A 69,733-nucleotide genomic window follows, 5' to 3' on the forward strand; every position below is an offset into this window, starting at 1 on the left:
GTGAGACCAAGTGGAAGCCCTGTAGTGAGGCCCTGACAAATATGGAGAGGGAGAGAGGCCCAGCTCTCCCAGTGTCCCAGACAAGCCTCTAGATTATGCTAGTCCCAGCTGCCATCTGATTACAACCACATATGAGACCCTGTCTTAGTCCGCTTGTGCTGCTATCACAAAATACCTGAGAATGGGTGTAGTGGATTGAATTATGTCCCCCCAAAACTCCCTGAAACTTGAATTGTGTCCCCCAAGTTTTATGTATTAGAAACTTAGCCTCCACTGTGACTGTTAAGAGGGTGGGAAATCCTATTATGGTAATTGAAAGGTGGAGCCTTGAAGAGGTGATCAGATTGTAGGACCATGCAGCAGTGAATGGATTAAAAATGGTGGTCAGGGCATGGTTCTGAGGGCTTTAAAAGAAGAGAGTCTGTCTTTCTCTCTCTCAGCTCTCTGCTTCCACCATCTTACAATGTGAGACCCCTGGGTCACTGTTGCCACCAGAAGATGGACTTTGGACTTCTCAGCCTCAGAAACTGTAAGGAATAAATTTCGTTTTCTTTATAAATCACCCAGTTCAGTGTACTTTGTTATAAGCAACAAAGATGGACTAATACAATGGGTAATTTATAAACAACAGAAATTTATTGCTCACAGTTTTGGAGACTGGGAAGTCCAAGACCAAGGTGCTGGTAGGTTTGGTGTCTGGTGAGGGCCATTCCTCATAGATGGTACCATCTAGATATCCTCACATGGCAGAAGGGTGGAAAGAGATGGGCAGCTCTCTGAAGCCTCTTCTTTAAGGGCATTAATTTCATTCATGAGGGCTCCACCAAGGGTCCCACCTCCTAATACCATCACCTTGGTGGGGTGGGGGTAAGTTCCAACATATGAATTTTGAAGGGACACATACATTCAAACCCAAATGAGATCAGAAACTGCCCAACAGAGACTGGTCAACCCATAGAATTGTGAGCAATGATAAAACAGTAGGTTTTTGAAGCCACTGAGTTTTGGGGTGATTTGTCACATTGCATTAGCTAATTGAAGCAGATTTGAGAACTATTTAAAGAGCAGAAAGGAGGATAAGGATTGGAGAAAAAAGGAGTCAAGGGCATGCTAAGATTTCTGGCTTGTGCATGAGCTGAAATGAGAAGGGAACAAGGTGGAGAGGAAGATGATGAGTAAGATTTTGGACAAGTTGGGTTTGAGGTGCCTGGGATCATCCATGTAATACGTGCAACAATTCTGTGAAGGGACTTGCCCAGGCCATACACTGAGCTAGTGTCAAGCAAGGACACTGATTATAAGAAACAAAGCCCACACAAGCCAGTACAAATGAATGACAGTGACAACAGTAATATTGAGTGTTAACCACGTGCATCCCTGTTCTGATCATTTTCAGGATGCTATAATAAATACTTTAAACTAGGTCATTTATAAACAACAGAAATTTATTGCCCACAATTCTGGAGGCTGGGAAGTCCAAGATCAAGGCTTCAGCAGATTCAGTGTCTGCTTCATAGATGACACCTTATTGCTGTGTTCTCACGTGGTGGAAGAGGCTTGGGAGCTCCCTTGAGCCTCTTTTATAAGGGCACAAATCCCATTTATGAGGGTGGAGCCCTCATGACTTAATCACTTCCCAAAGGCCACACCTCTTAATAATATCACATCAGGTATTAGGTTTCAACATTACAAATTCTGGGAGGACACCAACATTCAGGCCATAGCATAGGGTTACCTCTTTGCTCACCACATCAACCTCTTGAAGCCAGTGGTCTTCTTATCCCCATTCTACAGATGAGGAAAATGAAGCACAGAGAGGCTAGGTAACTTTCCCACCATTGGATAAGTGGTGGAGCCAAGATTGAAAGGCAGGCAGTCTGACTCCTTGTGCCCATGTGTGTGAGGACTCTGCTATGCTGCTCTCGTGAAGGGGGCTTACTGAAAGGACTCAGGGCCCTTCATGGACACCAGGCATGGCTGACAGCCTCAGAGACAGAGGCAAACACTCCCTGGCTCCCTCTGGAGTAGAGTCCACTGGCCCTAGCTCTGACCCTATCACCTGACTGCAGTCTCTGTGTCTCTGCTTGGAAGCATATAGACAAGGTGCCCAAGTGTGGGTCAATCAGCAGTTGGGGAGGGGAGCAGAAGTCCTGAGGTACAGACATGGCTCCTGAGCCAACCATTCCTTGGGGTGAGTGAACAACTTTTTGAAAGAATGTGACTACTACGGCAATTTAGTGAGGCCTAGCTTGGGTCAGGCTTGCAGGACTCAGTACTCAGCACATCAAGCTCTACCCCTGTGAAGTCCCATGGGGAATGGAATGGAGTTCCACCACCCACCCTCTCACACTGCACTGACCCACTTCCTGAGACCCTGCTGGGTGTTCCTTAGCTCAGGTCCCCAAACCTCCCTACAGGGCCACTTCTCCATCCTGCCCAGTTTGTGTCCCTCTGACACAGTTCTGGATTTTCCCTTCTGGCCACATGCGCCCTGGCTCAGGGTAGTAATACTAATAGCTACTACTTAGAATGCATTTGCTAATGTATGTGCCAGGCACTAGGCAAGAGCTTTTATGTGCTCATGAACTCCTTACACCAACCCTAGGAAGTATGTACTCTTCTTATGCCCATTTTACAGATGAATGAAGTGAGACTCACAGAAGATAAGTAATTTTGCCAAGGTCACACAGCCAATGAGTATCGCCCCAGGAGATAGATGGAAACTTATATTCCCCTGAAGTGTTGTCTACAGAGAGTACAGCCTTCCAGCCCAGGTTGTTTTTTGCCCCACCCTACCTCCTTGCCTGCGAGGAGCTGGGGGCAAGACCCTGATGCCTTCTTTCAAAGGCACACAGCTTTGCTGTCTTTGCCTGTTGTGCTTCAAGTTTGTTTAGTCCATAGGTTCTCAAAGTGTGGTTCCTGGACCAGCAGGATCAGCATCAACTGGGGTCTTGTCAGAAATACATATTCAAGGCCACCCCAGACCTACTGAATCAAAAACTCTGGGATGGGACCCAGCGGTCTGTGTTTTAACAAGCCCTCCAGATGATTCTGATTCATGGCCAAGTCTGAGAACCACTGGAGAATTCTGGAGAGCTCTGGTCAACACCCTTTTCCATTCCACTCCCAGAAGGCTCTGAAGACAGCAGCTGGAAAAAGTGAGAATTTTCAGCTGAATTTTTTTTTTTGGTGGTGGTTGTTTTCTCATCACATTTGTTAGAAATGACTTAAGTCTGGCTTGAGAGAAAGTGTGTGAATTTCCTAATTGTCTCACACTATTATTATTTTTTTCACATTTGTGTGTAGCCTAACAGAGAGTGAAAATAAACACAAATAAATCCAAACTACTGAATTCAGCATCTTAGCATCTTGTCTGTCTAGGGAAGGGTTATGACTATAATACCCCATTCAGTCAACACACATGAGCTTTGCCTTCTTGGTGCTGGGTCCTGGGCTGGGGTCTGAGGCACAGACTGGGCCTCTGCCTGCCTGCACCTGTGTCAGGGACACAGACACCTCACTAATAACTCTAATTTGGAGTCCCAAGGGTTGAGGCCTAAGGCTCCAACATGATCTTGGACCACACCAGTGCAAGTTCCTCACCAGTCCACATCTCTGAGTTTGAGTCCAGGCTCTTCCACTTATCCGTTGTGTGATCTTGGGCAAACCATTTGGCCTCTGTGGGCCTCAGATTCCTCCAGTTTGGAATGAAAGTAATAATGTTCACCTTGCGGGCTTGCTGTGAAGATGGTGAAAATCTGCGTGGCGTAGTGGTGCCAGCTACTAGCTGTGTGACCTTGAGCAAGCTAGTTAGCCTGTCTATGCTTGTTTCTTTCCTTGTAACATAAGGTTATGAGTGGCACATACTTCATAGGGTTGTTGCGGAGTTAAAAGTTATATAAATCTTAAAACAAGGCTGCATGATAAGTATTCTGGGAACGTTAGCTGTTATTATTAAGCACATAGCACAGTGCCTGGAGCATAGTAGATGCTCAATAAATGGTGGCTACTTTTATTATTAGTTTCTGTTCTTAACTTGCAGACAGCTCTGACCTTACGAAGTCTTAAGGCTGCTTTTTTTGTTTCTGGTTTCTGGTTATATCAGAGTCTCCATCTCGCTGATGCCTTCAAGGAGTTTGCAGTGCTGAATTTGGGTTAGTGCCCTTCCTGCCATTTCATCTGGTGTCTGATCCGGGGTTCCAGCTACTGCTCAGGTCTCTTGCTGTTTGCTGTTGGCCTGGTCTCAGCATTCTTTATTCTGGCTCTATTCCCAGGGCCTATCTCACCAGCATAAATTCAGACGGACTAGAGTTAAGTTCCTTCTCCATTACTCACTAGCTTTGAAATCTTAGACAAAAGACTTGATCCCAATTTTCTCATCTGTAAATGGCGCTAATATGCCTATCTTGCAGGGTTATTTAAAGATTAAATGAAATCATGTATTTGTAAATATTAAACATGGTGCCTCTCACACAGTAGGTGCTCAATAAATATTTATTTACTTCTCTGTTTATCCATCCCTATGGAGTAATACCCATAATTGTCCTGAACTGGTGTCTTAGTCTGTTTTGTGCTGCTATAACAGAATATCTGAGACTGGGCAATTTACAGTGAACACAAATTTATCTAACTCATGGTCCTGAGAAGTCCAAGATCAAGGGACCACATCTGGTAAAGTCCTTCTTGCTGTGTCATCCCATGGCAGAAGAACAGAAGAGAGGGTGAGAGAGAGCAAGATATGGAACTCACAGACTCAAGCCCTTTTATAATCAGCATTAATCCATTCATGAGGTGGAGCCCTCATGACCTAGACACCTCCCATTAGGCCCCACATCCTAACACTGCTGCATTGGAGATTAAGTTTCCAACACATGTTTTTTGGGGGACACATTTAAGCCATAGCAACTAGTACACTAATTTTTAAAAAATTATTGGAACATAGTTGATTGTACATATCTGTGGGGTTACACTGATTTTTAAAAGGGGAAATAATCTTCCCTACTTGTGGCAGAGACTGCCAGTCACCATATGGTGTCCAGTCTCCCTTTCTTCTTTAGTGTTTTAACTTTATTGGGGAGTGGGAAAAACAGCAATGTACCCAACAAGGACTGCATCTCCCACCTTCCTTGCAACTAGGTGTCACTATTTGTCTGTGTTTTGGCCAATGATATGAAAGGAAGTGTTTGGCGGTGGTATGGGTTGCATTGTGTCCCCCGAAAAAGATATGTTAATGTCCTAATGCCTGGCTCCACAATGTGACCTTATTTGGAAATAGGGACTTTACAGAAGTAATTAAGTTAAAATGAGATCATTAGGGTGGGCACTAATCCAATATGACTAGTGTCCTTACTAACGGGGGGAATTTGGACATGGACACAGACACATAGAGGGAGGAAAATGTGAAGACACAGGGAAAAGACAGCCATGTGACTGGAGTGATGCATCTAAAAGCCAAGGAATGCCAAGGATTGCCAGCAAACACCAGAGGCTAGAAGAGGCAAGGCAGAATTCTCTCCTATAACCATCAGAGACAGCATGACCCTGCCAACACCTTGATTTCAGACTTTTAGGCTCTTGACTGTAAGACAATAAATTTCTGTTATTTTAAACCACCAGTTTTTGGTATTTTGTTATAGCAGCTCTAGGAAGGAATACAGGTAGAATTTTGGGAAGCCTGAATAAAATGATGAACAGGAAAGTGTTTAGCAAACTATCCAGTTCTATGCACACATAGTGCATTTTTATTATTGCAGTGTTTGTGACTGTGATTATAACTGGTTTAGAAAGAATAGGTTGAAATTGGCTGACATGATCCTGGCCAGAGATCCTGGCTCTTTGTTCTGCTTTAGCTCCCTGTTCTTGAGGGCTTTGCACAGCAACCGTGAGTGCTAAGATAATAGTGACATGAGAGACCTGTAGGAGAAGAGCCACCAGCCTTTGGGCTAGAGGCCAGCAGAATGACTGGGTAACTTTTGTTGAGATGGGGCCAGAATTCTCAGCCACTGGTTGGCAGTCAAGCATAAAGGATAAGGGTCAGGACAGACTTGGGTTTAAATCTGGGCTCCACCCTTACTTGCTGTGTGATCCTGGGCCAGTAACTAAACTTCTCTGAGTTTCTCATCTGTAAAATGGGAACAATTATAGCTCCTATGACATAGGGTTGTCATGGAGATTCAATGACATCACATGCCCAATAGGGAAAAAAAGTCACAGCCTATCTGTACGCAGTTCAGGATGCATATTTTGTTTTGCTCTGATTACTTACCCTTGACAGATTACAAATGGACAGACTGTGTTCTGGTTTGTTCCTTCTTACTTCTATTTGTTCATTCACTAAGCATACTGAATGTACCTATTACATGCCTACTATGCATTGGGTGATGAAAAAAGCTGGTTGAGGCAGAACCAGATCACGGCATCCAAATACAGCCAGATCAAAGATAATTAAACAGGAAGTAGAGTAAAAGTTGTTTGGATACTCCTCCTCTCCTATTAGTCTTATCTTTCGAGGTTTCTGCCATGGCCATCTGTTCTACCCCCTCCCAGTCAGTAGAAGCTTGTTCTCAGGAGGACCTTGTTCCTCAGAGAGAGGACAAGAATGCTTGTTCTCCTATAATGGTGCAAATGATGACCAATCTCTCAAAGCATGGACCTGCAAATGACTCTCCTGTAAAGCTTCCTCCTGAAAGGCAGTTTCTATGCATAGAAAACAAGAAGGTTCCAGGCAGAAGGGCCCAGAGAAATCAGTCTGAATTCTCTCAGTTCACATGGGGAAATCAAGCCAGGCAGAAGTGACCCAGGTCCAGGCAGTATGACTCAACCAAGGACATCCAGCAGTCATGTGGCCTCGCTGAGTAGAGAGCAGAAAATGGTTTTCTCTGACTTCATGGTCACTGCCCTGCACCATCTGTGTACTGAACATGTTCTGACTAGGTTGTTCACAGTTCCTTAGGGAGATACTGAGGCAGGGCAAGTGCCTCCGGCTTTCAAAAGGCCTACAGAATGGCAAGGGACATGAACACATAAGGGAGACCAAAAGCCCTTTGGCCCCATTAATTTGAAATGCTGCCTTCATTGTGCACCAAATTCTCCAGGGCGTACAGGACTGTTCTAGACTCTGTTACGTTCTACCACTGTCTCTTCCTGCCCTAGCACCATGCTGTTTTTTTTTTTTTTTTTTTTTTTTTTTTTTTTTTTTGCACCATGCTGTTTTAAAGACTATAGCTTTATATAATTTTTTTTTTTTTTTGGTATCTGGGAGAGGAAGTCTTTCTTCTTTTCCAAGAATGTCTTGACTATTCTCATACAATTACTGCTCCAGATGAACTTTTGAATTAGCTCTTGAATAACACAGCTTGAGCTCTTTTGTTTATGCCAGGAGTTGGGCACTCTGAAGAGCCAGGCACTCAGTTCCTGCCCTTGGGAGCTCACAAACTAGCTGAGAGGTGTAAACAAACAAGAAGCATAAAGCAACAACAGGAATCTCAGTCTATGAGTACCAAGAACCAAATGAATGAGTCCAGACAGACTAAGTACTGTGAGTTCCATTGATCCTTGGGGCTAGGAAAGTCATGGAAGGCTCAACAGAGGAGGTGACATTATCCTGGAGTTCGGTGGATGAGCAGGAGTTTGTCGGTATAGAAAAGAAATGCTTTGAGTTGAGGAAGTCAGAGAAAGCTTCTTGGAGATTGAGACACATTTCACTTCAGAGGTGAGCAAGAGTTCTCCGGGGTCAGATGGTGGGATGTACGAAGGGATTTCCCTGAGCCGGGAAAGTCACAAAAAGGCTCTCTGAAGACATTTTAGCTAGTGTTTGAGTTGGAGGAGTCAGAGAAGATGCCTGGAAGAGGCAATTAAATAAAAAGAATTTTTATTAGAAAAGTAATACGAGAAGATGATATTTGACCTGGGCTTTTAAGGGATGAGTGAGCAGTTCTTGAGGCAGAGAAGAGGCTCCGCCAAACTGAGGCAGTGACAAAAAAGGCTTCCCGGAGCAAATAACAAACCTCTTGGCTTCCTGCCAACTCTCGGAGACCCCCCCCCAAATGCGGGATCTAAGGATCCCACCCGCGTAGACGCTCGGGATTCGGGCCTGCAGTTCCGATTTCCCGGCGTGGGGTAGCCACGGAGAGGGCTCCCTCGGGAGGACTGCGGCGCAGGTTTGCAGAGCGGGTGGGCAGCGTTGAATGCTTTATGTCGGAATCGACCAATGAGATGAGGGCACCCGGTTGCCAGGGCGACCGAGCGGAGGCGGGGCCTTGCCGAAGGGGGTGGGTGGGTCAGGGGCGGGGCCTATATAAGCGAGCGGCGCGCGGAAGGCGGGGCTGGGGTCGGTGGCTGCTGGGCGGGTGGGGCGCAGGCCGCGGGGCCCGAGCCGGGGGCGGCGAGCGAGCGGAGGCGCCGAGGAGCCGATTCACTGGCTGGGGAGACCTATGGGCCGAAGCCGTGTAAATGCGTTTTAAGGCGAGTGCAGGGAGTGGCTTGGGGAGCCTTGGGGAGCGGGCGCCCCCGGTGCTGACCCTCCCCCTGGCCCCTCTTGCCTCCTCTCAGCAGGGGCTTCGGCTCCGCAACTGCCACTCCTCCTCGGGGTGTTGCAGAAGTTTCGAGGTCACCGGCGACCCCCCCTAGCAGCGCGCCTGGCTCTGGCCCCCGCGAAGGAGGACGGGGCTTGGTAAGGGGGTCTGGCGGGGTGGGCGAGACCTCGACCTTGCACTCGGGAGGGATCACCTGGACAGAACCTCGGCCTTCCGTTTTCTCCGGGGAGCCGGCGGCCGCCACCCACCATGGGGCTCCCCCCATGCACGCTTAGAATTCTAGCATGTCAGGACCAGTCCGGCCCCCATTCACAAACGGGGAAACTGAGCCTTCGAGAGGGGTCAGATCGTACCCAAAGTCACGCAGCAGAGAGCGGACTCGAACCTAAGTTCCTGTTCTCAGTCTGAGACTTCTTGGTGTGGCCACGAGCAATCTCTCTGGGTGGGCATGGTCAGGACTGGGGGCACCCTGGAAACTTCTCCACTCCATCTTCTCGGATTTCCTGCTCCCTCTCTTTCCCTCTTCCTAAAACCTGGGAAGGATCTCCAAAACAATCCATTTTACACACTGGGGCAACTGAGGCTCGGAGAGGCAGTGACATCCAGACATAAAATGCCTTGTCCCCAGTCTAGAATCCAGGGTTCCTGACCGTCTCCACCCTTCCCAGTGAACCTAAGCTCCCCAGGCTTGTGCTGGGGGAGGGGTGTGACGGGACTGGGAGCCTGGAACCCTGGCAGGCGGGGGTGGGGGTGTAGGGGGTAGCGAAGCCGGCCCCCCAGTGGTCCCCTCCATCTCCCCCCGCAGTGTGTTGCATACTTTCTAAGGCGGCGGCGGCGCAGCAGCAGCCACATTCAGCCGGTGGGCTCCTCCTCCAAGGCATGGCTGGCTACCTTAGTGAATCGGACTTTGTGATGGTGGAAGAGGGCTTCAGAACCCAAGACCTGCTGGAGGAGCTCACTCTGGGGGCCTCACAGGCCACCACGGTGAGGGCCTGGGAGTGGGGGGGTGGGTGTCCCTGTGCAGGTCTAGCTGCCTCTTCTGAGGCTTCAGGACCCTCATCTTATTCTTTTATTTGTTTAGTATTCAGTCTTTGCAGGAGATTAACTTATTTTTGTCCCCAATTCCTGGTCCTTGTTCCCAGACCTGCCCCTCCAATGTCCCCTGCCTTGAACAGCACCACCACTATCTATTCAGCCCTTCAGGTCAGAAACCTGGGAGTCTCTTCCTTTCCCCTCTCCCTCACCTCCCATATTGAGGCAGCAGCAAGTTCTGCCTCCTTAAATAACCCTCCAGTGTGCTCAGGTAGAACCTCACTTTACAGTTTAGTCCTCATCTCTCTAAGGCCCCCTTACCTCTCCCCTGTTTTATCCTACCCCTTCCAACTGTATTACAGCCCTGCTCAAAATCAGAATTCTTTGGCAATTCCCCATTGACTACAGATCAAGTCAGAGCTTCTCTACCTCCATACCCCCATTTCTGGCCTTCCCTACAGTACTTATTTTGCTCCATCAGAGCTGAACTACTCTATTCGTATTTCTCGAGGATGCCATGTGCTCCATTTTTAAAATTTATTTATTTATTTTATAAAAGATGATTGGTAAGGGGATCTTAACCCTTGACTTGGTGTTGTCAGCACCACGCTCACCCAGTGAGCCACAGGCCGGCCCTCCATGTGCTCTATTACTGTGCTTTTGCCCAGGCTGTTCCCTCTGCCTGGAACATCCTTCTAGCCTCTTTCTTCTCTACCCATTTTTGGACATACCTTACTTCTCGTCAGTGTTGGCTTTTTCTGATTGCTCAAGGCAGATTTTGTATTTTCTTCCTGCATGGCCTACACTGCACTTTGTAGAAACTCCCATCTAGCTTTTATTGTCTTTTTGGTTTTGTTTTTTGGCAGCTGGCCGGTATGGGGAGCTGAACCTGTGACCTTGGTGTTATAAGGCTGTGCTCTAACCAAGCACTCTAGCTTTTATTGAATGGACTTGTAATTTAAGGGGTTTGTTTTCTTCAGATTCAAGCCTCTTCAGGGCTAGAGCCCTGTTTGGTCATCTTTGTCCCTTGGCATAATGTTTGGCTCCAAGTGGGCATAAGTTAAAGAAAAAAAAAGTGTTGCATAAAAGGGAAACTGAGTTCTAGGGAAGGTTTTTTTTGATGTGGTCTCACCCACGGCCTCATACAATGTTGGGTCTTCAGCACATCTGTGATGACCAGTTGTCCACAGGCATGGGTTGAAGTGGCAGTGAGACTACCTCAAGGCTTTATTGAGCTCCTATATGTAAAGGCAGTGGACTGTAGGCCATAGCTTCTGCCTTCAAGGAATTTAACCGTTTTTGGAGCAGATGGATGTATATATAGTTCTGATACTTTGGAAACACACACAAAATGTAGTGGGAGCATTAAAAGCAGAGTTCTTATTGGTTTGGGAAAGATGGCATTTGAGCTGAAACTTGGAAATAGGTTAGGATTTTGCCAGACACAGTGGGAGAAGGGTATTCTGTGTGGAGGGCATGGGGAGATCAAAGGCTTGGAGGAGGGAAAATGATCCAGTCTAGAGCTGCAGTTTTAGCTACACTGAAGGGAGGAACTAGAGCTGGATCACAGAGCCTTGAACGCTAGGCAGAGGAGTTTGCCTTCTGTCCTTAGGTTTGAGGAGCTCTAGAAAACTTTCTTCAGGGTAGCTTTGTAGCCAGAGTTGAACTTGGGGCAGGTACTTGGGAGGACCATGGATGGCATGCACAGGGAGGGAGCTGGGCAAGGTCTCACATCTGTCCACCTCTTGTTGTGCAGGGCAAGGTCTCTGCCTTCTTCGTGGCAGACCTGGGTGCCATAGTGAGAAAGCACTTCTGCTTTCTGAAGTGCCTGCCACGAGTCCAGCCTTTTTACGCTGTCAAGTGCAACAGCAGCCCGGGCGTGCTGAAGGTCCTGGCCGAGCTGGGGGTGGGCTTCAGCTGTGCCAACAAGGTGAGCTCCTGTCCCCACCAGTGCACTGACCCTCGATGCCTACTGAACACACATGTGGCTGGGCTGGTGCAGGTGGGCCTTGGGGAGTGGGAGTGACCTGCAGTTAGCCCCTGCCCTCTGAAGGGCCACCCACTCAGGAGGGGCTTGTGGGATGAGGGAGGGAGAAAAGAGCATGGAATTTATCAGCCTAGAAGTTTCCAATTGGAACCTTGCATGTCCCTGGGTAGATGCATCACATTTTTAATGGAGACTTTAAAATTTCTTGGCATAGAACTATATATCGTATTCTTCTAATTAAAACAAAACAAAAACACCATGATATTGTTGGTTTTATTTTATTTTTTCTTTTATAATCTTAATAATATGTGATTGTGCATTTTCTTAACTCATTCTTTTTTTTTTTTTTTTTGTCTTTTTCGTGACCGGCACTCAGCCAGTGAGTGCACCGGCCATTCCTACATAGGATCCGAACCCACGGCGGTAGTGTCACCACGCTCCCAGCGCAGCACTCTCCCGAGTGCACCACGGGCTCGACCCTTAACTCATTCTTTTAGAGTTTTGTTGTTGCTGTCAGTGCTGTCTTTCTAATTTGATTTCTGCTGTTGTCTTAATTCCCTCCTGCTCTCTTTAGACTTACTTTGCTTATACACTGTCATTCAGTATTCGCTGAACTCCTACCATATGATAGTCACTGTGGTAGGGAGGGCTGGTGATACAGTGTTGAGCTAGACAGATGGTGGTGTCCTTGAGTTGAGTGCTTAGTTTATCTGTTTTCATTCTGTTTTTACTAGATAAAAGCCTTTAAGCTATAAATTTTCCTCAGAGTACAGCTTTGAATATATCTCACTTATTCATTCAGCAAATATTTATGGAGTACTTACTATGGGCCAAGTATTCTAGATGGGGATTTAGCAGTGAACAAAATAAAACAAAAAAAAAGCCCTTCCTTTATGGTGTTTGCTTTAAAAAAAAAAAAAACAAATTAGACAACAAAAATATATAGTCTTTTAGAAGGTAAGTGCTGTGGAAAAGAATCAGGAAAGAGAAGTGGAGAATACTGGGAGAAACGGTTACACCTTTAAGGGGAGCAAGCCTGGTGGGTGTTGGTGTGTGATATCTTGGTCAGCAATATGGCTGGATGTTGTGAGGAGAGTTCTAGAAAGGATTCCTGGAGAAGGAAGGAGAGCTAGACTGAGTAGGATGACAGGGACGCAGCGACTCCAGGTGGGGGAGAAGTATGCACAAGGGGTGGGGTGGTCAGAAGGAGCAGGTTAGCCATTACTGGGGATCAAATGTTAGTACTCTTGGCTGTAGATGAGTCTTTCCCTCTGGTCTTTGCATTAGCTTTTGCTTTGCACACCTCGTTTTTTGTGTGTCTTATGTAAAGTCCTGGGAGGTGCACAGGGGGAGATATTGTGTTGAGGATGCTTGAGGGCCAGCTGCATGCAGCTTGCTGGTAGCAGAGCCAGGATGTCTGCTTTCCCTGCTGCCTTCTGCAGTGCACTGGGCCTCCATGGGGATTAGAAGGAACAGGATCCTTTTCAGTCACCCCTGGTCTAAGGGTGATGGATGGGACCAAACCCCACTGACTAAAGTCGTCTGCCTCTGGAAACCCAGGGGTGAGGCACTTGGCCCTCCAGCCTCTGGGGCTGGCCTCCAAAGGACAGTCTTGTGGGGTGTTAGGCTTAGAAAGACCTCGAAGACAGTAGAGACATTAGAAGCATCTACTGTTTGCTAAGTGCGTCTGTTGTGCCAGGCGCTTTGCCAAGTGTTTTATGTACATGATCTCATTTTGTTCTCATCACAACCCTGTAAGGTAATTATTTTTACCGGGATTCTGACAACAGCCCTGTGTGCATTTAACGTCTAAGGAAATGAGGCACTCTAGGGTCATGCACTGGGAGGTGGCAGCTTGAGTCTAACAGTGTATTCTCAAACTCCATTGCTGCTGTCTTTCCCAAGGTCTACGGGGAGGAGATGGCTGAGCTGGGACTTGCCTAGTGATGGATGCCCCCAGCCAACTGCAAGGGTGAGGGGAGGCCTGAGCCCCCTCCCTGCAGTGGGATCGTGCAGACCTTTTGGTGCGTTTACTGTGAGGTGGCTCCTGGGACTTACAGCTTTTCTTAGAAGGCTGAGGCTGCCCTCTTCTGGTTGGACATAGTGGGTGGCCATGTTTAACAGCACCATGCCTTAGCAGACATTGATTGAGTGGCATGAGGTAGGGCTGGATGTACAGATGGACATGCACTGGACAGGCTGCAGAGCCAAGGCACAGGCCACACCTTGCACAGGGGCTCTGGTCGACCCAGAGGACCTTGTGTCATCTCTCCTGCCTCATTCCTTGCCCTCTCTTGCTGTCTTCCTCAGCATCCTGCCATCTTAAAAGCGTATCCCTGGATACCACATTCTCCTCCAGCCCAATCCCTTGCTCCCCCTTTGTGTCTAAACTCAACTGAGTTGTCTACACTCGTCTCTCTGCACTCGCTGTTTCTTTTCCTCAGCACTCACTCCTTAAACCATTGCTTCCCGGCCTCCACTCTCACCACTCCAAAGAATTTCCTCTTACCAAAGTCCTCACTGATCTCCAGGATCCAACGAGCACTTTATTTTAAACATTAATTGTGAATTATTCACATACGTTGATTCAGTCACCCAAAAAGAAAGTAGGACATCAGCTTTCTGTCTCCACAGATTATTACCATTATGGGTTTATTGTATATATACTATTTAAAAAATACTGTACCTACATAAATGATCCACAGAAAACATGTAATGTTTTGTTATTTTGTAACAAAATATGAAAGGTATTCATGGGGTATGTGCTGTTCACAGTACCTTTAAACTCAACAGGTTCTTTCCATGTTGATGACTTTAGACCCAGTCTGAGGGACACTCCTTGGTCCTCTTATCATCTGGCCTCTCAACAGCATTCAGCACAGCAATCTGTCTTTTTAAAAAATATCCAACAACAACATACACTCCTCATTTTAAAGACTTCACAAATATATAAAATGAAAGGGGACGATGCTGGGCCCCTCCCCACCCTCATTGGGCACTTCTGACAGTTGAGACAGCTTCTTCTGTCCAGACACAGTTGTAAGACATGGTTTGCTTTTACAGGAATGGCATTGTAATCTTTGTTTGTCCTCTCTCTTCTGGAGGCTTCTCCGTCCTCACCTCTGAGGGTCCTGGGCACTGGCTCTTCTGTCTTCTACCACTCTCTAAATGGTAGCGTTTCCTCTGGATTCTGTCTCAGATGGGTCCTCTTGCAGACTCTGCCTCTTAGGGAATTTCATCTTCTCCCATGGCTTTAGATAGCATCACTATGCCACCACCTCTCATGTTTTGATCTCCAGCCCAGACATGTGTATACAGCTGACTTGATACCAGAAGATGCCCCGGACCCGATGTGTTTAGACACATAGTGATCTTCCCCTTCATGAAGGCCCCTCACACATCCTCACCCCTCATCCCACATGCAGTCCACCACCCAGCTTGCCAGCCCTGCTTCCAGAACACATCTCCATGCCTCTGTCCTCTCTCTCAGGGTGATTGTGACAGCCACTGGCCAGTCTTCCCAGAATCCCCTTGGGCCCTTCCTCACTTTGCCAGAGTGATATGCATTTAGACCTTAAAGTGCAAATCTGACCACATCATATCCCTTCTTGAAACCCTTCAAACTCTTTCCCATCACACACAGGGTAAAATATAAATCTATATGCAGCTGTCTTGGTTTCCTTGGTGGCTCCATCCCCCACCCCCCAACCTCGTTTTTCCTGGCTCTGCTTACTCTGCCCCTCTGCCTCAGCCACTCCAGCGCTCTCTGTTCCTTGCTCAGGCTGAGCATCTTCTTGCCTCACAGCCTCTGCACAGGCTGCTTCCTCTACTGAAAACATTCTTTCCTTCCCTCTTGGCCTGGTGGAGGCCTCCTGTAAGGTTCAGCTTAAATTTCTGACCCTCAGGAAGGCTGTCATTCACTCCTTACACCCAGGTCTTCCTGTCCCGCATCCTCTAGCATCCTGTACTTTTTCTTCATGGCTCTTGTAATTTATAATTCCACCATTACCCAGAGTTCACTTGTGACTGTCTGTCTTCTCCACCAGCCCGAAAGCTCCATGGGGTCAGAGATCCTGTCTGCTTTATTCACCACTTGTTTTCATGAGCACCTATTGCCGAGCCTGGCAACTCAATAGATGCTCAGGAGATACTGTCAGTGTAGCAATAAACTTGTATTCTTTGTTATAGTACTGTGGTTAAGAGCTGCTGTGTCAGGGTCTGACAGAATCCCAGCTGTGCTGCTGATAAGCTGTGAGACTTTGGAGAAGTCACTTAACCTCTCTGAGCTTCTGTTTCCTATCTCATTAGATTATTATGAAGATTAAAGCAGAATGTACATAAAATATTTAATGCGATGGCTGGCATATAGTAAGCCTTCAGTGAATGATAATATTTGTTCTTTAAATATTTAAAAGCTAATCACAGTTCCCCAAAGTGCTATCATTGCTCCATCCTCTTCCTCTGGTGAGGAAGCAAGAACACATTTTCACATCCACTCAGGCTCAGGGTGGGGGGCACGTCTGCCTCTGGGAAGCAAGATGTGACAGCAGCAAGTCCAGTTCTGGATTTGGACATCTGTGTGCTGCTCTGCTACTTATTGGCTATGTCACCACAGGCTCTGAACTCAATTTTGTCCTCCATAAAATGTGGCCAATAAATATTTCACGGGATAGTTATAGGCATTATATGAAATAATGCATATAAATACTTAGTATTGAAAAGTTGCTAAATTAAAATTAGTCTTTTTTTTTTTTTTTTTTTTAAAGATGACCGGTAAGGTGTCTTAACCCTTGGCTTGGTGTTGTCAGCACCACGCTCAGCCAGTGAATGAACCGGCCATCCCTATATAGGATCCGAACCCTTGGCCTTGGTGTTATCAGCACCGCACTCTCCCTAGTGAGTCACGGGCCGGCCCTAAAATTAGTCTTATTACAAACTCAGGATGGCTAAAAATGGCTTTTATGTCTCCTACCATGTTTCAAAACTGGCTCACCCTTGACTTCTTTCCCTTATTCATGGAAAGTCAGACTTGAGTTTGAAAGTTGGTTTTGCCACCCACTTGCTATGTAGCCTCTCTGGGCATCAGTTTCCTGCCCAGTAGAGTGGAGCTAACACCCATCTGAATGGTTTCTTGTAAGGGTTGAATAAAATAGCTAATCTAAAGCAAGGGTCGGCAAACTGTGGACAACCACTTGATTTTGTAAAGTTTTGTTGGATCACAGCTGTGCTCATTTATTTACGTATTGTCTATGGCTGCCTTGGTGCTGCAATGGCAGTTGAGTAGTTGCAACAGAGACCGGCTTGCAAAGCCTAAAATAGTTACTGTGGCCTTTTATAGAAAAAGTTTGCCAACAGCTGATGTAAAGCATCTCATTCAGGGCCTGCTTGTGGCAGGTGCTCAGTGAACATGGTCACTCTCAACGTGATCACGATCGTCATCCCCATCATCATTGTCTGTATCATTAATGCAGCAGCCAGGTGGAGATGTGTTCTGCGATGGTGAGGAAGAAGAGGCCCTGGGGAGAGGGGCTGAGCAGCAGTCGCCTGCACACCCAGCACAGTGCCATGCGCAGAGCAGGCCTTTGGAGTTGGGTGATCTCCGTCAAAAAGACTCTTGGTCTGGTGGACTTTCTAATATACGAAGTAATATTCTTATTTATTAAGGTGACAAATAAAAGTTGCATATTGTATATATTTATGGTATACAACATGATGTTTTGATATATGTATACATTGTGGAAAGGCTAGATCAAGCTAATTAACATATGCATTAACTCACATAACTTATTTTTTGAGGTCTACTCTTGCAGCAATTTCTAATTGTTAACTCTAGTCCCTGTGAGGTATAATAGATCTCTTAAACTTATTCCTCCTGACTGAAATTTTATATCCTTTGACCAGCATCTCCCTCCCACCCACCCCAGCACCTGGCAGCCACCATCCTACTTTCTGCTTCTTTGAGTTTGACTTTTTCAGATTCCACATATAAGTGAGATCATACATATTTGTCTTTCTGTGGCTGGCTTATTTTACTTAACATAATGTCCTTCAGGTTCATACATGTTGTCACCACTGACAAATTTCCTTCTTTTTTAAGGTCAAATAATATTCCATTGTGTACATATAACACATTTTCTTTACCCAGTCATCCCTTGATGGACTCTAAGGTTGATTCCATATCTTGGCTCTTGTGAATAATGCTGCCGTAAGCAAGGGAGTGCAGATATCTCTTCACATACTGATTTCATTTCCGTCAGATATATACCCAGTATGGAATTGCTGGATCATATAGTAGTTCTCTTTTTAATTTTTGGGGGAACCTCCGTTCAGCTTTCAAATATTCTTTAAACATTTAAATCTGCCAGGAAAATGTATCAGAAGCCTGTTGTCAGGCCTACCATGAGTCCATATAGTGCCTTGGTGTGAATTAGAAAATGTACCCCTTCCTTAAGACACTTAATTGTTACAATAGACATACTGATTTTGTTAGGGTGAGATGCTTTACTGCCAGGAAGTTTTGTATAATAATAAGTATACAAATCTACCCTGTATTTGCTGTGAATGGGACCCCCCCTGCCCAGGATTGTGCGGTGCACCACCTGCAAGGCTGTATGTGGCAGCCTTGTCTGTCAAAGAATGGCAAATCAGCATAAGTCCTAATTTCTGTATATCTGTTGTATTTTTTTTTCCTTTTTGTGACTGGTCGTACCGCGTTCAGCCAGTGAGCGCACCGGCCATCCTTATAAAGGATCCGAACCTGCGGCGGGAGCGCTGCTGCGCTCCCAGCGCCGCACTCTCCCGAGTGCGCCACGGGGTCGGCCCAATATATCTGTTGTCTTAAAGCGAGGCCCACTTGTTATGGACCTCCCCATTGTACAGCTAAGACTTTGTCCCTCATCTGTGCTTCCTTGGGCTCCATGGGCCAGTAGTTCCTGGTGCTCCCTTACCACCACCTTTGGGATCCCACAGGCAGAGATGGAGTTGGTCCAGCATATTGGTGTCCCTGCGAGTAAGATCATCTATGCCAACCCCTGTAAGCAAATTGCACAGATCAAGTATGCTGCCAAACACGGGGTCCGGCTGCTGAGCTTTGACAATGAGCTGGAGCTGGCAAAGGTGGTGAAGAGCCACCCCAGTGCCAAGTAAGTTGAGAATCACTCAGATGGGGAGCCTGGGCTGGTGGGTAGGGGCGGAGGAACCTGCCCTGGACCTGGCCCCAATCACAGGAGGTGGAGGTGGGTACTCCTGGACTCGACCCAGGATGCCAGGGCCTGACTAGAATAAAGGCAGAAACAACTGGTTACAGCTTCAGGCAGAGGGAGCCCATGGTATTACGGAGGTCAAAGTCAGAGGCTTGAGAGAGCCGGAGGGAGTGGTCAGGAAATCTTCACAAAGGAGGTGGTATTTGAAGTGGGCTTTAAGGAATGAATGGAATTTGGTGAGGGCATAAACATTGAACTGTGTATATACAAATGTATGGAAGTAAGAAACAGCATGGGGTGTTTGAGGGATAAGCAGAAACATGGTGTAGCTAGAACATAGCACATGAGGAGGGGGTGAAGGAGACAGTGAAAGACACTGGTCACAGGACAGGGACCCGATGCAAAGGGGTCAGAGCTGGATGTTTTGCTCTGGCTGTGGTTTTACATAGTTACTGGATACTCTAAGGATTCCAGGGAGGGACCTTGGGGTGGAGGGGAGGCCAGGTGATGGGCCACTCTGCTTCATCCAGAGCAGCTTCCATCACGATATTGGGGTTCTCATTAAGACTTTGTTTATAAAATGGTTCCTCTCATATATCAAAAGGTTGAAAACTGGTGTGGAGGCTCATTGGGAGGAATTGGAGCTGCTTGGGGGAGAGCTGGTGAGGTCTGGAGCATGGCGGAGGCTTTAGGGATGGGTCCAAGGACATTTAGGGGATGGATTAGACAGAACTTGGAGGCTGATTGGCTGTGCAGGGAGAGGAGGGGTTCAGGGAGCCTGTGGGGCTGGGCAGCTCTGAGCCATGCGGGTTCACAGCCCTTGATTCAGAGAAGATGTGGTGGGGTGGGGAGGCAGGGTTTACCCAGCAGAGGTGCACTGCATGTCCCATCAGGATGGTTCTGTGCATTGCCTCCGATGACTCCTACTCCCTGAGCTGCTTGAGCCTGAAGTTTGGAGCGTCGTTGAAATCCTGCCGACACCTACTTGAAAATGCCAAGAAGAGCCACGTGGAGGTGGTGGGTGTGAGGTGAGCACCAGGAACCCCCACCATCCCCACCCACACCAGGCCCACTGCCTCTTTCACAGGAATTAATCAATTCCATCTGAGACCTTCCCCAGGGTCTCCGTGCAGAGCCTGTCCCTGGGCCTGGAACTCTGCCATTTGTGAATTTCCTCTCTTTGGAAAGAAGGTTTGGAATGGCCCACAGTCCCCAAAAGTTCTTGTCCTAGGAAGTTTCACCCAGGGACCTAGCTTTGAAGGAGTTTTACCAGCCTGTAGGCCTGATCTGCCTCTTTTCTTGCAGGGATATAGAAGAAGTAATAATAATGACCTAATATACAGCTTCGTTTATTCTGCACTTAGGATGTACCAGGCATTGTGCTAAGTGCTTCATGTCCATTATCCCACAGCCTGGTGTGGTATGGGATCTTATCCTCACTTTATAGATGGAGAAACTAAACCAAGGCAGGCTGCGTAACTTGCCAAGGCCACACTGCTGCCTGAGAGGCATATCCACATCTGGCTGACTTTGGGACCCTGGCTCTTGTCCCAGAGGGTTCATCTCCAGAGGCAGCATGGAGGGATTGGAGGAGCACCAATTGCCAAGAGAACTTGGTTCTAGCCTCCTATCTACTCCTCACTTGCCATATGGCCCGTCACAACTCATTTAACATTTCAGGTCCTCAGTCACTGTATCTTTAAAACTGGCACAGTGTCCCATGTGCCTGCCCAAGGTTGCTCCTGGCTGGGGCCGAGGTGGTGGCATGTGAGGACTGGCATGTAAGCCAAGGTTCTTCTTCCTTTTCCAGTTTTCATGTTGGCAGTGGCAGTCCTGACCCTCAGTCCTATGCTCAATCCATCGCAGATGCCCGGCTTGTGTTTGAAATGGGCACTGAGCTGGGCCACAGGATGCACATCCTGGACCTTGGTGGTGGCTTCCCTGGCATGGAGGGGGACCAAGTGAGATTCGAAGAGGTAATCCTGGAGCAGGTAGTGTTGTGCTGGGTTCTGTGGGTGGGGGTAGGAGGTAGGGAGGGGTATAATGATCATATGGAGCCCACTGTGGGCTGGTCCTATGTGCCACATGCTGTACTTTGCGCTTTACCTGGATCACCTCACTACTTATTAACCTGTGCTACAGCTGAGCAAACTGAGGCTCATGGAGGTTACATCATACACAGTACTGCCTGATTCCAGCCCATGCATTTAACCAGCCTATTTAAGGCTTAACCAGGACATATTTGCATAAGCCATAAAGCTCTTTGAGGGTCTGGGTATGCCCTATTCACCCTGATGAGAAATTAGGTGGGAAGGCAGGAGAAGGAAGAACCAGGCTTCGGTCCACTTCCAGGCAGTCTGTCTGCTAACCACCTGTGAGATGAAGTCAAGGAAAATGTGTTGCAGCAATCTTCAGTTCAACCACTAGGGGTCGTTCTCCATAGAAAAAGCCTGCTTCTGGAATATCCAAGTCTGGGAATTGACCCTAAGGAGGTAATTTAGGTGGACACAAATAATTAGTCTCAAAGATTAGGGTTGCGGCTTTGTTCATAACAGAAGTCTAGTGGTCCTCCTAACACTCGGGATCCATCTAACACTTCCCTGGTCCATCTAACACTCAGGATTAGTTAAATTATGGTACGTTTTTATGATGAATACATATGTAATTGCATTTATTATTTAACAAATTGGTTATTTATGAAAGAAAGATCCACATCAGAGCTTCTGGAATCTGAGAACCAAGTGTTATATGAAGAATTCCTCTTTCCATTGTGGGAATATTGAGGAGAGTAATTTATACAAGCATGAGGCTCTCAACCCAGCCCTGTCCCCTCCTACCTTCTTGGCTAGCTGTCTGCAGTTACCAGCTGGGTCCTTAGCAGCTGCCAAGTCTTTCTTCCTGAAATGAAAGAAGCTTTCAAGAAATAGACTTGGAGCTGTAGCAAGTCTTCAGCATAAACCTCACATTTCAAACATATAATTGTCCCCCCATTCCCTTCCCAACAGATTGCTTCTGTGATCAACTCAGCCTTGGATCTGTACTTCCCAGAGGGCTGTGGTGTAGACATCCTTGCCGAGCTGGGGCGCTACTACGTGACCTCGGCCTTCACTGTGGCAGTCAGCATCATCGCCAAGAAGGAGGTTCTTTTGGATCAGCCTGGCAGGGAGGGTAGGTGCCAGGTGGGCAGCAGAGCCCTATTTTCCCCCGAAGCTGGGGACAGTGGCTGGCTGAGCAGGGTCTGGTTTTAGGCCCAGTAGCAGGGGATGGGGGAATCTAGAGAATGGGTCCTTGCTTTAGGGAACTTATGATAAATTTCCCTCACCCCCAAGACACTTATTTAGCATCTTTTTCCTAGGCGTGTTCATATTTTGTGAAGATTGAGATCAAAATAACCTTATGGAGAATAGATACTTTATTGATCTCATTTTACAGGTGAAGAAACTGAGAGTCAAAGAGAATGCAAGTGAATTGCTTAATAGCTAGTAAGAGGCAAAGCCTGTATTTGACCCCAGTTGTCTGCCTCCCCTTAAAAGTACAGGCTCTTGCTTACCCTACTACTTACCATATTGTAATGAAAATAATTAATGATAACTATTAAGTCCACTTTACAGTACATAGGCTTGTTAAGTCTCTAGCCTAAGATCTCACAGCTGTTAAGGGGCAGTGTAGGGATTCAAGTTCAGGCCAGGCTGACTCAGAGCTGCTGCACCCACAAGTCAACATCAGCACTCTTCCCTACACTTCCAGAAAGATCAGTCTTCCCAGCAGCCCTGTAAGTGAGGGGTGTCAAGGACTCTAATCTTGGGGCTTTGCCCTCTGCTCTGGGACCCTCAGGCAAGAGAGCCTCAGGACTGTGTGCTCTTCCCCAGAAAGAATTCATGTGGAGGGGTGGCGGACTCCAGACAGAGTGTCCTGCGTGTGTGTATGTAGGGATGGCATTCTTCTGGCCTCCTTTATAGACCTGGGGGTTGTCCTATCTAGTCCAGCCAGGAAACCTGGCTTCTCAGGTTTCTCATTTCAGCGCATCTAGTGACCTGTTTTGTGCCTCTGAGCAAGTGGCTTAACCCCTTGGGGTCTCGAGTTTGGGTGGGCTGCTCTTCTGCCTTTTCTGGGGCATCTAGGGGCTGGGATGCAGGCAGAGTGGTGTGTCCTGGGTACGGTTGCTCAGCTGCAAGGGCGAGTGTTCCCAATGCAACAGTGGACCCATATCATTAAGAGGATGGCTGTTGGTGGCTCCTCTTGTGGGACCCACCCATAGTGGAGGAAGGGGCAGCCTTTTGGCTTTACAGACCTTTTATCCTTGCTGAGACCACCATTGTGCCAGTTCCCCACCACCACCGCTCTCACATTGCTGCTTGTGCTGCCCCTGACCCCACCCCTTCCTGCAGAGGAAAATGGTTCTTCCCACAAGACAATCGTGTACCACCTTGATGAGGGCGTGTATGGGATCTTCAACTCAGTCCTGTTCGACAACATCTGTCCTACCCCCATCCTGCAGAAGGTAAGCCTACCCCTCATGGGCCTGTTTTCAATTGTGTGTTTTTCAGTAACATTTGCTGCATTTCTATTTAATGTTTAAAAAGTAAAACATATTCATTGTTAGGAAACTGACAACAAGGATGAAGAAGGTTATCACTCATAACCCCACCACACAGAGATAGACTCTTTGAACATTATATTTCTTTTCATTCTTTTAAAAATGTATTATACTTTTTTCCCATAAAGTTGGGATTATATAGTTTTGTAACCTGCTTTTTTCATTTATATGGGGTGTAGCTATTTTCATGCCATTAAGTAGTCTTTGACAACATGCTTTTTTGATGACTGCATAGTATTTTAGCCAGCCTAACACTAGTGGTTGGCCATTTGGTTTCCTGTTTTTGAGCGTTATTGTCTTGACATAAATCTCTAATTACTATTTGGGGTAAATTTCTAGAAGTAAAAAGAAACAGTTCATCTGTAATGGGTTTTTCCACATTAACAGAGGGACAGGAATAGACAAAACATTCCTCCTAGCCTGTGGCACACAGCCAGGGCCTCTAGAAGCTTTAATGAGCATCCTTAAGAAGGGAAAGAAAATTAGACACACTGTTGTATTTTTGCATCTCTAGGCTTTTATTTGTGTGGCTTCTATTCCTGAAAGGAAACTTTCCTTAAAGTGCCTAACCAGCACCTAGACTCTTGTGATCACTCAGTATGTGTTTTCTTTCCCTTCCTGTCCCGTCTAGTTTTTCAAGACCCAGTCAGATGAGTAAGCCTCTGTGATGAGCCAAGGAGTTCAGAGTTTTCTACTCTGACACGCTAGCGTTGCCTCCATTCTTGTGGTAGCCCACATCCTACTGCATGGAGAAGTGACCAGGCCGGCCTAGGCCCGCCAAACTCAGGTTACAGAGCAGGCAGCATCTGCTTCCCAGTTCCTCTCCCTCTTTGGTCCCCCTCTTTCTGTTGCATGCCATCTCTGACCCATTCTCTGTTCCCTTCGTTAGCTTCTCAGAAGAGCAGGACTGTGGTCCCAGATTATTGCCACGCCCCACCTCCCTGCCAGGATCTCTGCTTTGACTAATCTCTAGTTGGCATTCTTGACTTGGACCAGGATGTCACTGACTCTGTTTGTGGTCTGTGCTTTTCCTCCCCTGGACGATGCTGCAGTTTCTTCCTTCAGGCTGTCAACTGCTTAATGAGTCTGTCTGTGTGAGCAGATCCAGGGTGGGGTCCACAGTCTGGTGATAGAGACAGATGTTGTATAGACAACAACATACATAATAAGTTAGCTCCAGCTGTGCTGGGAGTGTGTGTCAGAGAGACTCAGACTGGCAGGGGGTATCTGTACCTTCTTCCCCAGGGAAGGTCCCCCTCGTCAGTGGGTATGGCAGCTTTGAGACCCTTCTCTTCAGGCCTGGGGACTTTGTTTTTAAGCCTCAGGTATAAAAAGTTGTATTAAATATAATCCTTGGCTCAAGATATACTTCTTGTCATTGGGCCATGCTTGGCTCTTTTTTGTTCTTTGCTTTTTTTAATCCAACAAGTATCTGGGTACCCTTAATAGGCAAAACACTGTGCTGAGGTCTGCAGAGGATAGCAGGTGAGTAAGAATTGTGTGCGCCCTGGAAATACAATCCTGTTGGATAGGAACGTGTGTGTGTTTGTGTGTGTGTGTGTGTGTGTCTGTGTATGTGCGAGATTAGTACACAAGGTACAACAATGGCATGAGAAAAGTACAGAACAAATAGCATTGGAAATTTTTTCAAAAATCTTTTAATATGTATCTCTAAAAGGTAAGGACTTCGAAAAAAATCATAATTTCATTATCAAATTAAAAAATTAACAATTCCATAGTATCCCCCCTCATTCAGTCACTGTTCAGATATTCCCAGCTGTCTCATAAATGGTTTTTATAGTTGATCTGCTGAAATCAGCAGCCAAAGGTGGTCCACATAGCACATTTGGTTGCCATGTCTCTCTCTTAACCTATCAGTTTCCCCACCCTGTTTTAAAATTTTTTATTTTTTAAATAATTTATTTGTTGATGAAACTGAGTTGTTTGTCCTGTAGAGTTTCCTGCATTCTGCGTTTTCCTGACTGGTGAATTTCCTGGATTTCCCTTTAGTGCTACTGGACATGTTTCTCTGTACCTGGTATTTCTTTGAAATTCAGTAGTTAGATTTAGCAGTTTGAATAGATTCCCAATCAGTTTTTGGATAAAAATACTTCACGGGAGGTCCTGTCTTTGTTTTCTTTTTAGTGTAATAAGTATCCTTATCATTTTACCACCTCGTCCCTCTGTCACCTCCCATGCAAAGTCATCACTATCTTGGCTCATCCATTATCATTCTCTTGCTTTCTTTTTAAAAATACAAGTATAGCTTTATCACATCCAAATCTATTCCTAAAATGTATTTATAATTTATAATTTTGTACTTGGTTTTTTATTGTTTTATTGGGGTTTTTTTTGGCAGCTGGCTGGTACAGGGATCTGAACCCTCGACCTTGGTGTTATAACTCTGTGCTCTAACCAACTGAGCTAACCTGCCAGCCCTATTGTACTTGTTTTTTACTTTATAAAAAAGGTGTTATGATGTATGTAACCTTTTTGGACTTTTTCTCCCTTCACATCACAGTCCAAGATTCATCAGTACTGCTGCATGTCTCCAGAGCCCATTCTTTTCACTACTGCTGGTGACTATGCCACAGTTTACTTGTCCTTTCTCCTCGGAAGGCATTTGGATTGTTTCCATAGGTCTTTGCTATGGTGAATACTGTCACTATGAATTCTTGTTTCTAGCTCTGTGACGTGTGAGCAAGGAGTGGAATGGCTGGGCGTAGGGCTTCATGAGATGGTGCCAAACTGTTTTTCAAAGTGGTTGTACTAATTGACAATACCACCAGCAGTGCATAAGAGACTCAGTGGATCTACATTTTCCCAACACTTGGTATTGTTAGACTTAAAACATTTTCCCAGTGGAATGGATGTAAAATGGTATCTCACTGTGTCTTGATCTGCATTTCTCTGATCACTAACAAAGTTGGACGTCTTTTTGGATATTTCCTGGCTATACATTTTTCCTTTTCTTCCAGCGACTCCATAAGTTGGCTACTGCTCTTCATGTTTGAATGTGTCCCGAGTGGTCTGTCTGCACTCCCTGCCCCTGCCCACTCAGCTCCCATTTGCCCTTCGAACCTCTCCAATCTGGTATCTGTCCCACGACTCCACAAAAGAGGCTCTGGAAAGTCACTTCCGTGTTGCTAGATCTTCCATATGGCTCTTCTAGCCTTAGCAGCTGATCCTCCTCCATTCTTCACACTTGACTGTCTTGGCTTCCGTGGCGACATCCCAGGCTTTGCCTACTCCTCTGCTGTTCCCACCCTGTCTCTCTGGCACTTCTTCCACTGCTCACCCTCTACATGGCGACTGTCTTGGGCCTCAGTCCTTGATCCTTTTGTGTGTCTACATGCACTTTCCAGGTGAGCACTCTGGCCTGAGGCGTTCAGTATCTTCTGTACCCTAATTATTCCCAAATTTATCTCTCTATCTTGGATCACACCCCTGAGCTCCAGACTTGTATATCTGACTACCTACTTGACCTTTCTACTGGGATATCACAAGCATCTCACATTTAACTTGTTTAGAACTGAATTCTTGATTTCTAACCAAAAACTTCTCTCAGTAAATAGTACTGCCACTAGCCAACTGTTTAAGTTAAAAAGAAGTTGGCATTATTCTTGTTTCTTGCTTTCCCTCTCTTCCCACATGCAGTCCACCTGCAATTCTTGAATCTAGTTCCAAAATACATTAAAAAATTTTTTTTAATTATTTTAATTTATTTATTGAATCAAAATTGATTATACGTACTTTGGGGGTTCAACATTGAGATATGTTGATCAAATCAATATTACTAGCATATATATTGTTACAGATCATAATTATTCTTTATGCCCCTTGTCCAATCTCTCCCCATCCTCCTCTCCGTCCTCCTCTCCCCCCCCCATTACCCTAGATTTCTTCTCTCCTTCTGAAAGAATGATGGGTTATTCTGTTGATTTGTTGCCTAGATGATCTGTCCAATGCTGAGAGGTGTGATCATGTCCCCCAATATTATCATAGAGCAGATGCTTCTTCTGTCACTCTGAAATGGGCTTTGTGGAGAGAGACATCCTCTTCTTTTATCTCTGCTGGTGACTCTCCTTGTGTCAATGCACTCCAGTGCATTGTGGACCATCTGCATGGTAGTTGTGGCGTCTAGCTGCTTTTGCGGCAGCCGTGGTTATTGTGGTGGTTGTGGTGGGCCACCCACATGGAGGGGACGTTTTTGGCATGCTCCTTGGTGCTAGTGGTATGCCTGGTTGTGGGGTGTGTCTGGGCCACGGCTCCATACCTCAGGTCCCCAGGTGGGCCCCAAGGTGCTGGTGCAGTGTTCCTGGTTGTGGGAGGGGGGTCCCTCCTCGACTCCATGACTCGGGTCCAAAATACATTTTGAAGTCATCTAGTTATTTTTCTGCCACCACCATCACCTCCTGCCTGGGCTATTGCCATTACCACTAACTGGTCTTCTTGCTCCTACTCCAGCCTTCTTACCATCCATTCTCCACACCACAGAAAAAGTCATCTTTTAAAAACCCAGACTTCATATACCTCCTCTGCTTAAAACCTTCTGTGGCTTCCCATTGCTCTCAGAATAAAATCCAAACTCCTCATTATGGCCAGCAAGGCTCTTGCCCATCTTTCTAGTTGCCTCTGTCCCCAGTTCTCCCCTCACTCACCTGCTCCAACTCCACTGGCCTCCAGCCCCACTGGCCTCTATTCCTGGAACACCAAAGTTCTTTCTGACCAAGGGGCCTTTGCATTCACTCTGCCCAGAATGCTCTTCCACTCACTCCTGAGATGGTTGCCTTATTCTCTTTTATTATGTCTCAGCTTCTGACTGCCCTCTCCAAAATGGTCTCACCACCCACCATCAGATAATTTTGTCACCCTGTTTATTTTCTTCATAACATGTTATAGTCTGTAATTATCTTGTTTTTGTTTACTTGCTTACAGTCTGTCTTCCCCACTAGCAGATAGGCTCAATGAGGGTAGCTACCTTGTCCAGTTTGTTCCCTCTGAATTCTCAGTGCCTGGCTCATAGTAGGTGCTCCATAAATATTTGTTGAATGAATTATGAATGAATGACTCATTCACTATACTGTGAGACCCTTGAGGGCAGAAACTGTTCACATCTGTTTCCCCAGTACAGAACTTGGCACACAGTAGGTCCTCAGTGTATGTTGGAGTTGAATAAGTTTTTAAAAATTATATAAGCAACTTAAAATTTAAAGGAACTTTTAAAAAGGGGAAAAACAACCACCACCACCACAACCAAACCCTCCGACATCCTCTACCCTAATGTAGCTCTATTCATTTGTTTCTAACATAACCTCTTTTTTCATCATACAGTGTTACATGGTTGCAAACCTCACATATATATTGGTGAGGATAAAGTCATTGTGCACTTATGGTAGCAGGTGCTGAACTAAGCATTTTACATGGCATTAGTCTTTTAATTTTTACAATAATTCCATAAGGTAGATCCTATTTTACAGATGAGAAAATAGGCTTAGGGAGGTAAAGTATCTTGCTCAAAGTCTCGTGGTTAATAAGGGGTAATGCTTATTAACTGTAGAGTGTAGCCCTTTGGGATACAGTTCATGTCTCACACAGTTTTGATTATCTGTCTGGTACCAGAGGAAAAGGTCTTAATTAATTTCCTATAAAATTACTACCTCCATATAAAATTGTTCTATCATTGGGCATTTAGGCATTGCTAATGTTTAGTTATTCTTACTCATGTTTTCATGAATATTCCCTCTGTCCAGAATGCTCTTTGCTAATCTCTCTGCATCGCTGGCTTGATTTACATGCTTAAAGTGTATTCACTTTTAAAAACTCTTTTATGATGACTCCCTGGAATAGGATTACTGGGTAGAAAGATAGGGGCATTTTTAAGCTTCTTCACACACATTGGCAGATTATTTTCCCCAAAGCTGGGACTGACATACACTTGAATTGTGCCTTTTTCACAAGAAGCTCACAGGCATTTCATGCTACGACCTATTCTTGTTGGCTAACTTGTCTGAAATTGTGTACCTCAGTATTTCTTTCATTTCTATGTCTGACAAGGCTAAGGTGTTTGGTTTTTGTTTATTGTTTTATATCCTGTGATGCCAATGCCTTTTTATATCCTCTGTTCAGCTAATTTGGGAGGTCTTGACTTTTCTTACAAATAGAGAAGAACTTGCGTATGCATGTGTGCATGTATTTCATGTCATATTGATATGAATATTTTTTCAATCTGTTTATTATTCTAGTTTTGTGATTCTTTGTTATGTTTTCATAGAAGTTTCAACACACTAGTATGTATCTTAACTAAGTGTGCTGTAGTTAATGGTAAGGAACTCTGTCTCTTTCTTTTGTGCTCTGCAGATTACCTTTATTTTATATATGTTTTTTCTTCTTATAGAAATAGAATGCTTATTGGAGAAAATTTAGCACAAACCACAAAATAAAATAATCCACTAATCCCACCATTCAGAGATTATTGTTAAAATTTACTTTGATTCCTTCTTTTTCCCCCAAAATGTCACAGTGTTGAAGTGCACATCATATTTAACTCTTTTTTAACTTAAAAAAAATTATATATTGTGACCATATAGTGTTCTTTATATACTGGCATGTTATGTGCACTTTTTTATATATGAACATTTTAAATGTTCATTGAGTGGTCTAAAATGACATATATTTAGGGTGTAAAGTTGCAATTCAACAAATATGTATTAGCACTTCATAAACACAAGGTATGGTTGGGTGTAGGGAGGGACCCAGAGGGGGCAAGTACCATGGGAGTTCTATGAAAATCTTGGGAGGCAAAATTCAGGGTACAAGCTCCAGTCACTCACTCCACGTGGAGAGACCTTCCTTCTATTGCCACAACTGGGCTTGCTTATTTGCCATTTTATTTTATTCTAGTTATTTATGCTGAAAAAAGTGTCAGTCTGTCTAGAATGTATTGCATTAGCACTTATCAAGAGTGGATCTAGACAAAGAAAAAACAAGACTCAAATAAATAAAACTATAAATGAAAGAGGAGACATTACAACTGATAACATGGATCAAAGGGACAACTGTGAATAATTATAGACAACCAAATTGGATAACCTAGAAGAAATGGATAAATTCTTAGACACATACTACCTACCAAGACTGAATCACGAAGAAATAGAAAATCTGAAAAGACCAATAATTGCTTATTGGCCTTTTGGCTGAGATCACTATAGTATCTGTTCTTATGAGCTGAATAGACCAATAACAAGTAAGGAGATTGAATCAGTAATCAAGAACCTCCCCACAAAGAAAAGCCCAGGACCTGATGGCTTCTGTAGTGGATTGAATTATGTCCCCCCAAAACTCACTGAAACTTGAGTTGTGTCCCCCAAGTTTTATGTATTAGAAACTTGGCCCCCTCTGTGACAGTTAAGAGGGTGGGAAATCCTATTATGATAATTGAAAGGTAGAGCCTTGAAGAGGTGATTGGATTGTATGACCGTGCAGTAGTGAATGGGTTAAAAATGATGGTCAGGGGCATGGTTCTGAGGGCTTTAAAAGAAGAGAGTTTGTCTTTCTCTCTCTCTGCTCTCTCTGCTTCCACCATCTTATGATGTGAGACCCCTGGGTCACTGTTGCCACCACCAGATGGACTTTGGACTTTCCAGCCTCAGAAATTGTAAGCAAGAATTTCATTTTCTTTATAAATCACCCAGTTTTAGGTATTTTGTTACATGTAACAAAAATGGACTAATACAGCTTCACTGGTGAATTCTACCAAGTGCATAAAAAAGAATTAATGCTAGTCCTTCTCAAACTCTTCCAAAAAATCGAAGAGGAAGGAACACTTTCTTTCTTTCTTTCTTTCGTTTTTGCCAAGAAAACAGACAATTTATTATAGAGAGAAGAAAAATTTCTCATCCAAAATATAGAAATCTGTACAACTTTGCCACAATCAATATACATGAACTGTACAAATTTACACCAGTTCATAATTTACCAAATAAAAGATGACTAACAAAGTTCACAAAATAGATGGTGGTTTGTGGAAAAGATTTTTATCCAATTAAATACTTGGAAAGTTACAAACAAGACCTCCACTTTCTAAAAATAAGAAGTTTACCCAGTCTTAGAAAACTACAAGTTAGCAAATGTACAGACAGCTGGTTGGTACCAACACCACAGTTGAGACAGTATCTTTTTTTTTTTTAAGATGACTGGTAAGGGGATCTTAACCCTTAACTTGGTGTTGTCAGCACCACGCTCTCCCAAGTGAGCTAACTGGCCATCCCTATATAGGGATTCGAACCCGTGGCCTTGGTGTTATCAGCACCACACTCTCCCAAGTGAGCCATGGGCTGGCCCTTGAGACAGTGTCTTTTTAAGGGTTTTTTAAAAGCCTGTTGCCATGGTAGATTCTGGTCACTTGCTACTTTCAAGGCCAAAAACACAATATAAGATCTATCTGATGATTTCCCCAGGTCATGTTTACTAGTTTGTCATATTTAAGTGCCAGGTAAAAGTCTTGTCATAAAATTTCCACTACTACCATGTTTAAAACATTGAACTTTCCTACTGAGCTGCCAAAAATATTAAGGATAACAATTTTCAAGTGTCAAAGTGCAAATTCCTCTGCAAGATCTATTGCAGAGAAAGTTTCTTTGAAATACAGATTTTCAGAGTTCTGGTCAAGATGGCAGAATAGACAGTCCCCAGCATCACTTTCTCCCACAAATTAACCAATTTACAACTATAAAAATGTAACATCAGCCAAGCTGGGGCTGCTGGAGCTCAGGGGAAGAGGAGGAGAGACCTACAGAGTTCATGAAGGTAAAGAAACCATGATGAGAGAAAGAAAAAACTGCTCAGAGCATTTTGGGCCACAGTTGCTTTAAGGCTGGAGCTGCTGAGCGCATGGAACAGGAGCTGGCAGAAGCTGCAGTTGTGCCCTTCAGATGGAGTTACTTGGAGGTGGAGAAGAGGGCCTTGGTGGCCCCCAGGACAGCAAGACCACTAATAGGGTTCCCATGGACCCATACAAGAGTGAGGAGCTGGAACAGCTGAAAAAAGGGAGCCATTCAGAGGCCAGTGAGTCAACACAAGGGACCAGTGCAGGGCCCATCCTATGGGAAGTGTTTGGAGCATGGGCGGTGGGGGAGATGGGCCCGCTGGGGGAACACGGGGACACAGCAAGGACAGCTGATCTGTCCCCCAATCAGCACAGGACCACTCACAGGAGACTGGTTGGGAATGCAGAATTGCATGGGGTGCAGTTTGATCAAAAAAATCAGGCGCAGATCAGAGTTTCTACACAACCCTGGTGCACCGAGTCTCTGGAGAGCTGGAAGTACCTATAAGGTCAACCATTCAACCCTGAGGTGCACAAAAAGCCTTTCCTAGGGAAACAGCAGCAAAGCAGCAATTTAGCTAAACCACAGAGCTCAAGTACTGGTTCCCACAGGAAGTTCCCCCATTTTAGAAGTAAGCAAAGGACAAAAAATTAGTTCCAGCCCAGGCACACCACCAGTGCCTTGGGGCCTGCCTAGGGACCCAAAGCACGGAGAAGGAGACCGGACTCCCTTCCCACAACTAGACACACCACGTCAGTGCCTCGAGACCCTACCCAGGGACCCAAGGTATGGACCTGGGGACCAGACACTCCCCAGAACCAGGCACACCTCCAGCACCAAGGAGCATGCCAAAAACATCACCTCCATGTGGGTGGACTACCATAGCCACCACAAAAACCATGTCTGCCGCGAAAGTGGCTAGATGCCACAACCACCACACAGATGGTTTGCCAGCCACTGGAGTGCATTGGCACAAGGAGAGTCACCAGCAGAGATAAAAGAAGAGGATGTCTCCTCCACAAAGCCCATTTCAGAGTGACAGAAGAAGCATCTGCTCTATGATAATATTGGGGGACATGATCACACCTCTCAGCATTGGACAGATCATCTAGGTAACAAATCAACAGAGTAACCATCATTCTTTCAGAAGGAGAGAAGAAATCTTGGGGAATTAGAGGGGGTAGGGGGGAAGGAGAGGGGGTGGGGGGAGGGAGAGGAGGATGGGGAGAGATTGGACAAGGGACATAAAGAATAATTATGATTGGTAACAATATATATGCTAGTAATATTGATTTGATCAACATATCTCAATGTTGAACCCCCCAAATATGTATAATCAATTTTGATTTAATTAAAAAATAAATAAATAAATACAGATTTTCATTAAATGGTATGAAAAGTTAGGTATAATGGCTGGGAGAAACTGAAAACCACCCTAGGACTTCACTCCCTAGCAAGTAAAGTGATAATTTACTTGGACTCACAGGCTATTAAATCATTGAAAGTTACTGTCCAAACTATGGCACTGTCACTTAAAATTTTTACCACTCTGTCTTGTGCCAGGTCTTCACAGCTGTGACATGGTTTAAATTCCATAATCCATCCCCAGGAGGAGCCCACCCAAAGCAAAAATCAAATTTATCCATCCATTATAGGATGATCCATCCATAGACTGTATCCTAACCAGACACAGTCGTCATATTGTAGTTTTTGGAAGGGCTTGTTCTGCCCAAGAGAAGTTCCTCCCTACAGCTGATTCTGCTGTCTACCATTTGCACGTTGGTGCTGTTTTGAGTCCTACCTCCTGCTGGTGAGGCTTCATACAGCACACAGATGGAAGCATCCCCTCCAGTTCCGTAGGACACTTCGTAGGGGTCAACCAGAGTGTGAGTTCACTTGGGAGAACCCGAACAGCTCCTGACTGCTCAGTCTAATCCACTACTGCCTGTCCACTCAGAGGATCCATTTTATGGTTGATGCGAATACAACGGTAACCTGATCCTTTGCACGGTTTTTCTGGGAACCAGTGAAGTTTATAATGTTCTGCCAGCAGCTCCTGCAGGCTCTGTCTGAAGGTCTGCAGCTGTCGCTCGCTCGTGAGCCCTTTGGTGCGGAGGAACTTGGAGATGAAGGACAGGGCGGCAGCGATCTCGCCTATCATGGTGGCACCCTAGAGTAGAAGGTATGTGTGGGGGTGGCCGGCGCGAGCGGCCCGGGGCCACCCCGGGTTCCCTCATGGGTCAGAGGGCTGAGAAAAAGACGGCATGAGGGACGGACGGCTACTTTTTTCTTTCCTTTGGAGTAAAAAAGTTACTTTCGAGACAGGAGGCGGCAAGAGAGAGAAAGAGATGGGCGACGGTGGGCTGGTCATATCGCTCTCGGACCTCCCCAGCCGCCTCTGCCTCCAGCTCCGCAGCCTCTGCAGAACCCAACAATTGCATTTCCAGCTCCGAAGGGCGAACAGGAGGGAACACTTTCGAACTCATTTTACAAGGCCAGCATTACCCTGATACTAAAGCCAGACAAAAACACTGCAATAAAAGAAGATTACAGACCAATATCCCTGATGAACATAGATGCAAAAATCCTCAATAAAATACTAGCAAACCGAATTGAATAGTGCATTAAAAGGATTATACACTATGGTCAAGTGGGATTTGTCATTCATAATTAAAAACTCTCAACAAATAAGGTATGGAAGGAATGTACCTCAACATAATGAAGGCCATATATGACAAGCTCACAGCTAACGTCATATGCAATGAGTATCCTAAGATCAGAAAGAAGATGGAAATGTTCACTCTCACCACTTCTGTTCAATATAGTAATGGAAATCCTAGCCAGAGCAGTTAGGCAAGAAAAAGAAATAAAAGGCATCCAAGTTGGAAAGGAAGAAGTAAAATTGTCTCTGTTTGCAAATGACATTATTTTATATATAGAAAACCTTAAAGACTGTGTTGAAAAACGATTAGAACTAATAAAGGAATTTAGTAAACTTGCAAGATACAAAACCAACATATAACAATTAAATACAATATTTCTATACACTAACAACAAACTATCTGAAAAAGTCAGAAAATAATCCAGTTTACAATAGCATCCAAAAATTAAAATATTTAGGAGTAAGTTTAAATAAGATCCGTAAACTGAAAACTATAAAACATTGATGAAAGAAATCAAAGAAGACACAAATAAATGAAAAGATATCCCATGTTCATAGATTGGAAGAATTAATAAATAGAAAAAACAATTCTAAAATTCATATAGAACCATAAAAGACCCCAAACAGTCAAAGCAATCCTGAGCAAAAAGAACAAAGCTGGAAGCATCATAATACCTGACTTCAAATATACTACAAAGCTATGGTAACCAAAACAGAATGGTACTGGCATAAAATCAGACACATAGACCAATGGAACAGAATAGAGAGCCCAGAAATAAATCCACATATTTGTGGTCAATTGATTTTTTTACAAAGATGCCAAGAACATACAATGGGGAAAGGGTAGTCTCTTTAAAAAATGATGTTGGAAAAATTTGATGTGCACATGCAGAAGAATGAAGTTGGACCCTTATCTCACACTGTTTATAGAAATCAACTCAAAATAGATTAAAGACTTAAAATAGGACCTGAAACTCAAACTACTATGAAAAAACACAGGGAAAAACTATACTCATTGGTCTGGACGATGATATTTTGGATATGATCCCCAAAGCACAGGCATCAAAAGCAAAAATAGATAAACAGGATTGCTTTAAACTAAAAAGCTTCTGCACAGCAAAAGAATCAATGGAATGAAGATACAACCTGCAGAATGGGAGAAAATATTTGCAAACCATATGCTGTGGTTTGAATAGCTCCCCAATTTCATGTTGGAACTTAACACCCAATATGGTGGTGGAAGGTAGGGTCTTTAAGAGGCAATTGGATTGCAAGGGCTGTGCCCTCATGGCTCAAAGCCATGGCTGCCAGAAGGTGGAAGTGGTCCAGTCAAAGCAAAAGTGGACCAGCCAAGAGCAAAGGTCATGGTGACAGTTTTTTTGGATGCTCAAGGCATTTTGCTTGTTGACTTTCTGGAGGGCCAGAGAATGATAACATCTGCTGCTTCTGAGAGTGTTTTGAGAAAGTTAGCCAAAGCTTTAGCAGAAAAACGTCCAGGAAAGCTTCCTCGAAGAGTCTTTCTCCAGCACCACAATGCTCCTTCTCATGTCTCTCATTAAACAAGGGCAATTTTACAAGAGTTTTAGTGGGAAATCATGAAGCATCCACTATACAGTCCTGATTTGGCTGCTCTGACTTCTTTTGTTTCCTAATCTTAAAAAATATTTAAAGGACACCCGTTTTTCTTAGTTAATAATGTAAAAAAGACTACATTGACATGGTTAAATTCTCAGGACCCACTGTTATTTAGGGATGGACTAAATGGCTAGTATCATCACTTTCAAAAGTGCCACGATACTGGCCAGCCACCAAAACCAAACCAAAACAAAAAACCCAACAACAAAAAAAGTGTCTTGAATTTGATGTAGCTTATGTTGAGTAATAAAGTTTATATTTTTATTTTTATCTTTTAATATCATTTTCCACAATGTTTATATTATAAACATTGGAAACAACCTTAGAAACAATCTTAATGTTTGTTGGCAGAATAACAAATAAATAAATTGTGATATATTCAATGCAGTGAATTCTATGCAGCATATCATGGACTATGGTTATATGCATCCATTGGATGAATCTTGGGAATGTTAGTTTCAACAACAAAAATGCAAGTTGCAGAGATTATATACTCTATAATTTCATTTATATAGATTTCAAAAGTGTGCAGAATTAAACAACGTATTGTTTAGGGTTTGGTACACTCACAGAAAACAAATAAAAGCAAGAGAATGATGAACACAAAATTCAGGATAGTGGTTACCTGTGGAGAGGTTAGGGAAGGGGAATGTCATTGGGGTGAGCCACGTAGGAGATTTCTTTATTTTATTTTATTTTTTAAAGATGACCGGTAAGGGGATCTTAACCCTTGACTTGGTGTTGTCAGCACCACATTCTCCCAAGTGAGCCACGGGCCGGCCCAGGAGGTTTCAAAGATACTGGAAAATTTATATTTCTTTAGCTGGGTGGCAGATATACAGATATTTATTTTATTGTTATTTTTATATCTTATACATGATATAAATATTCCTTTGTATGAATTAAATATTTAACAAAAATTGTGTTTGTCATCATTGCTTTATTAACATTCTTTGGTAGGCTCACATTTATTCTTTTATTACATGGTTACTAACATTTAGAAAAATATCTTGGGGATTTTAATTAGTGGTTATTTTATCCATTTATTAAACTAGAGAGTATTTTCTTTTTTACTTTACTAAATGTTTCTAGCTAGGAGAGATTAGAGCTCATGTATTTTATTTCTCCCATGAAGGTTTAATTATTTTCTTTGAATAAGTGTTATTGTGGCCTAGTACATCCAAGAATTTCATAACTTAATACTTTCATTACTATTGTGAGTGGAAACTTTCCCATGTTTTTGAGGTGAGACACTGGCTTGCATCTTAAAACACATTGATTTCCTCTAGTAACTGCCCCTATCCCTTTGGATTTTCCAGGTGGACAAACATATTATCTGCAATGTAATATTTTATTTCTTCTTTTTCTATATATTATATATTTATGTTTCTTCACTGCCCCTACTCTCTAATAGCTATTTCCAGCATTTCTTATGATGTATAAAATAGGAATGATGACAGAAAGCTTCAGACTTGGAGTCAGAAGACCTGGGTTCGACACCTGGCTCTGCCATATACTAGCTGAGTAGCCTTAGGCAAGTTACTTAATTTCTCTGAGCCTTGTTTCTCTAGTTTCTTCATTTGGAAAATGAGGGGCTAAACTTTAATTACTAATAATTGCTTCTGATTCTGAAATAAAGCCATGCTAGTATATCTCCATGAAATTAGAGTTGGCTCTTTACTTAAAATAGTCTCTCTTCATTGTGGGGTTTTGTTTTGTCTGCAGTTTAAATAAAAAACAGACTACTGAATGCCATGTTGAAATGTATTGGGAGAGTTAAATTTGAGTTATAGATCTGTATTTTTCAAATTATGATGAAGCCAGTGATGGATGTTGCTCATGTTGTCTCTACCTTTCATTTCTTTTCATTTTAATTAATTTAATTATTTGTCACACATCTGGCTTTATTATGAGCAGCAGGTGGGACACTTCCAGCAATGGTAAAAAAATTAATTTACAAAAGTAGGAATTCAATGAAGCTGCCTGGTTGGTACCCTCAGGAGCTCATCCGTAGATGCCGACCCGAGAGCAGCAGGAATAGGACTCCGAAGCCCACGAAGAGCGAGGCCACCAAGGAAATGAGGAGCTCTTTGTAGATATCCTGAGTGTACTTGGTGGAGGTGACCTCAAATGAAGAAACCAGGCGGTGAAGAACATGCCAGTTGCCAGAAGCACTGTAGTCAGATGGAGGAAGACAGCTGGGTTCACTGGGCTGGTGTATCTAATCATGGCCGTGAGCTCCTAGGGGAGGGCATGAGATCAGAGCCATCAAAGAATCCCATGATTTTGGCCTGGGGAGACTGTAGAGTTATCAAGGAGCCTTGTGCTGCCATAGACTGCTAGAGGACTATTTCAACCATTTTGCCTGGTACAGGGGCTCTGCCACGGGAAGTGCCTTTCATTTTAGAGATAAATGATCTGATCATTGAAGATGATTCTTTAAATATGAGTGTGGACTTGGCTATCTAAAGTTTCATGTCAGATTTTTGCCTATACAAGGATATGTTTAAAACATTTGTGGAAAAATGGAATTAAAAGATAATACGAATCTTTCCATGAACTTATTGAAGACCCCTTGTATGTTCATGAATGAGATTTTGACCATAGGTTTTGTTTTTTTTTTCCTTTTTGTGTGTTGCCCTTGTTCATCTCATATTTTTCTTTTAAAATATTTTTGTACACTTTACGTAGTGTAAGAATTATTAAGTTATTCTTTAAAAGTTGGGGATTTAGGGTTAGGGATATCACTAGGGCCATGTACCTTTCTCAGTGTTTGACCTTGTTTCTTCTGTGGATCTGTTCACATATTGGGCTCTTGGAGGAAGATAGCTGACTGCAGCTAGGAGGCCAGTTGTCTGGGACTGCTTAAAGTTCTGCTAACTCCCTCCAGAATCTGGGCAGGTCCTTCCCTTCTCTGAGTTTTCTCATCTGTAAAGTGGGAATTGCAACTGTACCACCTGCCTCTCAGGTGGGATGTGAAGTAGTGGTGGGCATACTTTGGAACAAGCAACCGCCGTCTTCTTTCACAGAGGGCCCAGAGGCTGGCAGACTGGGAATCTTGTTTCTTCTTCTTCTTCTTTTTTTTTTTTTTTTTTGGCAGCTGGCCAGTAAGGGGATCCAAATCCTTGACCCCAGTGCTTGCTGTTGTCAGCACCGCTGCTCTAACCAAGAAAGCTAACTGGCCAGCCCTCAGATTGGGCATCTTGGATTTTGACAGACGCTTGTCTATTTCCACTCAGTTATCAGACTTAAAAGCTTGTAGCCACATGCTTTTGGAATATTTATTTTGCAGATTTTTTTTTTTTTGGCTTTAAATAGTAAAAGGGCAGGAAATAATGTAAAGTTTAAAAATGTTTTTTCCACCTATTTTTTATTTACACCAGTAATAAGAAGTGAGAGAATGCTAATTTATAATCCAAGGATGCCTTTTCTCTTTATTGCAGGAGAACCTTTAAAATCTATTGTCTCAAAGATCCTTGTGGATATATTTATAGAGCATCCCCCCCAATCTTTAAAAGTTAGCTTAATTTTTTTTGTTTGTTTTGGTGGCTGGCCTATACAGTGGTCTTAATCCTTGACCTTGGTGTTATAAGGCAGCCCTCTAGCTTAATATTTTTTTTAATGATTGGGGCTAAGGGAAATAATTCAGAGCAATTGAGATTAATTTTACTCTTTAACAAAATGCTTGTAAACAAGAATGTTAAGTTATATGAACATAGATATATTTATTTATCTCTCCTTCCTAGAACTTGAGCTTCTTGAGCAAAGGAGGTTTGCTTTTCTTCTGTTCATTGCTGTATCCCCCAAATGCTCAATAAGTACTTGAGTGAATTAATGAATATAGGATAGTTCTCATTCTTGATTTAAATAACATGTGCATAGTTTCCTTTATTAATGAGACTAATAGCTTATTAATTAACCTCTGGTCAAATATATCTTTTTTTGTTGTTGTTCTGGTCAAATATATGACTATTATTTCTGCTTATGGAAACTGTGACTTTTCTTTCTCGATTTTACTCATTCCTACCCCTGGCTAAGGAAATGAAATGCCTTTCCTTTTTTTTCCCATTGGTTTTCTCCACTTCCTCTTTCTAGGTTCCTTGGATTCATATCATTTTTTTTTTTTTGCTTCCCTTCCTCATCACTCATGTATAAGTATATCCCATTCATTTATTTATTAGTCTAAAAAATGTTATTCAAACAAGCATCTACAGTATGTCAGACTGCCAGGCATGAAGGAGATGGGGATAAACAGGACCTACACAATCCCTGGGCTTGTGGGATTTATAGTCTGACAGGGGAGACAGGTCAGTGCAGATATTTCACAAATATTTAATTATGGATTATGGTAAATGCTAGGAAGCCAAAGCTTGGGGGGACATTGGAGCTTTAGGAAAGTCTGCCTTGAGGCCATTTTAGCTGGGATCAAAAGGAAAAACAAGAGTTGGCAGATTTGGGGCCTCTAGGAGCAGCATGGGGGAAGACAGGAGGTGGGAGAAGCAGAGTTTATTTGGGGAGTCCAGAGCAGTGGGGTAATTGGAACACAGCTACTGTAGCAGAAGGGGGTACGAGGGGCCTTGAAGGGCACAGTCAGGATCTGCTCATGTTCATTTTTCAGTCGTGACTCCTCCTCTAGGACCTGCCTGTCAGGATCCCTACATTGTGACAAATTGTGTTGATATCTTTGTTGATACTGGTTGTCCGCAAATGGTCTGTGTTACAGATTTCTTTTTTGGATTTGGAAGTCACTTAAGAAAAAACTTTAAATTTTATGTCATTGGTAGTTGTGTCTTCGGGCAAATCACTTAACCTCTCAGAGACTCAGTTTCCCTGAAATGGATGTAATCATGTCTACACTGTGGCGTCCTCTGTGACCTCTGCCCAGTTACCCTGTGATTGTCTGTTGGATGCCTGTTTTCCTCACCAGACTGAGCCTGGGGGATGGTGAGTTTAACCCACCTGTGTACTTCTGGCACCTGTTACTGGGCCTGACATGGAATGAGGGCATCTGGGGGCTTTCATAGAAGAGGTAACCCCAGGGCTGGCCCAGAAGTCAGGCTGGATTTGAGTGTGGGGGAAGGGATATGGAGTCGTGGACACTCTCAGTCTGGAAAGTGGCCAGTGAAGACTGAAGTAGAGGTGATAACAAAAACAACAGTAATAATAGTGCTAACTTACTGGACCATTGCTATGTGCCAGACACTTCTAAACACTCTCCGTGTACTAATTTATCCTTTCAATAGCCCTATGACAGGTACTATTGTTGCTTCCATTTTTACACATGAGCAAACTGAGACTCAAAGAGATTAAGTATCCTGCCCAAGATAACACAGCTAGCAAGTGTTGGAACCTGGATTTAAGACAGGCATTGTGTCTTCAGATTGTAAGAGGCAATGAAGCAGAGAAGTGGGGAGGGCCTTAAATGCCAGGCTCAGAGGCCCATCCGGTCTTTATCCTATTGGCCAAGGGAGCCATGGAAGGCTTTTGAGGGAGGGAATGCTAAGGCTCTGGTAGCCTAGGAGAGCTGATGTGGCCATACCTGTCTTCTACAGAAACCATCCACGGAGCAGCCCCTGTACAGCAGCAGCCTGTGGGGCCCAGTGGTTGATGGCTGTGACTGCGTGGCTGAGGGCCTGTGGCTGCCGCAACTACAAGTAGGGGACTGGCTGGTCTTTGACAACATGGGCGCCTACACCGTGGGCACGGGTTCCCTCCTCGGGGGGACCCACACTTGCCGCATCACCTACACCATGTCCCAGGTGGCCTGGTAAGGGGGCCCTGCTGGGAAATGAGGGGTTGGGGGGCCAAGCTGGGCAGAAGTGACAAGGGAAACCTGAGATTTGAGACTCTGCTTTTGTCATCCAATTTGACAGGTAGCTCTTGGCTGTTGATTCCATGTGAGCCTGTGCTTGGCACCTGGCTGTGGCCATGAATGAGGCTGAGCTTCCCTTGAGGAGCTCACAGCCTTGTGAGAGACAGAGAGAAGTAGATAGACACTCATGAGAACACTGGGCTGGGGGGAAGGCCCAGGCCCACCTCCCTGAGGAAGTGGGAGTCAGCTGGCAGGAGGAGTGGCAGGGGGTTCCCAGCAGAAGGAACAGAGAACAAGTGTGGTATGTTCAAAGTACTGGAGAGGGAGGCTAGGCTAGATCTGGGAAGGCCATAAAGGCTGAGTGAAGACTCTGGAAGCAGCAGGAAGCACACACCAGTTTGAAGCAGAGTCTGATTTGCATTTTGGAAAGACGCCCGGCCCCTCCCTTGCTACTGTGCTGGCATCCAGGAAGGTGAGAGGTGTGCGAGGAGAGAGTCATGCTCATTAACCCTGATGTCAGACCTGACATTAGTATATCTTATGATTATTTCCTTTCACCCACACAACACTGTGGGGATCAGTATTATTATCAACAGAGGTCATTCTTCTGAGGTCACACAGCTGGTCAGTGGAGAGGGGCCCTTTGGGGGCTGGGAAGAGTACTGCTGAGGGCAGGAGCAGTTGGAAGGGCTGTTTATGCAGGGCCCTCAGGAGTGAGTGTAGCCCGTGTGTTGAGGGACAGGCTGGGTGCTTGAGGACCCCCCAGGAGCAACGCCACCAAACCCCACACCTGACGGGGCATCAAAGTCACATTTCATTTGTCCATTCAACAAAACTTTGTTGTTTCTACTCCATGCAGGGGCACAGGATAGGCTGATGTAGCCACTTTGCCACTGGGGTGTTTTGACAAGGCCTAAAAAACAAACTTAAAAAACAATCATCATGCAGGCTTCCTTATCCCATTCTTGGCTCCATCATCAGCAATCACAGGTGGATGAGGTTGCAGAGTCAGCTGCACCCATTACTAGGAACAAAAACTTTTGATGTATTGAAATGGACGTGTCAAAAAATTCCCCATATCAAAGGGGCCTTGGCAAAATGTTCTGCTTTAGCACCTGGCTCTGGGCCAGGTCCTGGAAGATACAGGAGCATCTAAGACAGTGTGGTGAGCTGAGGCACAGACATGCACATACAGACACTTGCACAGAGAGTACAAAAGCCACTGGGGAGGGACAGTGGTTGGGGCAGCTTCTCAGGAAGCACCACCTACAGGTAAGGAGGAATCAGCCAGGCATAGGAGGGCCAGGCAAGCTGAAAGGACAGTGGTCCAGGCTGAGAAGTAAAGAGGCTTTAAAGAGTCCAGTTATTCAAAGAATTGCAAATAGCTCTGTGTACATGGAGGGAGTGGCATGTGGGGAAGACTGGATCAAGAAGGATCCTGGAGGCCCAGAATGGACTTGATCTTGAAGGCAGTAGGGAACCACTGAGGGATTTTAAGGAACTGGACCAACCCATTTTTAAAGATGAGACAGAGGCTCAGCCAGAGGGTGTTTGGCCCAGAGAGCCTCCCACAAGAAAGAGACCAGCCTGACTGGGCTGTGTATAAAGATACTGACCACTGATTTGCTATTGAATTGTATGCATCAGCAAAGAGGGAGGCCTTCCTGCAGGTGGGGCGGACTGGAATGCGCTGGAAGTATGAAAGGAGTGAAGGTGGGACCTGTATAGAAGAGGGTTTGGTGGGGAAGCAGAACCCAGCAGAAGCAAAGGACAAGCAGGCATGGTCCCTCCAGGCATCCTGATGCTGAACCCAGTGCTCATCCCATCCTCCCACCCAGCGTCCACCCCCTCTTACTGAGTGGGTGCTTGCCAGGTGCCAGCCTGCTGCTGGGGGCACCAGCAGTAACTCAGATGTATTCTCTGCCCTGCTGTAGTTGAAGGAATGTCAGGGACACAGATATTGAACACTTATTATGATCGAGGAGAGGTGCACTGTGTGTGAGACTCTGCTGTGTCCTGGCTTCCCTGAGATTGTCACTGAAGACCTGAAGGAATTAGTCAGGTGAGGGTTGATGATGCAAGCAGAGGGATAAGCATGGGCACAGGCCTGGGATACTATGTGTGTGACAGCCCAAAAGATGGCTATCACAGATGACACCCAGGTAGTGTGGGCGGGTGTGGCTGGGAGTATGGTGGGAGAGGTGGGCAGGGGCTGGATCTTGCAGGTTCTGAGAGTGGAGGGAAGCTGCTGGTGGCTCAAGAGAAGGGACTTGCCTTTGAAAAGATAAACATGGGCTAGTGCTGAAAACTGTCTGGAGGGGGCAACAGCAGATCTGGGAGACTGTGCGGTCCCAGCCGTAGATGGGGTGATAGTGGGAAACAAGAGGGTACATGTGAGGTGCTCTGGAGCTGGGCTGGCAGGGATTGACGGGGCTGGGAACAAGATTCCCAACTGTGGAGCGGTTTATCAACATAGGTACATACATAGGAGGAGAATCAGTTTGTGGAATTGTTTGAGAAGAGCAGATGTTTTATTTTTTTTAAGTCCTAAGCCTGGGGTATGAAGAATGTGGGCTTTGGAATGAGAGTGTTGGGTTCTATCCTAGTAGTATTACGTAGTAGGGATGTGATGTTGGGCAGGTCACTTCTCTCTGAGTCTCAATTTTCTCATCAGTATCATTGGGATGATAATGTCTCCCTCATGGGGTTTTTGGGAGGATACAATTAGATAATGTAGGTATAGCATCTGGCACAGTAAATGTGAGTTCCTTTCCCTTTTTGGGATGTGGGGACTACAGGGGAAAAGAGAGCAGTGGGGAAAAGCAGGCTGCCCCTTCCCCTGCCCTCAGCTGGGCTCTGGGGCTCAGGTGAGAGCCTTTTGCCCCATGGGGCCAGGTCTACAGGTGCAGGGGGCATCGGGAAACCCCAGGCCTGCAGATCCCATGCTGGCTGCCTCCAATGCCCCTCTCTCACCTGCAGGGGAGCACTGCGAGGGCAGCTAATGCCTGCAGAACAGGATGAGGACGCCGAGGGTGTGTGCAAGCCTCTGTCCTGTGGCTGGGAGATAACAGACACATTGTGTGTGGGCCCTGTCTTCACACCGGCGAGCATCATGTGAGCGAGCCCTGTCCCCTCCAGAGAACCCCAATGGGGATGCAGAGATGCCTCTGGGAGAGATGGAAAAGACGGCAAGCAGGGGCACCACTGGCCAGGACTCTGATGCTTGCTCTACCATCTCCATGCTCCACCTGTAGTGTTTTTGCCCTGTGAATAGGACCAGTCTTACACTCGCTGTAGTTCAAGTATGCAACATAAATCCTGTTCCTTCCAGCTGTGTTTGCCTCCTCTGCAGGGGACCTGGCCAGCCAGGTGTGGGGGTGTTGTGGGGGTCTCCCTCAGTCTCCTTCCCACCTTTGTAAATATGAAGCAAATAAATATTTAGGTTTTTTTTTTTTTTTTTTTTTTTTTAAGTTATTGTTTTCTTTTTTTGTTGTTGTTGTTGGTTTTTCGTGACCGGCACTCAGCCAGTGAGTGCACCGGTCATTCCTATATAGGATCCGAACCCGCGGCGGGAGTGTCGCGGTGCTCCCAGCGCAGCACCCTACCGAGTGCGCCACAGGCTCGGCCCAATATTTAGGTTTTTTAATACTCCAGTGGAATCCAGCAGTTCGATTCACAAAGCAGCCTGGGCTGGGCCTGGGGCAAGACTTCCCCACCCTACACTGATGAGCCCATGACCTCCGCTTCAGTCCTGATTATGTTCCTGATGCTGGCTGCAGCACGGGCACTTCTCACCTTCTCCAACTCATCCCTCCTCTGCACAGGGCTCTGTGCCTGGCGTCATGAGGAAGGGTGAATTGTCAGGGGTTGAGATGAGGGTCAGAGTTGCCTCCCCTCATTGAGCTCATGAGTAGCCTCTGTGTGAACCCAACACTCTACCTAAGGCCTGGCCCAGTGTAGGGGCAATTGAGTATTTGATACAGCTTTTGAAATTCATACCAAAGATAAAGAGCTAAGAGATGGGTATCTGGGAGGTTTTGAGTAGACCCTGCACCCTGGCTCTCCTTGCAGGTTGGCAAAGCAGTAAGAGTAATACGAACTCGTGGTGCTCGGTTTTGCTTATTCAGGCAGTAACTGATAGGACAGGATCAGGCACAGAGTATTGCTGTGGCCAGTGCCAACAGCCCTGATGTCTCCTCAGACTGGCAGTTCTTATAAAGACAAAGGCTCCTTCATACTGCCAGGGTCCCAAACTATGCACCTGGGGTGTGTGAGCTGCTTAGCAGAGTTCAGATTTTAGAGTTCCCCCAGCTGCTGCAGGGGTCACTAAAGATTATTTTCTTCTGCAATTAAAAAAAATTGAGATATAATTCACACACCATAAAACTCACCCTTTAAAGTATAGAATTCAATGGTTTTTAGTATATTCACAGACTTGTGCAACTATCACCACCGTCAATTCTAGAACATATTCATCACCCCAAAAGAAACCCCCTACCCATTAGCAGTCGCTCTCCATTTTCACTTTCCTCCAGCCCCTGGCAAAACTAATCTACTTTCCATCTCTGTGGATTTGCCTATTATGGACATTTCATTGCGATGGTTTTTTGTATCTTCACTTGAACTTCTCTCTGGGTCAGCATGACCACCCTGCTTTGGTATCTCAGATAGTTCTGGGACCTGCACATGGCTCTGAGGTCATCTAATGAGGCAATGTGCCATGTGTTCAGAGTGAACTAGGTGCTTGCCAAAAGCAAGGGTGTCTCCCTTTTCCAGGCTGAGCATGGAAGTTTTTGGTACTTTGACAATAGGCTGAAAGCTCATGATATCAAAAGACTCAGAGAGTGATCAGAAAGGTTTACTCTACTGCCCCCTTGTTATCCACCCAAAGCCATGTTTCATGGATATTACCATACAGGTCTCGGCCCTCTGTCTATGAGACTATTTCTGAAACTTCTTCTGTTTCAGATATCCAAGCAGATCTGGACCCATTCACACTTCTTCTGCCGGAGGGGTGGTGGGGGTACGGGACAGATTCTTCTGCTGGAATTGGGCATGTGCTGCCAAAGGCGGAAGGAGCTCTAGGGAGACACGGCTGGCTGCAGTGAGATTCAGGCATAACTCATGACCTCGTCTGAGGCAGGTTCACTGGGGTGGGCCTCTGTGGCTTCTGAAGTGACAGCAGCTGGTATGGAATTTGAATAGATTTCTCATGGGAGCCTCTCCAGTGTTTCATGTTCCATTTGCTATGAGAATGTGAAATGTACTTTTGTGAGAAACACATACACAGAACTTGATTTGACTTACATGGGAGTACGAGTTAACAGTCATTTCTTTTATTTGTTTTTGTTTCTGATTCCATCTTTTTCTGAAGAGAAAGAAGAAAAAGACATAAAATGTGGAGAATGTTAAGGGGCTTCGGGCCTGTGCAGGGGAACCTGACCTGAGATCTCTTGGAGCCCTGGCTGCAAAGGTCTTCACTTCTTTCATGACCCCTCACACCATCTGGCTAACTCAGAAGTCAGACTCTCCTGTCGGCCTCTCACAGACCCATCCTGCTCACCTCACCTGAAGGACCTCCTCCCAGCACCTCCCCACATCTCTCCTGCACCTCTCAAAGCTCCTCATGTGAGCTCATTCACTCACTCTGGGAGGTTAACAGACCTGCTACTGCCCCAGACCGAGCTTCCATCCCCTCCCTCTCAGGACTGGCCTCCCTCCTTCCCCTCCACAGTCTACTCTCCACTCAGCAGCTGGGTGCTGCCACTTCTGTTCATTCCAGTTCACCAAGAATGAAACTTAAAGTCCTCACCCAACTACCTCTCTGATTCCCACTCTCCCTGCCCCTCTCACTGGGTTCTGGCCACACTGGCCTCCTCTGTATTCCTCAAACTCTCCACTTGGGCCTGAATTTACTGTCCCCTCTCTCTAGAATGATCTTCCCAGGCTATCTGTGGGGCTCACTCACTTCATTCAGGTTCTGCTCAAATGTTTTCTTTAGGTGAAGCCTTCCTGCATCACCCTTTAGAAAACAGCAATTCTCAGTGTCCCTCCTTTCCCGTAACTGGTTTTTTCACAGCACCAGTCACTATTCAACATACTCTATGACATGTTTGTTTGTGTGTCATCTGTCAGCCCCTCTAGAATGTGAGCTCCTTGGCAGCAGGAACCTTATTTATTTTTTCACTGCTGTGTCCTCATCACCTAAACAGAGCAGGTGCTCAAAAACTATATGCCAAATGGACAAACAAATAAACATAGCTCTTACCTGTCTGAACCTGTTTACTCACTTGTAAAACATGGCTGCTAAATACATTTCCCTCAGAGGGTTATTCGGAGGATTAAATAAGAAAATGAGTATAAAGTACTCAGCCCAGAGCCTAGTATATGATTAGGTGCTCAATAAATGATATTGAAAGGTAATTCTTTGAGCACTTACTAAGCACTTATTGTGGCCGTTCCCTATAGTCGACTTTGGTGATGCACAGATGGGTCCCTGTGAGTGCTCCAGGAGCTCACAGTGCTGTGTGGTCATAGAGGGCCTTGAATGACAGAGCTACGAGTCTGAACTTAATTCTGCAGGCAGTAGAGATCCTTATATGCTTCTGGAGTAGAAGCATGACAGGACCTTTGGGAAGACAATTGAAAGCATATTCAAAAGGGGCAGAGTGAGACCTAGTGGGCTGGTGGTAGCTTGTACTTCTGTAACCCCTCACCCCCACCCCAGCCCGGGAAAGGCAAGCCCAGCTAGGGAGCCTGCTGGGGGTCAGAGGGACACAACTTGTCAACTCTTTCCACCCTTGCTCAGGAGGGAGATGATGACTCTCTGGGTGGGAGGTCATTCTCCACCGAGGAAACCCACCTGCCTAAGCCAGCTCATTCGAGCTGTAAAGGGACCACAGGGGAGGCAATAGGATGGGAGTTCCACTTACCCCTTTGCTCCATTTGAAACCCTCCTCTTGGCACCTCTGGGATGAGCAGCTAAGCCTGTGTAAATTCAACCAGTAAAATTATCTGATACAGCTTCCTAACAGTTAGAAGAATCTTTTTGAAACATGAATCCGATCTTGTCAGTCCTCTGCTGAAAACCCTTTAATTGATTCCCATGTGATGTCAATAAAAGCCAAATTGCCTGACGCCCCTGCCCACCTCTCCGACTTCATCTCGTGCCACTCTTCTCGCATTTCAGTTCCTCACATTTTCTGAGTTCTTTCCTGTCTCCAAGGCTTTGCCCTTGCTGTTCCCTTAGCTTCTCCAGGGCCGGCTCATCCTCATCTTAAAGGCCTCAGCCTGAATGTCACCTTCTCAAGAAGGCCTTTTCTGAACACCCTGTCCAAAGTAGCCCCCACCTAGTTATGTGGAGTCATATTTTATAAGAATTAGGTTCTAAAGACAATATTTAAGGCAAGAAACACATGGTCAAAATTATCATTGAAAATCTCTTAGAAAGCTCTCATACTATCGGAGGCCAGCACATCATGCCCTCTTTTTGTTCCTATAAGATGCCAGGCACACTTCCTTATAACCCCAGACATCCCCATAGATCTCCCTCACCCCTTCGAGTCTTTGCTCAAATGTCATTTTCCCAGTGAGGCATTTCTGATCACCCTCTTTAAAACTGTAACACTTCCACTCCCACCCCAGCATCCCATAATCTCTTTCTTAGCCTTACTTTTTTCTCCCATAGATCACCATCTAACACACTATACATTTTACTTAGAATTAAGCTCTGAGGGCAGAGATTTGTTTTGTTCACTGCTGTATCCACAGTGCCTAGAATACTACCCTACATACAGATGTTCAGGAAATAATTGTTGAATGAAGGAATGAATCTTTCAGGTTTCAGCTTGGGTAACTCTCCCTTTTTTCTTGCTTTCTAATGCCTTGGTTAGGTGCTGTTTTTCTGGGCTTTCATAGCATCCTGTATTTACCTCTATTAAATAACTGTTGATTGCAACATACTGTAATTTTTCTCTCTCACTTTCCTGCACATGTGTTAATTCCACAAAGACAAGCAGTGTTTCCCCTACTTGCTAGTGTGACCTGGAGTCTGGATTTGTGCTTGGCACAGAGTAGGTGCTTAGTGTCTTTTGAATAAACTATTTTTGGAAGGTGGGAGCTGCCCCTAAATCCTGAGGGGAGGGGCATCTGGCCCCTTCTCCTCAGCTCCTGAGTAGGCCTAGATCCTACAGTGGGGAAACCACTGGAACAGGCTGAGGGCCCTGCAAAAACCTCAGGGTTTCACTTAGGAAGAACCCAGCTTGACATACTACTGAGACCTAGGCAGGGAGGCATACAGGCTGCCTCAGTAACTCTTTCCTCTCTTCCACGCAGCTAGGTGACCTTGGGGTAGGATAGCCAGATAAATACGACAGCCAGTTAAATATATATATATATATATATATAAATATATATATATATAAATATATATATATAAATATATATAAATATATATATATAAATATATATATATAAATATATATATAAATATATATATATAAATATATATATAAATATATATATATAAATATATATATATATAAATATATATATATATAAATATATATATATATAAATATATATATATATAAATATATATATATATATAAATATATATATATAAATATATATATATATAAATATATATAAATATATAAATATATATATATATAAATAAATATATATATATATATTTTTTTCCTCCTTAAAAGATGACCGGAAAGGGGATCTTAACCCTTGGCTTGGTGTTGTCAGCACCACGCTCAGCCAGTGAGCGAACCGGCCATCCCTATATAGGATCTGAACCCGTGGCCTTGGTGTTATCAGCACCGCACTCTTCCGATTGAGCCACAGGCCGGCCTTCAGCCAGTTAAACTTGAATTAAGATAAACGACGGATAACTTTTCAGTATACGTTATGTCCCATGCAATATTTGGGATATTTTTATACTAAAACATTACTCCTGTTTATCTGAAATTCAACTTTGTGCCTCCTGCATTTTATTTGCTAAATCTGGCAAATGTTAGGCCTCGTGACTAGCTTAACATCAGCACAGCCAGGTTAAGCATCTTTTCTCCTTCTCCCCCCTCCCCTTTCCTTTTTCTGCTGCGGGAACTGAGCAGCGAAATTCCTCTCCTGGGAAGGGGTAAACATGACCATTATCATCAAAGGAACGTCTTGTGTGCTGCGGGAGCAGGGTTCGGGCTGGAGCGCTTTGCACTGATATGGTAACGACACTAATTAGAAGCCTATGCCCTAACCGACCAGGTGTTTGCAGACTACAAGGGCTGTGTCCCCTTGCATACCACTGATTTCGAAATTGCCCATTACTCTGTCAGAACCCTCAAAGGCTTATAAACCCCTGCTTTCCTTTGTTCGGGAGAACCGATCTGACTCAGTCTCCCCTCCTGGCTGAAATAGCGCCTGGCTCGGGTCTCTCTCTCTCCCTTTTCTCCGTCTCGCCGAACCGAACAGCAAGACCCCGGACGCTGGATGTCCCTCTCTGGGTTTCGTTTTCCCCATCTGTGGAACGGGAATATTTCTGAGACTTGCCTCAGGGACCCCTCAGAAGGAGCAAACTCCCCCAGGTGTTGTCCCTCCCCTCTGAGGAGTCGTGGGGAAAGCGCGCTGGTCTTGGGACTTTCTCGCTGAGTGATTATGAGAAGTCTTTTCCTCCGGGAGCGTCAGTTTTCTCGTCTGAGCATGAGACTGGCGGGGGTGGAAACGGTGCTCTGAACTACTGTTGCTCGGCTTCCAGCCTTCGGAAACCCCCATCACGACCCCTAGCCCCGAACGCCGCGGATTTCCGGTGGCGTGACGTCACTCCCGCATCCCAGAACTTCCTAGGCTTTGAGCTACGCGCTCTTGCGCCCTCTGCCGGCTCGGAGGAGGGACTGACTTTACCAAAGACAGACGGAAATAGCGGAGTCCATTGGTCGAAAGATGGAGAGACGCAGCTCCACCCCCCCCAGCCTCCACCAATGGGAAACCGAATCTTCGCCGAGGGCGGGGCTCCCACGGGAAAGGGGTCAACCCGGGACCGAAGGTCCGTAGGAAGGTGGCGACCTGGGAATCCCTGGGTAACACTGGCTGTGGGCTCCTGGCCCATTAGTTACTTCCGCTTCCACTTGAAAGTTAGGAGGATACTAGAGTAAAAGAACCGGAAAACTGTGGCTCTATGAAGATTTGTCTCCAGTGTTCTCATTTCATACCTGAGAGAGGACACCAGCTGAGCTCACGCAGAAAATCAGGGGCTTTGAACGAAGTCTTGATTTCCAGGCTAAGATGTTTTACATTTCAAAATAATCGAGTACTTACTGTCTGTCATACCCTGCCCGCGCCCTTCCCTCGCATGGTTTCATTTAATGCACACAATCCTGTGAAGAGGATATCATGGCACGGACTTCGACCCCTCACCGCCTGTGTTGGAATCCTGGTTCTGCCAGTTACTAGCTATGTATCCTGGCGCAAATTACTCTGTGCTACAGTTTCTGCGTCTGTAAAATGGGATAATAGTACCTACCTCATAACCACGGTTCTAAGGGTTAATACTCCTTCGTAACCGCGTTATCCTTAAAATTACTTCCATTTACAAATTAGGAAATTGAGGCTTAGATATGAAGTAATTTCCCTGGAACAGATAGTAACTAGTGGAGACAGGCTGGAAAGTGTCTCTGCCACTTCTCAATCACTATACCAACCTAACCCTCTTCCTGTGCTTACAGGGAGCCTGTGATGACCATAATTGCCTTTATAGCAGCGTATGTATTTATTCAGTAACATCCTATTAACCAAATGACTGTTCTCTGGGCATTTAACTAACTCTAATGAAGATGGTTAGATTCTATAACTTGCCCCTCAAGCCAGGGGCAGAGCTTCTGGGAGAAGTCAGAATGGATGGCTTCAAGATTCATTTCCTGCTAAATCCCATTGATAGCAAAATCAGTAGAAATGAATTTCTGAACATCTTAAATTTGAGATCCTGTGAGATATCTGAGTAGAGGTATTTGTGATTTGGTGTGGTAAGAGCTGTGTGAGTAGAAAGCAGATGGTGCCAAAGGAGTTATGTATGATTAGGGGTAGACACAACTGCCTTGTTAGAACAGACTTGGCAGAAGCAGCAGGTCTTGGTGGATGAGTAGGAGTTATCGAGGCAGAAAACTCTGGGGAGATTGAGGGGAACATTCCAGACTAGGGAATAGTGGTGTAAATAATAATTTAGAGTCCACACTTGGGAAATGGAGTACAGGATGGGAGGTAAGAATGGAATGGAGATCATATTATGAAGGATTATGTCCTGGAGGCATCAGCAAGTCATCAGAATTTTTGAGCTGGGGAGAGAGGAGGTCAGCTTTGCGCTTCAGACGGTGCACTAGGAAGCAATGAAGAGGGTGTGATAGGCAGTTTCTAAGATGTCCCCAGTTAGCTAGGGACATCTGGCTGGCCAGTTAGCTCAGTTGGTTAGAGCACAGCCTTGTAACACCAAGGACCAAGATCAAGGGTTCGGATGCCCATACCGGCTAGCCATTAAAAAAAAAAGATGTCCCCAATGATCCCACACCCCAGTATTCACATCTTTTTTTTTTTTTTTTTGTGACCGGTAAGGGGATCGTAACCCTTGGCTTGGTGTCGTCCGCACCACGCTCAGCCAGTGAGAGCACTGGCCATTCCTACATAGGACCCGAACCCGCGGCAGGAGCGCCACTGGGCTCCCAGCGCCGCACTCTCCCGAGTGAGCCACGGGTCGGCCCCACATCTTGATGTAATTCCCTCCCCTTGAGTATGGAGACTGGGCTTATTGATTCCATTCTAATGAATAGAATATGTTAGAAGTGATGGGTTGTCATTTCTGAGATTAGATTACAAAAAGGCTGGCTTCTGTCTTGGGCACCTTCTCTTGCTCTCCTGCTCACTTGCTCTTAGGGAAGATGTCAGCCATGTTGTGAGCTGCCCTGTGGATAGGCCTATGTGTCAAGGGACTGATGACTCTGACCAATGGTCAGCAAGGACTTGAGGCCTTCTAACAGCCATGTGAGAGAGCTTGGAAGGGCATCGTTCCCCAGGCAAGCCTTCAGATGACTGCGGCCCCAGTGAACACCTGATTGCAGCCACCTGAGAGGTCCTGAGCCAGAGGCATCTGACTAAGCCACACCCAGATTCCTGACCAGATAATAAATGTTTGTTGCTTTAAGTTTTAACTACTTTTTAAGTTAATTTGTTGCACAACAATAGGTAACTAACACAGAGGTATTAGAAGCAAAGAGAGAAAGGGAGATTAGGAGGAAACAGTTATAGGCCGGGGAGGGATGGAGAACCTGGACTGGACAGTGGCTGTGGGGTGTAGAGCAGGGAATTAACTTGAGATATGTCTAGAGAAAGAATGGAAGACATTTGGCAATGGAGTTGGATGTGGGAACGAGGGACAAGACAGAGGAGAGAGCAACACCAGTGTTTGGTAATGTGGGGGATGGTATTTGCTAGAGCTGCCAGCATGTAGGTTACTAGGGATGTGTTTAAAAAGTAACTCTTTGGGTCTAGCCCCTGGCTCACTCAGGAGAGTGTGGTGCTGATAACACCAAGCCCACGGGTTCAGATCCTATATAGTGATGGCCGGTTGGTTCACTGGCTGAGAGTGGTGCTGACAATACCAAGCCAAGGGTTGAGATCCCCTTACCGGTCATCTTTAAAAAATAAAAAAAATAAATAAATAAAAGTAGCTCTTTGAGACTTCTGGCAACAACAAGATAGATCAAAACAAAGCAAACTCAAGGTTGAACAAAGAGAAAACAGCCACTGTGGTCTGGGGAAGAAATATCGCTGCAAAATAGAATCGAAGTAAGAACTGGAGGAAACTCTCTCTCCTGAGTTAGATTTACTGGTCGGAGTGTATGGTATACTACTCTCCTCCTCATCCAGTCATTCATTTAGCAAATGTTTACTACGTGTCTTCTCTGCACCAGGCACTGGGAACACGGAAGTGAACACAAAAGTCCCTTCTTTCATGGCATTTGTAACTTGGTTGTAGGGAGAGGAACAATAAGATTTTTAGCTTCTGGCTGTCACCTGCTCCAACATTGCTTTACTGTCATAATCTTTGTGGATTTCAGTATACACAGAGATACAGAAATCCAACACTCTCCCCTCTTAGTTTCTGTTCTTCCTTCAAAGATTTTGTCCTCTGTCCACCTTAGCCACTCACTCCCATGGGCATACCTGAGACCTTGCCATGAATCTAATTTTCTAAACAACACTTCCTGTCTTTCCAGTTATTTTCTCTCTTATTTTGACTCCATCAATCCTTCAGCACCAGGAACTGCAATCTATTAATTCTACGTTTTGCATTGTCTCTGTCCCTGTCAATGTCCTTTCTTCCAGCTATATATCAGGATAGGCTAAGTGGTGCAGCAGTAACAAACAATCTCCAAATTTCAGTGGCTTCCATTTTAAGCTTTAACACAATAAAGGTTTTCTTGTTCATTCTACTTAAACATTGTGGGTCAACAGAAGGCTCTGCTTATTATATAGTCTCTTAGAGACCCAGGCTAATGGAAAAGCCACTGCTGTATATTGGATGCCCCTACCCCCCAACTTCATTGAGGCTTATCCCCACTGTGACTAATGAGGGTGGGAAATTCTATTATGGTAATTGAAAGGTGGGGCCTTGAAGAGGTGATTAGATTGTAGGATCATGCCATAATGAATAGATTAATAATGGTGATCGGGGGCGTGGTTCTAAGGGCTTTAAAAGGAAAGCACATCAGGAGCTCTCTCTGCTTCCACCATCTTGCAATGTGAGACTCCTGGGTCACTGTTGCCACGTGGCCTTTGGACTTCCCAGCCTCAGAAACTGTAAGCAATACATTTCATTTTTTTTTTTTTTACAAATTACCTAGTTCCAGGTATTTTGTTATAAGCAACATGTCCAGAAGTGAGGTGAAGAGGCAGGTTTGGACAATTGGAATATTTATGAGCAGCACATAAAGTTTCTCACGCCAGCTTCAATTCCATGGTCAGCCTTTGTACTCACTCCCTTGCATTCACCCTCATCTCCCTTGCCTCTCTTTCATTTGTTGTGTGCTCTTAGCAAAACTACAACCTTAGTTAAATACAACTTTTCATGTACACCCATACAACTGAAAGTACTGCTGCTCTCAGAGTTGCCAACAGCTTGCCGGGACAGGACCCCCAGCCTACCCTAGATGGGGAGGAGGGTGCCAGTATTGTTCCTGGTTTTCACATTTCAGGATTGGGGCTTAGGTGTGGGCCGGATCATTCAGAGAAGACTTTCTTGAGGGAGGAAAGGAACATTTATTTGATCCCATACTGTGAACCATTTTGTGTGCATAACTGGCATGCACTGTGCCTCAAAGATTAGGGAGGATTTGCTTTTTTGGTGGCCAGAGAGAAAAAGAGAATACATTTGGGATGGGGTGGCAGGTGGGAACTGGCTTTAGTGTGGGGACAACAATGATGGTGAGGTGTGTTGCTTGGCCTCCTAAACGTCTCTTGAAGTCAACTATTTCTTGATACCTCTGCTGCCACTGCCAAAGGTCCAAGTCACCATGATCTCCTGCCTGTCCTTGGCATTACTTCAGCTGCTTGTTAACTTACTTCCCCAACTCTGGGCTCAACTCCTCCCTAGTCCATTCTTTAGGTGGAAGTCAGAATGATCTTCCTAAAATGAAATTTTGATCATGTTGCTTCCTGGCTTGAATCTCTTCAGGGTGTGCCCACTGCTTTCGGAATGAACCTAGGACTTTTTAGCCTACATGGCCCTGCGGGTCTGAGTCTGTGCTCCCTATTATGTTAGCCACCAGCCTCCTGTGGCTATGGTGCACTTGCCATGTGGCCAGTCCGCATTGAGATGTGCTGTATGTGTAAAATACATCCTAGGTTTCAAAGACATAGTTAAAAGGATTGTAAAAGATCTCAATAATTTTAAAATATTGACTACACAGTGAAATGATAATATTTTGTATATATTGGGTTAAATAAAATATATTATTAGAATTAATTTCACTCATTTCTTTTTACTTTCTTTTCATTATACACCCGACCTCTTTACCTTTTTACTTTTTAAAAAATGTGACTGCTAGGAAGTTTAAAATTATGTATGTATCTTGCATTATATTTATATTGGACCACACTGACTAAATCTGTATACCCCACCAGCTTTATTTCTTTCTACTCCTTTAACTTTAGTTAATGAAAAGTTTCAGAAGAGTGTGGTGCTGATAACACCAAGGCCATGGGTTCAGATCCCTATATAGGGATGGCCGGTTAGCTCACTAGGGAGAATGTGGTGCTGACAATACCAAGTCAAGGGTAAGATCCCCTTACTGGTCATCTTTTAAAAAAAAGAAAAAAAGAAAAAAAGAAAAGTGGCTTTTTTCATTGAAAGTAACAGAAACTGGCTTTGAGGGGAAATGGAAATTAAAAGGTAGGGGAATTGATTGCAAGGGCCTTCTGAATCACAGGAATTGTGGATTAACCAGCCTGGAGAAGAATCAGAGCAGCCTGAGGGGCCACAGCAGCAGAGATTCACAGACGTTAATGTGACTGGACTCCATTTCTGGATCTGACATTCCGCATTTCAAATTCCTGAAGAGAGAGAATCTGATTAGCTGAGTTTGAATCAGGTGTATCTACTCCAGATCGATCCACTCTGTCCTTGGGAAGTAGGACTCACTACAAGCTGCATACTGCATATTTTCCACCACCAGCCAGTGTTCCCTAAAAGGCAGGAGGAGCTCTCTAACCTCAAGGGGTCAGCACACCTTTGCTGTCAGGAACCAGGTAGTCAGTATTTTTTTGCTTTGTAATCTGTAGGGTTTCTGTTGCAACTATTCTTAAAAAAAAACTATTTTGCTTGTGCAGAGCAAAAGCAGCCAGTGACAATACATAAGTGATTGGACATGACTATGTTTCAATAAAACTTTATTTACAAAACCAGGAGGTAGGCCATAGTTTGCCAACCTCTCTACACTGTACTTTCTGTTCCCTCTGACTGGATGGACTATCTTTTGCTTCTTCCTTCCAGCAAGCTCCTAGTCATCCTTCAGGTCCTAGTTTAGATGCCATTTCTTGGAAGATTTTTCTTTTTTCTTTTTTTGTTTTTTTGACCAGTAAGGGGATTGCAACCCTTGGCTTGGTGTCGTCCGCACCACGCTCAGCCAGTGAGTGCACTGGCCATTCCTATCTAGGATCTGAACCCGCGGCATTGGCGCTAACAGCACCACACTCACCCGAGTGAGCCACGGGGCCAGCCCCTTGGAATCTTTTTCTAACCCTCCTTTCCTGACTGGTTATCTGCCCCTTCTCTATGATCTCACAGACCTCTGGACTCCATGTAAGCACATCTCACACTCTGTTGTCATTGTTCTGTTCTAGCCACTAGATTACTAGTTGCGGGTGTCATTTGTTATAAACCTCACATGCCTGGCACATGGTACACACTTAGGTATCGCTGGATGAGTGGAGGGAGCCATGAGCCTTGTGGCTGGCAGACAGAGCAGACATCCTGAGATCTTGGGCAGTGTGAGAATCCTGGGCTTTTTAAATTAGCTGCATGAAAGCCACCTTCTAAAACTTTACTGTCTCTGAAAAGCACAGGGGATATGAATGTTTTAAGATACCAGAGTTGGAAAATTCTAAGGACTGCAAGCCCTGGATAATGTGACAAGCCACACCCCAGGTGGGGTGATGGCAACAGTGCTCTTATCTGGTCCCCAGGGAGGACTTTCTGCTCCTTGGTAAGATTCTCTGTGGAGGCCCCACCAGGCCTGGGAGTCCCAGGAAGGCAGCATGTGGCCAAGGGCAGCCTTGGCCCACAGTCACTCAGGGCCACAGTTGCAGGAGTGGCAGAATGGACCTTCCTTGACCTGAGGAGTTGGTGAGTAATGTCCAACAGAACCGGGACAAGGGCAAGGGAGAATATGAGGCCCTCCACCATGGTCATGGCCTCTGTGAGGCTTTATCAAGCTGAGCACATTGTCCCTTGTTGCCTCGAGAGAGTAAGGAAAGTTTCACCTCTTTATGTCACATTTAAATTTCTCACCTTTGGGCAATGCAGATGTGATATGGCTTTTCCCGAGTGTTTTGCACAAGGAGACTAAGAGTAAAAGAGAAATGGATTCTCCCCATCACTGTGATCCTTGAGTAGCTTACCTGGATTCCTAATGGGGACAGTGGGCTGGGGTGGGTGACCTGAAACCACTAGTGGCATGTCTTCCATAAGATGCAGCTGACGACCAGTAGAGTGGATGAGGAAAGCAGGGCTGGGATGGTGATCACAGCAGCCTCCATGCCACCCATGGAGGCTAAAAGGCTGGGGGTGTCAGGTCAGGGGTAGTGGACTGCTCCTTCAGAGCAGGCTGTGCCCCTGCTTTTGGCAGCCATGGCCCACACAACATTGGGCTCCCACGACATGGAAGCAGCAAGGTGCAGAGCACGAACAGGAGCCAATGACTGAGTGACCTTGGGCGAGTGGCCAATGGTTCTTGATGGAGTTTGGATGTGTTGTCCCCTCCAAAACTAATGTGGAAATTTGATCCCCAGTGTGGCAGTGTTGGAAACTGATTGAATCATGGGGGCGGATCCCTCATGAATGGATTAATGCTCTCCCTTTGGGGGGGGGAGTAATGAGTGAGTTCTCGCTCTATTAGTTCCCACGAGAGCTGGTTGTTATAGGACCCTGGCACCTTCTCTCTCTCTCTCTGTTGCTTCCTCTTGCCATGTGATCTTCTCATTCCTGCCGGCTGCTTTCTGCTTTCTGCCATGAGTAGAAGCAGCCTGAGGCCCACGCCAGATGTAGCTGTCCCAGAATCGTAAGCCAAATAAATCCCCGTTCTTTATAAATCACCCAATCTCAGGTAGTTCCGTTATAGCAACACAAACGGACTAATACAGTTCTTTTCCCCAGCGTGTGGCACTTAGCAGGTGCTTGATACTCATTTGTGGACCGAAAGGGAGAGATGTGATATGAATAGCAAGAGGTGCTTTACGTGCTGTAGTGAACTGAATAATGTCCCCCCAAAACTCGCTGAAGTTTGAAATGTGTCCCCCAAGTTTTATGTATTAGAAACTTGGCCCCCTCTATGAAGAGGGGTGGGAAATCCTATTATGGTAATTGAAAGGTGGAGCCTTGAAGAGGTGATTGGATTGTAGGACCATGCAGTAGCGAATGGATTAAAAATGGTGGTCAGGGCATGGTTCTGAGGGTTTTAAAAGAAGAGGAGAGTCTCTCTTTTTCTGCTCTCTCTGGTTCCACCATCTTGCAATGTGAGACCCCTGGGTCACTTGCCACCACGAGATGGACTTTGGACTTCCTAGCCTCAGAAACTGTAAGCAATAAATTTCGTTATCCTTATAAATTACCCAGTTCCACGTATTTTGTTATAAGCCACAAAAACAGACTAATACACATGCCTTATCTTATTCAACCTGGCAAGCTACCTCTGCTGTTACCGTCTACCAGCTGAGATGCTGTGATACAGAGGCTGGCTTCTCTGAGGTTGGTTACAAAGGGGCAGAGGCAGGATTTGAACCCAGGTCTGCACACTGCCTAGTCATCACACTATCCACGCATTTCCCCAGCAGAATGTCTTGAACACTTACCTTGAGCCAGGCATGTGGCCCAGCCCAGTAAGATGACACCTGGCACATGATAGTCCTTCAATAAATTCTAGCTGTCATTAGGTATTACTATTAGTTTGACTCATTTCGTCCTCACAGCAACCCAGCAAGGGTAAGGTAAATATATATATATATATATATATTGATCGGTAAGGGGATCGCGACCCTCGGCACAGTGTGGTCCACACCACGCTCAGTCAGTGAGTGCACCGGCCATCTCTATATAGGATCCGAACCCACGGCCTCGGTGCTACCAGCGCCGAACTCTCCTGATTGAGCCACAGGGTCGGCCCAAGGGTAAATATTTTTATTCCTATTTTCCAGATGGGAAAACTGAGTCTAGCTGGTAAGCAGCAAGGCCAAGATTCAAATGCAGGCTAACTCCCCTTTTTCTAAGTCATCTAAAGTGCTTAAGTAGCAAAGGAATCCATACTATGCCTTCGTTTATTCAGTTGAAGAATGGGAAAGAGTCCTTGGAAAAGGAGTAAACGGGGGACATTTAAAGGGCTGTCCTGGTGTCCTATGGAAAGGAAAACAGTCTTGTCTGGGGGCTCAGAGGACAGAGCTAGGACCGGTGGAGACACAAGGGGACCCATGTAAGGGAAGACTCCTAATAATTATTGTCCAGTAGTGGAACGGGTGGCCGCACAGGCGGTGAGCCCCTGTCACCAGACCTGTTTACCCAGGGCTACTGTGGCGTGGAGACTGCCAGAATCGGTTTCTACAATCTGTGGAGTCTAGAAACACATGTGAGGGCTTGGGGTTCCTGCCACAGAGCAGCTGGCAGCGCCTGTCCTCTCTGGGGCTCTGTGAAATAGGGGACTGAGGACGAGTCATCCAGCTTTGATGCAGCCCCTAGTGCTCCCAGGAGGACCCCCTGGCTCCTCACTGCTTCCATCTTTCTTCCTCTCTCACCCCTCCCCTTGGCTCTGCCTTGCAGCCTTCTCTCTGTTCTGCCTGCCTCCACCTTTGCTCCACCCCACACAAATATGACCGTACTTCCTTCCTGCTTAAACGCTCCACGGCTCCCTGGTACCCTCAGGATAGCTCCCTGCAGGGCATGGCCTGGTTCTGCTTTCCTCTTCAGCTTTATCACTCTGCCCCTTTGCCCCACATTTAACCCTCAACCAGCAGCCTCATTTCCAGCTTCCTGTCCTTTACACATGCTGCTCCCTCTTCCCAGAACATTTTGCCCAATGCTCACTCATCCTGCAGGTCTCATTTTTGGCAGCACCTCCTCCAGGAGGGACCTCATCCCTGAGTTCCTGCCACCCCCTCTTCTGCTATGCTGGCCCTCAGCATATGTGCTGCGATTGCCTGGTCACTATCAGCTCTTGGATAGAGTCCAGTGATGTGTCTGTTGTTGCTTATCTCAGGGCCTAGCACATAGGAGGCACTCAGTAGGGATTTGTTGGGTATGTGATTGAATGAGTGAGCAGGGAGCACAGTGGGGCTGTCTTAGAGAAGAGAGGAGAAGGGGGCCCCTGGCTCAACTCTCCCCTACCCCGCAGGTACTGTCACCTTTTCTTTCCTTGGAATTTGTCCAAAGTCAACACTTCTGTGGACTGAGCTGAGGGAGGGTGGACTCGAGCTGGGTTGGACAAATACAGCCTTCTGCACCTGACTGCTCCAGGCCAGGGGCTGTCTGTGCTTCACCAGCATCGCTCTTGGAAAACTAGCCAGTGCTGGGCAGGAGGCAAGGGTGGGCTGGGATTCACCCAGCATGCCATGAACTGCCTATGTGACCTTAAAGAAGTCCCTTCTCTGGCCTCAGTTTCCTCTAGTGTAGCAAGGGAGGAGTTGTTCCCACATCCATCACAGAGTAGTACGGGCACTGGAGGATAATAGGTGGTGTGGGTTTGGGAGTCACAAATCCCTGGCTTCAAATCTGAGCTCAACCACTGAAGTGGAAAATCATCTCACCTCTTGAGGCATAGTGTTCTCGTGTGTAAAATGGAGATAAAATGGTACCTCCTTTTAGACTTGCTGTGAAGTTTAAATGAGATAACAGATAATGATAATTATGTTACTGATGTCTCAAACAAGAATAGGTGCATAACTAGATTCAGTGAATTACAAGGAGTGCAGGGACTTTGGGAGAAAAGAGAGCATTTGAAAACGTGGGTTCACACTGGGTTATAGAGTCCAGAGCTGGGAAGGTGACTTAGGAACCACATGGTCCGTATTTCTCATTATATAACTGGTGAAGAGACTGAGATGCCCGGAGCAGAGAAGGGTCAGTCTTACCTAGGATCACACTTAATTCCACACTATTTGGCTAGTAAATTCCTTGGGTAGAGCATGGACTTGGGCGGGCAAGTTGGGTATTTGCTTCAGGAGCCAGAAAACTTTCAAGTGGTTCAGCCCCCTCCCCTGCCCACTCCTGGCACCTACCTGCCTCTGTCACTTCCTCAGTCCTACCAGTCTGGCCAAGGCACAAGGGCAGTGGCCCTGGACCCTGACCAGCTTGAGTCCAGAGGCCCTCCCCTGCCTCACAGTCAGGACCACCCAAGCCCCCCACCTCCTTCCCCACTCTGGGTCTTGGTTGGCAGCAGGACTGAAGGAACCCTGGGTCCAGGGAAGTGGCAGAGGAAAGGGTTGGGCATCTACTTAATGGCACTGGTGGGCAGCACTGCTGAGAGAAGTTGCAAGGGGGCTGCATACCCACTGGTGGGGTGTTGGGACTTCAGTTCAGGGGGAGTGCAGGTGGCAGGTGCTCGAGACCTTCCCAGGGCATTTCATTCCTGAAAGGAAGTGGACAGGCAGAGGTCACACCCTGGAGCAACAGGGCTCCAGCCACCTACAGCAGCAGGCTTGCTACTCAGAATGGGGGCCAGGAAAAGTAGGCTTCTTGGGGGGCCCCTGAGGTCAATTATCCTATTAGACTGATGCTGTAGAAGATTGTTTAACAACACGGAAAATTGTTCAGTCTTTTATTAAGTGGAGGGTGGGGAGCAGGCTATGGAACAATAGATAGTGTGTTTTGATTTTTGTAAAATATATTCACATGGGAAAAAGACTGTAAATCTTATCACCAAATTGCTAGCAGTGGTTATCTCCAGACAGTGACTGATGTGTGATTTTTTTTTTTTGATGATGGGTGATTTTTACATTGTGTGTCTTGACTGTATTTCCCAAATATTCTACAATGAGCATGTTACAAGAAAAAAATTATTTAGGAAAGCAACACATTTTAAATGAGCAAATCTTTTGACCAAAAGTTCCATTTGTAGGAATTTACTCTACAGAACACATAGAAGGATGAAGAATAGACTGCTAAGGGGAGGGGGAGGGGAGAGAGTGGTCAATGGACACAAAATTGAAAGAATAAGATGCAGTGTTGTATAGCAATATAGGAGACTACAGTCAGCAATGAATTACTGTATAACTTCAGATAGCTAGTTAAGAGGATTTTGAATGTTCCCAACACAAAGAGGTGACAAATGTTCGAAGTGATGGATATGCTAATTACCTTGAAATGATCATTGCACACTATATAAATGTACCCCAATATTACATTGTATTTCATAAATTGACCCCATATACAATTATCATGGGTCAATTAAGGAAAAATAAATTTAAAAGAAAACAATTCAGAGACAGAAGTAGATTAGAGGTTACCAGAAACTGTGGGGAAGAAATAATGAGAAGTTATTTCTTAATAGGTACAGGGTTTAAGTTTACGATGACGAAAAAGTTTTGGAAGTAGATAGAGGTGGTGGTCACACAGCATTGCTAATGTAATTAACTCCATGCAATTGTATGTTTAAAAATTTTTTAAATGGCTAACCTTACGTTACATATATTTTACAATAAAAAAATAAAACTCCCAAGGATTAGATGAGATCCTGTGTATAAAGATGCATAGCCCATGTGCTGCTCCCAATCCACAGGAGCTATTAATATTGGTAAAAATAAAAAAAAAGAGAGAGAGAAAAATGAAGAGTGGTACGTGAAGAATGATCATATTTTTGTAAAAGAAAATGATATATTTTGTTTATGCACAAGCAAAAGTGCCTGGAAGGACATGCACCAGTCTAACAGCTGTTGACTTCTGGAATGGGATGAAGGGACTTTTTACTTTCTTTGCTTAAATGTATTTGAATTTCTTTTCTTTTCTTTTTTTTTACAATGAGCATAAGTTATGTTACAGTTTGTAAAAAGGCAAACACAAAAGCTTTCCTAGTCTCTGCCATTTCACCCTGGTTCTCCCTACACAAACTCTGGCTGGAGGCTTACCCTAAGCTCGGCTTCCATCCGAGCATCTTTAGGGAGGGTCATCTCTGGTCTCTAAGATCCCTCCCAGCTTGGAGATAGGGTGGTTTCATGTTTCCAGCTTTGACACTAGCCAGTTTCAGCCAGCAAACATTTTCTGAGGACATGGCTCTTGCCTCAAGATGCTCATGGTCTTGTGGTAGTGGGAGACCCATAGTGCTTCAGGGGCCCAGAGCAATGACTTCTGCCAGACCTGATGACTGGTACAGCCTGCCTTGCGTGGGACATAAAGGATGAGAAAGATTTCAACTGGAAGAAAAGAGAGGGCTCAGGCATTCTAGGCAGGGGGAAGATTCCTACAAAAGCGAATGTGTTAAGAAGAACAATATGCTTACCATTCTCTGTTTGGGATCCTAATAGTCTAAGTGCTTTGATTCTAACATTACATGCATGGCTTTTATCCTCCTCCAGAGGAAGCTCCTGCAAACAGAAAGGCTGTGGTGTGTCACCGTTAGCCTGTGTCGGGTGTTGGTGAGGAGGCGTGAGGGCTGAGGCCTGTGCCAAGAGTAAGATGGGTTGGCTTTGTAAACAGGAGCCACCGTCATTTCTAGCCTGGTTGTGCCCACACAGTAACAGCTGCTGCCATGCTGCCTGTATGGTGTCATAAGTCCCTTCTCCCTTCCTATCCTCACCATAATATTTTCCCCACTTACTTGACACAGTGCCTGAAATCCCACCATTAGCTACTCTTTGGGATCCTATTATACGAAGGTGCCTTAAAAAGTTCATGGAAAAATAGAATTAAAAGATGACATGAATCTTTCTATGAACTTTTTGAACACCATTTATAAATGTGCATAAGTCAGGAGGGGGAGACATCTCAAATCATAAGCCAGTTACCCTGAGGAACACAGGAGGGTAAATTCTGATGGAGGAATGAAAGGGGTGGGGGCGCGCATTCCAGGAGTGTGACAGAAGGAGGGTGACAGAGGGAGGGTGAAGAGGGTTGGTCCCACACCTGTAAGATGCACACACCTCTGGCCCATTTCTGCTTTTTCTGGGGCCTCTTGGGGCAGGGCCCTTATCTGCATTTCCCTTTTCCCAGTGGCAAGAACAGGCTGCCAGGCCCCAGGTCCTTGCTCCTGGTTGGTAGATCTGGCAGCTTGGCTAGGGACGGGCTTTGGCCTGGGGTATGCAGTGCACAGAGGAAGCAGACCCAGCCTGCAGGGAGTGAGGGGGCGAAGCCTCTTTTCTGAGGGGGAAAAAGATGTCTCCAAAACCTCCAAGCCACCTGAGGTCCCAGGGCTGACTCTAGTACCATGGAATCAGGGGACCCCTTTGGGCCATCGGCCCTGAAGTCCTCACCTACCTGGGAATTCCTGCAGCTCCCACAGCTGCCCAGGCTGGGCTTTGTCCTTGCTGTGGCTGGTGCTGGCTCTGGACTCTGTTGCCGGCAAGGTTGGGCAGGTACAAGCTGGGTCTGCCCTGGAGGAGGGGCATCAGGGTCAAGGCCAACTCTGTCTTCTCCTTGGGGAGGAGGACAGAGGAAGGCACCCAGCTCTTGGTGCCTGGACTATGGGGGCCTTGGTCACTCCTCTTCCTCTGCTACTCAAGCCCCAGGTTCCCAGGGGGTAGCAGGAGGCACCAGAATCCACAAGGGGGAGACTGAACGTGGCATGAAAAGAGGTGATGGCTGGGACTCAGGAGACCTGGGTCTGGGCCTGACTGTGTCCTGAGTCTGGTGTCTTTCCTTCTGAGTCTCAGTTTTCTTAGATGTAAATGATGGGGTTGAGATCAGCAGTCTCTCAGCAGCCATCCTGGAGTCTGTGATGCTGACTGGCATGCTCAGCTAGCCTGAGTCTCCACCCCAGAGACGACTTCCTGATTGTGTCACTCTTTGGTCCCCTCCTTCTCCTCTCTGAGAAGCTGCAGCCCCACTCTGATAGGACCCCTACATCCCTGCGGACCTTCTTAAAGGGGGGGCCCTTCTCCTCTGCACATCCCTCCTGAGCCCCACCTCTATGCTTCCAGCCTGCTCTTTGTATTCCTTTTCTTGGCCTGGGCTGGGTCCTCTCCGCTGGTCAATCTTCCTTCCCTGAGGGCTGACTGTGAACCAGGACACCTGGGTTCTGGTCTCCGCTCTGCCACATGCTGTGTGACCTTAAGCTGGAAACTCTCTGGGCTTCAGGTTGGGCTGGAAGATCACCCAGGTCCCTCCAGCACTCAGACCTGATCACATCTAGGCCCACAGTTTGAGAGAGCTCACAAGGACTCGTGGCTCTGTGCCTCAGACTCCACCTCCTGAAAGGCTCTCCCTTGTCATGACATCAGGGTAGGAAACCCCTGGATCTTTGGTCCAAAGTGTTAACCCTTCTCCCACTTCATCTAATTCCTAGAGTGAGAGAGGGCATTTTGTAATAGTCAGAAATATGACAGAACTGTCAAAATTTTGAAAGCAGATAGAAGACTGATAGTTCTATTCTGTATCTAGGGTTAAAAAAGACACATAATTTTCATCAAGATAGAAAAGAAAAACAAGGGAAAATGAGCAAATTTCAAAATAAAAGTTTTCTCCCCACCTTGCTCCTTATTGCCCCCTCTCCTGCTATTTTTTTTGGAGGCTGTTCCTCCTGACTGCATCCTTGCGTGTGTGTCTCTCCCTGTCTGTCTGTCTGTCTTCCTGCTCTTCTTCCCATCACCACCTCTTCCCTTCTGTGATTCAGGATTTCCAGGGAGATTGGGTGGAACCTCCAGTGTTCTAGAGGAAGGAGGAATAACCGTGTCCTGCTGGGCAATGACTATTCAGCACCTTGGTCAGTACTCCAGCTCCCTCTCCCAACTCCCACCTCCCTCTCCCAACTCCCACCTCCCTCCTAATCCCCTGCATTTAAGCCTGTGATGTGGGGGTCTTTGCAACTGACCTCTGGGTGGTGTGCTTGGGGGTGGCGAACAGAGCTGGGACCCAGGCAGGAGGAGAGGAGGCAGAGAGTGCTGCCAGGTGTGAGCAGTCAGCCTCCTGGGATGGCCTCCCTGGCAGGATGGAAGGCCTGTCCCTAGAGCTCTGTGCTGTCAAGAGACCTTATCTCTGTTGTTTTCTGTTCCCACTGTCACCCCAGAGAGAAGGACCAGAGCTCACGGCCTTATTAGATGTTCAGCAGGACAAGTTGTGGGACCCAACATTAGACTTAAGAGGTAGGACCCTGGCAATCATTTAACTAGATCCCTAACCCCTCCCCAATAGAGCTGGGGAAACTGAGGCCCAGGGAGGGAGAGGGACCTGCTGAAGATCACACAGGGCTTCGTGAGTCCACCTCTGACCCTGGGAGACACATGAAGCATGGCTTGCAATTGAGACTTGACTTACAGTCACACAGCTCCAGGGCATGGAGCCTGGTGTCAGCTCCCGCTCTGAATCCCAGGTGGATTGCAACTCTGGCCGCTGCTGCTGTCACTGAAGCAGTCCTCAAAGTTGAGAAGCATTTCCAGAGAGGTCCAGTGAAGTTTGGCTTTAGTTTTAGATGGACCTGATCTGATTTCCAGCTCTGCTGAGTGCAGGCTGCAAGTCCTCTGGGAAGTATGTTTTCCTGCTCAAACACTGCGGTAATCATACCAACCTCATGGGTTTCTCTTGATGGTCAGATAAGGCATAAAAAGTACCTGCTCTCTGCTTTCTGACTACAAATGGGGACTCTGAGTGGGCTTATTGCCTTTCTGTCATTTCTTTCCCGTTCTGGGTAAGATCTTTGCTGATTCCTCCTTCCTTCCCAAGGCTGGGCTGCCCTTGTCTCCCCTCTTCACTTGATTGTGCTAAATGTGGGGTTCCCAGGATCAGCCTGACAACAGCAGATTCTGTCATTCAGGAATTCTCCAGACAGTCATGTAGATATACTTCTTGGAGGAGCCCTACTTTCCTGCAGTCCCTAGTTGGGTATGTAAATTAGGCCCCTACAGTTACTCCCAGACACTTGGAAACTGGCAGTGAAGGCTGGGAAGTGGCCAGCACTTCTTGGACCTGGTGGTGAGGCTGAGTGGGGGAAAGGGCAGGCAGGAGTGTGGAGGGGGTGCTCCTCCCCCAGAGGGAGAAGACAAAGACAGATCCACTGAGCAAAGTTGGGAGGGTGTGGTTTTGGGGAAGCCACAGGGATCTGAGAGAATGGGGGTGGGGTGGGGATACTCTAGTCTCAGAATCACCCCTCCCCACCAACTTTGCTGTAATCTCGGCCGCTCCCATCAGGCGATGAAAACCCTCCACCCACCCTTGTTCATGTCCCTCTTCCTAGAACCCCAAACACATCAATGACTAGGGTGGTCCTCTCTCCTCTCTCCCCACCTCCAGGCTGTAGATGAAGGTCCACCTGGTCCCTCAGAGAGCATCCAGTCTAACCTCCCTCATTCCGCAGGTGAGGACACTGAGGAATGGACCTTTAAGGTGAAAATGAGTCAGTGAAGAGCCAAGATGAGGCCGGACTCCTGTTTCCCAGGCTGCTGCATGGCACAGCTGCAGAGACCCCAGGGCCTTTCCATGCAGAGGGCACAGCGTGCGTGTCCACGTGCAGAGCCCTGCCTGGCTCCCGGCCAGGCTGCATCCCCATCAGT

The 69,733-nt window shown here is 45.7% G+C and overlaps 1 protein-coding gene, 1 long non-coding RNA gene and 2 pseudogenes across 2 annotated transcripts; 1 reads left to right on the forward strand and 3 right to left on the reverse strand.

Annotated features, from left to right (window-relative positions):
• The first annotated feature begins 8,562 nt into the window (after positions 1–8,562).
• AZIN2 (antizyme inhibitor 2) lies at positions 8,563–45,659 on the forward strand. Its single transcript, XM_063106284.1, has 10 exons — positions 8,563–8,671; positions 9,340–9,518; positions 11,323–11,496; positions 18,523–18,695; positions 19,649–19,783; positions 20,566–20,731; positions 21,761–21,923; positions 23,144–23,256; positions 42,030–42,244; positions 45,269–45,659. The coding sequence occupies exons 2-10, from the start codon at positions 9,414–9,416 to the stop codon at positions 45,405–45,407; spliced, it is 1,383 nt and encodes a 460-aa protein (XP_062962354.1). The 5' UTR covers positions 8,563–8,671; positions 9,340–9,413; the 3' UTR covers positions 45,408–45,659.
• Positions 33,860–34,355, reverse strand: LOC134385209 (protein BTG1-like; annotated as a pseudogene).
• On the reverse strand, positions 38,474–38,712 carry LOC134383216 (transmembrane protein 258-like; annotated as a pseudogene).
• A 1,944-nt stretch (positions 45,660–47,603) lies between the features above and the next one.
• On the reverse strand, positions 47,604–49,278 carry LOC134385157 (uncharacterized). The gene is made up of 2 exons (XR_010024278.1): positions 49,222–49,278; positions 47,604–47,657 (listed from the first exon to the last, which is right to left on the reverse strand). It is a non-coding gene; the product is annotated as an uncharacterized LOC134385157 (long non-coding RNA).
• Between the last annotated feature and the right edge of the window lie 20,455 nt (positions 49,279–69,733).

The sequence above is a fragment of the Cynocephalus volans genome, chromosome 8 (assembly GCF_027409185.1).
Source record: "Cynocephalus volans isolate mCynVol1 chromosome 8, mCynVol1.pri, whole genome shotgun sequence".
In the NCBI taxonomy this organism is placed as follows: Eukaryota; Metazoa; Chordata; class Mammalia; order Dermoptera; family Cynocephalidae; genus Cynocephalus; species Cynocephalus volans.

Excerpts from the sequence above, each read along its gene's own strand:
- AZIN2 (XM_063106284.1), top strand. The coding sequence starts at position 9,414 with ATGGCTGGCTACCTTAGTGAATCGGACTTTGTGATGGTGGAAGAGGGC. Across the intron at positions 9,519-11,322 it reads GGGCCTCACAGGCCACCACG|GGCAAGGTCTCTGCCTTCTT; the intron begins GTGAGGGCCTGG and ends CTTGTTGTGCAG. Across the intron at positions 19,784-20,565 it reads GTGGAGGTGGTGGGTGTGAG|TTTTCATGTTGGCAGTGGCA; the intron begins GTGAGCACCAGG and ends TTCCTTTTCCAG.